The sequence below is a fragment of the Primulina eburnea genome, chromosome 14 (genome assembly GCF_022965805.1).
Source record: "Primulina eburnea isolate SZY01 chromosome 14, ASM2296580v1, whole genome shotgun sequence".
Lineage (NCBI taxonomy): Eukaryota > Viridiplantae > Streptophyta > Magnoliopsida > Lamiales > Gesneriaceae > Primulina > Primulina eburnea.
This window is the reverse complement of record NC_133114.1, coordinates 25,829,680-25,901,517: the sequence shown is the minus strand read 5'-3', so window position 1 is coordinate 25,901,517 and position 71,838 is coordinate 25,829,680. Positions and strand designations below refer to the sequence as shown.

Sequence of the window (71,838 nt, the reverse complement as noted above, 5' to 3'; positions counted from 1 at the left end):
CTTCAGAGTGATAAATTGGTTTTTTAGGAAAATTATCAAAAAAAACCAAAGCAAAATATTTAACCAACATGAGAAAGATAGCATAAATAATCCATGCCATCAATTGACTTAAATGTCAGATTATGCGAATCTGAAAGAAATTGACAACCAACCCCCCAAATAACTCGGGAGTATGTGCTTTTTCTTTTACCAAATTCAACGGAGCATTGATGTGTGCTTTCTCAAATTCATAGGCAAAAACTTGTGTGAGATGGTCTCACAGGTCGTATTTGTGAGACGAATATCTTATTTGGGTCATCCATGAAAAAGTATTACTTTTATACTAAGAGTATTACTTTTTATTGTGAATATGGGTAGGGTTGATCCGTCTCACATATTAAGATCCACTCATTCATGATGGGACAAAAACATAGTAAAACACACTTTCTTTTCTTGTGTATAAATAAAAGATAACCTCAATATTTTCATCCTGCTTGCCTTTCAATAGATAAAGAACCATATCATGGATGGAAATTCCCTAGAGGAAAAACCCAAAAATGGTGGTTGGAAATCAGCCATCTTCATCATTTGTAAGAAAATTTAAAGATTTTATAATTTTTTTTATTTTTTTATACATGCCATATGAATTTGTTGAATTTATTTGGCCAGTTGTGGAGGTAGCAGAAAGATTTGCATACTATGGAGTGGCCGGAAACTTGTTTATGTATCTAACAAAGGTGTTGGGGCAAACCACAGCGGCAGCCGCCAAGAACGTCAACACTTGGCAAGGTGTCTCCGCCATCTTCCCGGTGATTGGTGGCTTTCTCGCCGATTCTTACGTCGGCCGGTACAAGATGGTCGTCATCTCCTCCATTATTTATCTTTCCGTGAGTTTTTTTCTATTTTGTTTTTCAAGTTAATCGGACATATTCAATTTTAGTTTCATCATTGATGTGTGTTTGGTTGTAGGAAAATATCATAATTAAAAATTATGGAAATCAATGGAACAGTAAAATACCATAACTAAATTACTGATTAGTTTATTTAATTACAATCTCTCATTCATATTTGTAAAAAAAAATTAAAAAATTTGCTGATCAATTGATTTAATTTAACAGGGATTAATTCTGTTAACCTTAGCGGCCTCAACAGTGCCTTCAGGGCTCCGCCATACGGTTTTCTTTACAGTCATTGTACGTTCTTGCAATCGGAGAAGGTGGGCACAAGCCATGTGTACAAACTTTTGCTGCTGATCAATTCGACGAGACTTCGCCCGAAGAGAAGGTGGCTAAGAGCTCTTTCTTCAACTGGTGGTACGTCGGGATAGTGTGCGGAGCTGTTGCGGCGGTGCTGGCGGTGATCTACGTGCAGGATTATGTGGGCTGGGGTTTCGGGTTTGGGATGCTGGCTGTGGCAATAGCGGCGGCTCTTGTCGTGTTCTTGATTGGAAGTAGGACGTATCGCCGCCAGGCTCCTGTGGGAAGCCCCTTTACTAGGGTGGCCCAGGTGGTGGTCTCCGCCGTGAGGAAGAGGCGGTTGTCGGAGAGGGAGGTGAAGGGAATTTGTAACGAGTGTGAGGGTGTCGATATGAAGGAAGGTGGTGGATTCATTCGGGCTTTGGCTCCTACGAGACGGTTCAGGTATTTGCTTTTCTCTTCTTTTTTTTTTTTTATCTAATTATTATTATTTTCATTATATTAGCTATTTCTTTAATTATAAATTGTTTAGGTCATTATATTATCAATAAAATAATATTTTTTATGTAAATATTATCCTCGTTTTGATTTTGTAAAACTATAACATCATCCATGATTTTAAAACAAAAAATAGTCATAAATATTATAAATTCTAAAATAACAATGGCAAAACTTATGTAACGCTCTCACGGGTCATATTTTGTGAGACGAATATCTTATTTAAGTCATCCATGAAAAAATATTACTTTTTATGCTAAGAGTATTACTTTTTATTGTGAATATCGGTAGGGTTGACACGTCTGACAGATAAAAATTCGTGAGACCGTCTCACAAGAGACCTAATTGTCTTAATTAATACAACCATCTCAATTAATTATAAAAAAATCTTGTGAAGAAAGTCTCAATATAGTTTAATATAATTTCTAGATTTTTTTAATATTAAATTAACTTACCATAAAAGAATATTGTGCATGTAGACAGATCCCTTTTTATGGAGTAAGATATGAGTTTTAAATATTTATCTTATATTGTTAAATTTACCCGAAGTAATACAATTAAATTAAACGAAAGTTTTTTGCCTGTTAATTTTAGATAACCATAAATGTGTATATAACCGTCTTACGGATAAATATTATAAGTTATATTTCTAACCCGACAAAACTAATGAAAAATATTATTTTTATTTTAAAAATATAACTTTTCATGAACATTATCGATACCGTCTTTCATTGTACTAGCTAGGGGAAATAAATCCATTTCTGAAGCAAACTTGAAATGAAATTTGTGGTTTTTGTGTTTGTTCGTGTGGGTTTTGTGGCTCGAATATTTTCTTAATATTTTGTGAATAACAATTGAAATTACCTTTGGCCCATATGTACTAAATCACATTATTATATTTTTACTAAACACAAAATCGACATAGAATTGATGAATTAATCATAGATTTACTTTATTTGGGTGGATCTATTTGTGGATTAATTACTTTATAATTGTATCAAAATTAGCATTAAACTTTACAAGATTTGTTTTAGAGTCAACCCATGTTTTCAAAATCGGAGCTAGCTGTTAGGTTCGACCGACTACATATCAATGGTTCGGTTTGAACCACACTTAAAACCATTTTAACTGATCAAGTCGGTGATGAACGAGTCAAAACCCGACTGAACCAATTCATTATTCTTACATGTAATTTTTTGTTTAAAATATATATAATCACATTTAATATTTGATTATAGGTACCTTGTTGTTTAGATTTTACATTTTAGTAAACATTATATAAATAAATATATATATATATATATATAAATTTAAGATTTTTAGAATTTAAAATATATTATTTACTATATTAAATTATTATTTTATATAATATAACAATGTTTCAATCATACTGATTGATATTATTTTAAGATTGACTGAATCGATCATGAAAATATTAGAGTGAACATAAGATAGGGTTTTGAAAGGACGTAAGACTCATTTTGTTCATATATTTCATAAATGGAGCTAGTTGACTTTACTTGTCAAAGTTGTTTAGAGGAGATAAAACATGTCAATATAATAAACTATTTAATGAATGGCAAAAAATTGTAGTGAGACGATCTTACGGGTCATATTTTGTGAGACGAATCTCTTATTTGGATTATTCATGAAAAAATATTACTTATGCTAAGAATATTACTTTTTATTGTGAATATTGCTAAGATTGATTCGTCTCACAGATAAAGATTCGTGAGTCCGTCGCACAAAAAAGATACTCTTAATGAATATCACAAGAAGTCGTTTTGTATTTAAAATAGGGCAAAAACTTGTGTGAGACGGTCTCACGGGTCAAATTTTGTGAGACCGATCTTTATTTGGATAATTAATGAAATAGTATTGCTTTTTATGCTAAGAGTACTACTTTTTATGTTAAATATGGATAGGGTTGACCCGTCTCACAGATTGAGATCCGTGAGACGGTCTCACATGAGACATACTCTTAAAATAGATGGAATTAAAAATACTTAAAAACTTTAATAAACATAAGTTAATTAGTCGAATCAAAGGCATGTGAAAATATTTCACATTTAATTTAAATGTGCTTTTCTTTATTAATTAATATGGTTCTCCTAAATTTCATCTTTGATATAAATACATTTTAGTTTAACAATAACTAATATGAGTATGAATAAATTTTTAGAAATATTGTATTGTGAAAAAATTGATTTCTTTTATGGGAATTTTTGAATTAATGGTTTTTGAGTTAAAAAATTATATTTTCTTAATTTTTTTCGCAGGAAGGTTTTAAATTATTATTTTTATTTATTTCCCTGATTTAATAAATTACCCTCACTATCTTGAGTAAGATGTTTTCATGATTGTGTATATTGTTGTTACAGCAAAACCTTTTAAGGCTCTATTATCCATTCACTTAAAATCTAAAGCATATCTCAAAATGTTGAGTATGTCTTTTGTGAGACGGTATCACGAATCTTTATCTGTGAGATGAGTCAACTCTACCGATATTCACAATAAAAAGTAATACTCTTAGCATAAAAAAATAATACTCTTTCATGGATGATCCAAATAAGATATATGTCTCACAAAATACGACTCGTGAGACTGTCTCACTACAAGTTTTTGTCCATTATGTTTGAGTAATCGACATGCTAAACACACACATATATATGTGATACATCCGACATTTGACAAAAACTTGTGTGAGATGGTCTCACAGGTCGTATTTTATGAGACAGATCTCTTATTTGGGTCATCCATGAAAAAATATTACTTTTTTATGATAATATTATTACTTTATATTGTGAATATCGATATTCGTGAGACCGTCTCACAAGAGACATACTCCCGACATTTTGGTGTTTCCTAAATTATCTGGACAAAATATATTTGGAAGCCATCCACATTACAAATGTGATCGTATTCGCCATTTTGCAGATCCTCGACAAGGCGACGCTCATGGACGACACGGATGCATCGAGTGATCAGAAGAGGAATCCATGGAGACTATGCTCGGTAAACCAAGTAGAAGAAGTAAAACTAGTTCTCCAACTCATCCCCATTTGGCTTAGCTGCTTAATGTTTGCCGTGGTGATAGCACAACTGAACACATATTTTACCAAACAAAGCAGTACAATGAACAGATTCATCACAAAAACCTACCAAATCCCACCAGCATCATTCCAAGTTTTCACGAGCCTTACAATTCTGACATCCGTTATACTATATGAAAGAGCCTTCGTTCCCATTGCCAGAAGATTCACAAACCACCCAACCGGAATAACAATGCTGCAACGAATCGGGATCGGCCTAATCTTCTCCATTCTGACAATGGCTGTTGCTGCATGTGTCGAGTCCAAAAGGGTACGAGTAGCTAGACAAAACGGATTATTAGACATGCCGAAAGCTATGGTTCCAATGGCTGTTTGGTGGCTGATCCCACAGTACATGTTGTGTGGGATTTCTGATGTGTTCACGATTGTCGGATTGCAAGAATTATTTTACGATCAAATGCCGGCTGAAATGAGAAGCATCGGTGCAGCTGCGTATATTAGTGTGGCCGGGGTTGGAAGCTTTTTGAGTACTGGTTTGATAAGTATCATGCAAGGGATAGACTCGAGGACTGGGCATAAATGGCTTGGAGACAACATTAACAGGGCAAAACTTGAATATTTTTATTGGGTTCTGGCCGCACTGAGTGCTGTTAATTTTTGTGGGTTTGTTTATGTTGCAAGAAGGGTGGTCTACAAAAAGATTGGAGTTGAATGCGAGGCTCATTCCAGTTCCAGCGAGAAAGATTAATCAGATTATTGCATATCAATGGAAGATTTAAGGTGAACTTTTTCCCGGCGGACCGACTTTAATACCAATTTAGGTTTATTATAGGCATACTACTTTACAAATTCTTAAACGTCATAGCTTTGTATGCCTCTCTTATGACTTTCACCGTATACATTATTCGATATGAATTTGTATACGGATTGGACATTCGATACATTTGTCATAATAAGACATGGAACGTACGCACTTCAAATACCATTTTCTCGAATGAGAAATCCCATCACATGTAGATTCCAACACACTTGTAAGGAATCAGGGAAATCAATCCCAGATGAGTCCACGTCGAGCATAAGTTCTCACCCAAAATAATATGGCAACATATAATACCCAGTACAAGAATCAGAATAAAAAAATGGCCGGATAAAATAAAAAGGTAGTGAACTAACGTGATTCTACTGATGAGCTTGACCTTGCGGCGGGGGGCCAGGAGGCAACGGTGGAGGAATCCCTGACTGAATGCTAAAATTTGTCTGCATTCCAGGTGCATTCGTATTTCCAGGCTGTAGTAAGTGAGCAACTATATTAGTCCAAACTTGAATAGAGTGGACCTATTAACAATATGACTCGAGAGATGACAGTAGTCTAAACTTGAATAGAGCGATACAACAGATACCTATTAACTAGGCGCCTGTAAGAGCAAGATGCACTAATTCTTTTACATGGAGATCGATGACATGTAAAAGGTACATCAAAAGACTTTAAGATGCAACAAAGAGCTCACTTCATTAAACAGTTCCACTTAAGGGTGAGTCTTACAATGCTGACACTATTCAGATTTGAAAAAACCACATAAGACTGCTGTCAACTAGGAATAATTATCAGCTGCACCACCGCATTGTCATGCACAAATAACAAATATAAGGGGAAACATCCAATATTCAAGGAGATATCCTAACGCAGTAGCTGACTAGAATAGAATGGAACCAAAATTATAAGATTTTACTAGGGGGTTTATGGTGGTGACTAAAGTTACTCACCGGCTAATGATTGAGTCCAGGCATCATTGGTATCTGCCCAGCTTGAGGCCTGCTGAAGCCACCACCGGTAGGATACATTTGAATGCCAATTGTGTTGGAAGAACCCTGCATGTTGGGCAATACATTTGCAATTCACCTGGAGGGATATTTCCTGGTGATCCTGATCCAGAAGACATGGGATTCATGCCCATAAAAAGACCTTGGGGCAACGATGGACCCATTTGATTCAAAACAACCTGTTTCATGGAAACACAGCGATGCATGAAATAAAATGTAGATCAAAGTCATTAAATAGTAGAATTGGTGGTATCGCGCCACTTGGCCTTCACTGTAGTTTCTTACCACTTGACCGGGCATTGGCATTGGCATTGGCAATGGGATTGAACTTGGCATGGATGGATTAGGCAAAGGTCCTGGCATTGAAAATGGTACATTGGCAGGTATATTATATGATTGCATCTGTGGGGGAGGGCGAGGTAAATGAGGATGCGGTACAAAAGGTAAATGAGAAATGGGCTGCGGCTGGGCCAGATTTTGTGCCGGAATGACAAAGAGGACATGTGCTGCGGTAAAGATTGGTGCTGTTGGGATTGAGTAGCATTTTGTTGATAAGACTGATGTTGGTTACTCGCGAGAAGAGATGGGTGCCTTCTGATCTCCTTGAATAGATGAATCAAAAGATGGAACATATAGAGGCATTGCAACTCCAATTCCTGGGATTGTTCCCTCATTCCGAGGCAGCCCCGCTCCAAATGTACCAGGAGTTTTGGGGAACTCAGGTACTGGGAAAGGACCAGGAACCAGGCCTACATAAGCTGGAGTTTGCTCGCTGATACCTATTAAAAAATTAAAACACGGCTTTGCTAGAGGTCACATGAGCTATAAAAACTAAAATTTCCAACGGCTATCATCCACATGCCTGAAGAAGAAACAGGTTCAATATAAGACCCCAATTAAAAACATACATTAACAATGTGATATTAAGAGGATATCTTCACCTCTGTGTAAACATTATTTTATCAGTAAATATCTTAAGAAGCTCAAGTTTATACTTTATACTGATTCTGAATTAGGCTAACAAGTAACAACGCAGTTGGGAAATGTCCAAGTGAAAATTAACCTTGATTTTGTCCAGGGATGAATTTATCAGGTGAAGTGTCACCAGTCCTGTTTCTGCACCAAATTTTGTTGCGTGATCATTTCCTCCACTGTACAATAGCAAGTACAGTTAGTTGAAAAAACAACATTCTCACCGCCTTGGAACTAATATTATGCCATTAAATTATATCAAAGTTTAAAACAACTAGCAAATGCTCATGCTCTTCCAGAATGAATGAAAACTAAAAAATGATATTGTATGTAACTGGTTCATAGCTTTGCTTGATGCCCAAAACTCTCGAAGATTTAGTCATTTCCATACTTTCAAATTTTTCTTCGCATCAAAACTCTGGAAGATTTAGTCTAGTTTCCATACTTCCAAATTTAATTATTTATGATAATGTAGCATAGGTTATCGATTTGTGCTGACACAAGTATATTTTTGTATGCTAGATAATATTTGTTAATGTCAGAGGTATGGTTTTAAAAACACTGGATCAGAGAGGCAGCCTTATTTAAACATGGACACAGATAAAAATAGCTCCCTCTTCTTCTTTTTGTAAAACAGTTGGAAATTTTGAACTTAGAGCTCTTCAACCCTCAAAGTCTATAAACTGTTGGCTTTGTAGCTGCATGAAATAATTCTTTTTTCTTGATTTATTTGTTTCTAGTTATAAACATGGGATGGTCCTCACTATCGCACAGGATAGAAGACGGTGGATCGACATAAATAAGAAAAAGTAAATCTGAAGGAAATGGAAGACAATAGGCGCTACGAAAAATGTAGTTATACAAACCAGTGGCCACAAACAGCTGCAGCGCACAAGTTTAAGAAAGGGGGAACTGATAAATAATAGAAAGAAAACACCAGCATTCAAAGCCGATTTTAATTCAGACATGAAAAACTGCAGAAAAATGTGTTCCTAAATGTTCAAACGACCCAAAACACATCTCAGCAAACATATTTGGTCCACTCAGATATAAGGTTGTTGTGTTACATCCAAGAGCTGAGTCTGTAACTCAGGTTTAGTTATTTATATATATAATGCCGCAGGTTTACACTATATAGCATAGCATACAAAATAAAAATTAAATGTGTTTAACAGAGTATAAATAACATTTTATGTTGTTTAAATTTATTTATCACAAAGACTCTTATGAGACCGTATCACAGATTAATTTTATTCGACAAATTTTTAATCTTATCATGTCTCTGAAAAATATTAATTTTTTTTAAATATAAATAAAATCAATTTGTCCCGTGAATATATATTTATGACAGTCTAAGAGATGTCAAAAACTTATCGTATTTTGTGAGACGGGTATCTTATTTGGGTCATCCATGAAAAAATATTACTTTTTATGCTAAGAGTATTATTTTTTATTGTGAATATCGATAATGTTGACTCGTGTCACAGATAAAGATTCGTGAGACCGTCTCACAAGAGACCTACTCCTAAGAGATATAATCTTTATTTATTTATTACTATCTGTTAAGAATCTCTAGAGACAAAAAAATTGATCTGTTTTTTTATTTCTCAATTTCGCCCTTATTTTATATCACAATTACATTTTTGTTTTTATTTTTTTTAATTTCAAAAAACATTTTTTTATTTTTTTAAATTAAACTATTCAAAGAACACTTTAGTCTCTTGAGAATTATAAAAAAAACTGTACACACATACTAGTGACTATGCACACGCGATGCGTGTGTACAATTTTTTTTATCATTATCAATGGACTAAAGTGTAATTTGATAATTTATGGGGTGACTAAATTGATATTTAAATTGTTGAAATAAAAAAAATAAATAGAAGTGTGTGTTGAAATTTGAAAAAAAAAAAACAAAAAACAGAAGTGTAATATTAATATCATGTAAGGGTAAAATTGGAAAAAAAAACTTGGTGTCCTCCTGGGTAGTTACTATCATGTGTTCATCCTTAATATTGCTCCAAAAGGTGAAATCGTTCACCTTAGGCGCCCCTCATCCCCGGCCCGACAGGAATGTGAGAGGAGGTAAATCATGGTGACTCAGTCGATTATATAATTAATTATTTAAAAGTAAAATTTTAAATTTTGTTGACGTATTCGACAAAGAGTGATGCTACACTAATCTATTTTACTAATTTGTACAATAAAAATTCCTGTGCAAAATCATTTGTCAAAATCTCGCGATACATTGGATAAAAATCTCGCGATATAATGGTTGTAAAATCGCTGGGGTAACGATATTGGTTTGTACTTTAGCATTATTTCGACAAAGAGTCTCACTACATCCTATTGTACTCATTTACAAACATATCAAAATTTGTCAAAATTTTGGATATAAATCCCATACAGTAAAATATATTGGTTGAAATATCAACGATTCCATCTCTACACGTTTTTTTACCACTTGTAACACATAAATTATGCAATTCAATGGCAAATCTGCGATACATGGATATAAATCTGCGATAACGTAAAATCTCGCGATATAAAAGTAAACGTTTAAAATATGGTTTACCTTTAGCATATCTTCCAAAGTGATCTAACGTATACTCGGTCTTGTGCTTCGCGGGCTGGTCTGCATGACGTCACGCTTGCTTCGATCAATTTCAATCTCCTTCCTCGTTCTTTTCCAGATTTTGTTTCAACGCTTCATTTTCATTCCATCTCTGGTTTTTTCCCCATCTGGAGATTCCATTTCCGGCCAAGAACCAGCTCCAATCAACACCCCAGCCGCCCGCCGCCACCGTCCCTTTAATTTTATAAACGTCAGAAATCCCGTTCAGAGCCCTTGATTCTTTGGAGTTTTTTTTTTGTTTACTTGATGGCTGATTGCAAGAACCATGCAATGGAATTGCCGGAAAAATCCCAAAAATACAACAAGAGCAGCTCCTTGACGATTTTCAACCGGTCCGGAACTTTCAAGGCCTCGTCTTCGGCGGGAGGTGAAATGACCAATAAGCCTCTCTTCGGCCTCTACAATTCCCCGTCTCTGCAGCAAAGCGGCTCCATCAAGAGTTTGTACAGCTCCTCCTTTGGCTCGATGGTCTCCGCCGGTAATTCCTTGAAGGGAAAGGTCAGAAAATTATGCTCGATTTTCGAATCCCCAAAACACCCCTCAAGCCCCAAAAATTCACAATCTTTGCCACTGCCCTCGCCCAAGCCGATAAAGCCGACCAAATTGCTGCTAGCAGCATCGGATTCTTCGAATTTCATTTCCAAAGGTACCCCTTCTCCGGTCCCGGAATCTCCCTTCAGGCTACCTGGTACTGAGGACAGAGTTGTAATTTACTTCACCAGCCTACGGGGAATACGAAGAACATTTCAAGATTGCCACAGTGTACGCATGATTTTTCATGGGTTATGTGTGAATCTCGATGAGAGGGATATATCCATGGATGTAGCTTATAGAAAGGAGTTACTGAATGTGTTGGGCGAAACTAGTATCAGCTTACCTCAAGTGTTTATCAAGGGAAAGTACATTGGGGGAGCGAATGTGATAAAGCAATTACTAGAGGCTGGTGAATTGGTTAAGCTTATAAAGGGACTCCCTTTTGTTGCTCCGCATCCGTGTGATACGTGCGGTGATGTGAGGTTCGTTCCTTGTTTGAATTGCAGTGGCAGTAAGAAGGTGTACGATGAGGATGAGGAGAAGCCGAAGAGGTGTCCGGAATGCAACGAAAATGGGCTTGTTCGGTGTCCACGCTGCTGCTCACGAGCTGTGAATGCAAGTAGATTTTAAGTTAACCTGATGAAAAATGGTGTCATTATTTGTTTCTCTGTATAGGTTTTTTTGTTTTTTGTTTTTTTTGGTCATCGGATTATTTAGTATAAACGATGATAACCTCATATCCATATGCTGAAGGAATCAGCCATGTGCATTGTGGTTTATGTATGGAACGTAGGTGAATTGTATGGTTGTTCACCTTGGTGGTGTACATTTTAATGCTCATTATGTAATAGTTGCCGTTGTGCTGTGGCATGCACTTATGGCTAATATGCTGCCAGTGTTTTGCAGCTTGTGATAGCATTTTTATGGTACTTTGGTTTATATATTGATGATTTTGAAAACTTTTGTGGAGGCCCCTCAGATGGTTTATTGTACCAAGATCATTATATTTTTCCTCTGTTTTATAGGACTCAGTCGAGTTATTTGTGTTGCATGTAAGCTGTGAGTATGAATGTAAACCAATGAAGTTTGCGAAATTTCACAGGTTTGTGGTACTTCTCTTGTAAAAAATGAGATTGAACTAAGCTGAAAATAAGGAAGATCAAGCTAGCGTAGCGCGAGCTCGGAAGTTTTGTTTCATGGATATGTTCTTGAGCTCAGGTAATGAGTATGGTTCACGAGCTCGGGAGTTTTGAATGTGTTTCATATAGAAAATCATTAGTTTGCATCTGTAGTGACTAGTGGTATATCATCAGTTGGCCACTTTGTTCTGAAGTCTAAAGTATGATAATAAATAAGTACAACCATACACACAAAATATCGCCATACAACAGTTGGTGCTACCCCCGTTGTCCTCTGAAGTGTGAACAGGACCTCATGTCATCCAAAGAATAAATAAAATAGGACGCTACGTCGCATGCTCGATGGATATTTTCGCCACTCATTGGAGAAACCGAACCGGGGAGGACTTATATTTACTTGCTATTGTGTAAGAGGCACACATTCAAGCTCAATGTCTAAAACTCCTCGTTCTACGTTCTGCAACTTAATAGAGATATCTTGTTTCACCCTTCCATCTTCTAAAGTTATAACACCATCTTTTACTAGTGTGTTCTCTTTGCTTGCTTTCCACTTACCGAGTTGAGTTGGCTCGTTAAGCGAGGAGCACTCGGAAGCTTTTGCAGCAGACACGAGTGGCTGGATATCTATCTCTGCTTCCCCCATAAAATCATCTGTTTTGAATTTATCCTTGTCGTATACAAGCTGGCATGCCATCACAAAGTTTCGTAGAGTCAGATTTTAAAAGAAAAACAAACTGGAAAGTACTGCATCAAAAACAAATTAGCCTCAAATATCAATGCATTTATTCTCAGAAGAAAATCACATTGCACCACAAATACCAATGTTTTTATTCGTCTATGTTCAGTAAACTATCATTTATCCAGAAAATTAGATACTCATTTTTCATTATGCATATAGGAATCTTACCAACTTTAGAGTGGGGATGTGTTCTGGAATCGACAACATTAGCCTTTCGTTCCAGACCGGGTTGAGATTATTCTTTATGACCCTCGTCTTCATTGACTGCCAAAAAACAGGTCATATAAAAAACCGTGATGCACAGATCACTAAACAACTTCATGGACAATAAAACGAGAACAACAGAATAAGTACTTGATTTCCCAGTGAGAGGATAACGTATGGATCACTAGTCATCATATCTCGGACCGCTAGGTTAGTACCTCTCACGACGTTAACCTTAATCAATCCTACGAATTCGACCATACCTGCCTACACCACACAATCGAACATGATCAGGAAACGTACTCTTGCCAAGCCAGGATTTTTAAGTACTAAAATGAATCACAAAGTGCAAGCTTATCTTTATTTGTCATATCTTAATTCAGTAACGGTTTCTTGCTGCAAGAACATTTACCATTGAGTTAGTTTTCTTTGGCGCCTTGTGTTCACCTTTTCTCCAGCTATTACGAAATGCCTGCCCCAGACCTTGGATTCTGTGACCTGTAGTTTGTTTTTCCAAGTGTTTCTTATTATCAATGGCAGATTGAGATTGACAGCTTGAAGAACTCGCGTGGGATGTTGAAGAAGATGAAGGGAAAGAGGATGATAAATCATGGTCCGAAAATTGTTGCATTTCATATTTTCTCCTGTGTATCCAAAAGGGAGTCTACTTGAGAAATTATAAATACATTGAAAGGATCTTAGGAGGGATGGACTTGTAACTAACTACCTTATGAAATCGGCACGCTCCTCTATCGAGGAATCCGGTCTCGGTTTTTTATAATCATATGGAACATAAGCTTCATATTTCGAGTTTACTGCAGCATTTCCTCCCATTTCAATCAAAGAATCTACTTGCTCATCGTTCCATTCGTCAAGCTTCACAGATAAGACCTGCAAAATAGACATGAAATAGATGAAATCACGGTTGTGTAATATAATTGTGATAGATTTATTAAGTTAAATAAGTGTTCCACACCTTTGATATATGCACTCCAAGGCTCCTATGTACACCAGAGCATTTGATACAAATGAATGCTCCGATGTTCAAAGATCTGCTCACGACAGTTGAAATATAAACACAAGTTTTGTTACAGAAACAAAAACCCAAGAAATACAGCAACAAAGTTGAGATCATTTAGTAATATCAAATTACTGCATAAGTTATTTTAAAATTTTACAATAACATAATTGGTTAGAATATATATAATATAACATAACAAAGAACATATTATGGAATTGATGATAAGTTTATCATTTATAATGATTTTGTTTAGAGGCATGAAAAAGAAGGAAACTATATCTTGCGAATAGATAACAAAAATAAGATGACAATTTTTGGTGTAATTTTGGGGGATGGAGAATCATTTTTATAGTTCGCCTGGTACAAGGTCCCAAGATTGGGGCGAGGTCTGGGTTCGAGACTCAATTGTAACAAATATTTTTCCAACTCGAAAAAGAAATTTACCACCAAGAATAATGCAAAAGATAAACTAATGAGACTGAGACTTACACCCATTTTGGATCTCTTGAACCACAATCTGCACATAATTGATTCCCGGGTTCAGATAACATACTCTCTAGCCTACGCTGTGTACCTGATTGACACAAAATTTCGACAGAGTTAAAAATCAGCATTGCACATTAATGAAGAGAGAATGAATTTGGCATCTATTTACTACAACAAAATAGTTTATCATATTCAATTTCCCATGTTTTCCCCAGATTACTCTAGTTGTCTTAGCCAAAGCTTCATTCAAATTTGTCCTGAGCCACTGCAGCACAAAATAATCCCAACTCCGCGGCTGGTAGTTATTGTCATGAGTAGAATTGAGAACCTTTATATTGCACAAGGATATGGTCCAGTGACCATTAGTAGCAAGGTGATGCATGTAATTTTCAGTTTGTACACTTACTCGAAGTATTCCGCCCTTCCTTCGGACAGTTACGCCAGTTTGGCGAGGTTTCCTTTTGTAGGAGATCGTAAAGACAAGAACCTGGTCCATTTGATGCAAAAATGTTGCTGTGATTAATCTCAGAAAACTTGCTTTTCACAACTTATTACATAGTTCACCTAGAACAAAAATCTACCTATAACTAAAACAAGTTTGGATTTACATGCAAATGATAAATAAAACTTCAACACAAAGACACAATTGCCAAGTAATCAGTGATGATACTAGCGATGGGAAAACATTGAAAAAAATTTGTACCAGATCATAGGCTCATATCATGTAGTCTGAAAAATCAAAATGACAGAAACGAATCGATGATGCCTCGCAATGCAAGTCGCATACGCATTCAATCGACGTGCAACCAGAGATGATAAAAAATAACAAAGATAAATTTACTTTAAAACTTTCAGAGGCATCATCTCGCAGAGAAATCATACTTCTAACAATAAAACTTAGTTTTCACTATCTAACAGTTATCATAATTTCACACTCCTAAATGTCAATAAAATGAAATATACCTCAGCTTAAAACTACAGGATCTCATAAAATAAATTACGATCGCACTCATCAATCATCACCATTCTTAGAACAACAAAAAACTGCAGAAAATAACCTGAAAACACAATAATAAACATAAGAAAACTACCTGAAAGTGAAACATCATCTGTTTCCGCATTTCCTTGTTCCACAGACATTTCAACCCCAAGAAATTCAGACCCAAATCCGAAATTCTTGGTGCTTATAATCTCAAAGAAATCATTTTTTGTTTGCTTCCTTTCTGCATGAGTCAAAGGGGTCGTCCTGATGGATTATTCATTTCTTTAGACGCACAGATCAAATTGTTAGAATCAAGAAAATGTGGAAAAAATATGATTGCAGCAAACTTTAAATAAAAATCAAGAAATTTTTTTTTACAGGATCAAAGAGCGTTGGTATTGTTCAGCTGAGATTGGTTCAGAAGTGGTTGGATTAATTTTACGTACGTCCACTGGCTATTACACATCAATGCATTATATGCAAGGAAAAAAAAACACAAATTCTTGCGTTGATCTTTTAAATATTTGGTGGGATTGGATTGGATTGGGTTCTTGTTGATTCTAGGAAGGAATTTGCTTGCACGAGGTATCTTAATTTGTAATTATTACATCAATAATGGATTTGGTTACTCTTTTGGGAGACCAGGCAAAAGTCAAAGGTAGGTAGATCGCCAAACAGTTTAACCAGAATCCCCTAAACACGCACTTGTGTCGCTTCACGCTTTCTTAAATTTAGTTAATTTAAAATTTTCTCCAAGTCGTGACCATAAGAAGTTATGAATTAAGTAATATGGAGTATTCTCTAAATTGTATAACCTATTAAGACAAATTTGTCGTGTATATGTATACTAACTTTGATATCATGATATGTTTTTTTGATAAATCAAAATTATCATTTTTTCAAATTACAAAAAATTCTATTTTATTTAATAAGAAAATCATAAAAGCTTATTTTAGCAAATGACTATCTCATCTATATCTAATATATCTTAAATTATACTTTTGAACTTTAAATGATCATATTTATAACATAAAAAATTATTATACAAAACCATTTTTATAGTTTTAAATTTTAATATAAGACATTACATTAATTTAGTTTGATAGTTAACTTTTACCAAAATAACATATTTTTTCCTAGTGTAATAAAAAATAATTTTGATGTATTAGAAATAGGGGTGCATGAAAGTCAATTTCTTGAGTATTAGACCTTTCACATTTGCTGCATGTATTTATTCGTGAGACAGATTAATCATGTCTATATCTGACATAAAAAGTAAAAAATTTTATAGGTGACCCAAATAGAACACTTATATCACAAAATTGACTCATGAAACTGTCTCATAAAAGTTTTAATGTTTATGAAATCCCATATTTTAATGAAATAGATTTAAGTTTTTGCAACAGATATTTTCCTATGTAAGAGATTGAGTGTGGACACCCTTGCAAACATGGAGGAAAAGGCCGTTGTGCGAAGTGGGTTGTGAGATACTATTCAAATAAGTGGCTCAAGCGATACGAACTTCTTGTATGTCTACCTTTTCCTACCTTCCTCCTTGGCAAATGAAGTTCTGAGGATGATCAACTCATTTTGGTGCGACGGCAAACATAATGCAGTCAAAGGTTTGAACTGGATCAGCTGGGAGAAGTTGTGTCCCCCGAAATAATTTGGCGGAATGGGTTTTCGAGACTTCTGTAGCTTTAACATGGCAATGCTTGGGAAACAAGGATGGAAACTTTTTAGTGCCCTTAATGCTACAATTTGTCGCCTTTACAAAGCTAAATACTACCAAAAGGGGATTTCTTAAATGCCAATCTGGGGCATAATCCAAGCTTTAGCATTTTGGCTTCCCAAGTGGTGTTAAAAAGAGGCTATAAATGGAGGATTGGGGATGGAAGTCATATCAATATTTGGAAAGAACCGTAACCGTGGACCCATGACCCCTCAAATTTTCATGTAGATCTATCCATGATTCCAGAGTTACAAGATTGGACAGTGCAAGACTTGATGATTCCGGGCTCACATGAATGGGTTATGATATGATCGAAACCATCTTTATGGATAGGATGCTAGGGCGATCACTGCAATTCCACTCGAGCTGATACAACTCCAAGACACCCGAATCTGGCACTTCAGCAAGAACGGTTCTTACACAGTTAAGTCAAAGCACCATGTGGCTATGAGCTTGAATGTAAACCTTGAATCAAACAAGGTCCAAGGAAATTGCAAGGCAATTTGGAAGATGGAAGTTACACCGAAAATAGAACTCTTCATCTGGCGTGCTTTTAGAGACTGCCTCCCTCATCGCACTAATCTTCTGAAGCGGGGAATTCATGTGTCATCTCTACATGTGGTGTGTAACGTGGATCTGGAGACAACATGTCACACATTTATAGTCTGTCCTTTCACACGTGAATGTTGGGTCAGAGCTAAATTAATTCAGGTTGTGGATTCCCAAGCATGCGCTGCTGAAGGATTCTTGGCATGGCTATTCAACACCATCCAAGAACTTAGTGGAGAAGAGTTGGGTAGGTTTGTAACTATCCTCTGGTCAATCTGGAAGTAAAGAAACTCTTTGTTATGGAACAACCGCATAGAATCCCCACCTAGAGTGATAACTGCAGCAATGAGCTTTCTTTTTGAATGGATGTCCTTGTTAAGGAGCAACAAAGAAACACATGGTTTGGTACAAGGAATCACTCTTGCATATGGACACCACCCCCTATCGTTGCTGTCAGATGCAACATCGATGCAGCCTTCTTTGAGGACATGAAATCGGTTGGGTGGTGCTGTGAGATGATGTGGGAAGATTACTTATGGGAACAACCCTGGTAAAAAGACTTTGATGTGTCAAAGAAGAGAGGCAATAGGCCTATTGGAAGCCCTCTCTTGGCTCCGCAACCTAGATTATTAAAACGTCATCTTCGAGATGGACGCGAAAGATAGTATATCATGCCATGAAGGAAACAAATGCTGATACTACTGAGTTTGGAGGCATCATGGATCTGTGTAGAGACAATGTAGCTACAAACTCATATTTTTTGGTTCACTTTATCTGTAGCCAAGCAAAAAAAATTGCTCATGTATTAACTAAGCATTCTCATTTTTATTTTTATGTCAGCCCCTTTGTTTGATTGAATACACCATCGTGTATTAGTAACCTTATAAGTTTGTACTTGCTAATTATACTTCTGAATGATTTTTTCGTAAAAAATAAGATTTAAGTTTTTTGCTTTAATGAAAAAAAATTAGAACATAAAATAGAAAATACTATTATTATTATTATTATTATATATAATGAGTATACTAATTCACACACACAGAAAAACCAGACGTCCATTACTTAATAGCTCATGTTTCTTGACAACTTTAGCAAGTTATTTCAAGCGAAAAGGTACAAGATGAGCCATAAGATCCAGATCACCCATAAATGTCCTAAAGTTCGAGCAAAGATAGTTTGCCTCCTAAACTTCAGACAACAAGATCCCCTGTGCTTGAAGAACGCAACCTACTTCTATAATGAAACAACAGCTAGCTATAAGCATGCTACTGCTCTTTCCAAATCCGGCCTGTAACCCTGAGCTTCAGTTCTTTCCTGTCTCCACCAGAGAAAAATAGTGCCATGTTACGTTGAATGATCAGCCCATCAAAACTATCGCGTACCTTACGATGGCTGTCTCGAATACTTCTTGGCACTCCTTGCCATATTGCTTTCCTCCCATTTCCTCCAACCTCAAGACTGTAGCTGTAGTTTTTTGCGTCGTTGTCATCGCCCATGAACCGCAAAAATGCTATATAAACGGGTGCCATTCCAAGCTGAAATGCTTCAAAATGCAGGCAGAAATACTGCCCAAAACAACTGAAAACCTGGGGAGACAAAAAGAGGAAAATATAAGCATGTGAACTGGAATATCTGATCATACACAGAAACCGATCTAAAAAGTTAGTTAGGGTAAAATGACTTGAACTATCTAACATTGAGACTAGAACTGCAATCGAGGACTACCTGAAGGTACATTTAACTTTAAAGAAGCGACAAGATCTCAAAAGTAAGACCAGTGGAGGCGAAATAATAATACCAGGAAAAAAATCAGTCATGATGGTGGCATTTGGTTGTTGCTTTAGCCCAAATCAATTCAACTCAACTCAAAACTTGAGAGCGAGTATTTCTAATATTTCTGAGATATTATTCAGATATGATTCTAAAATGTGATACAATATGCAATAAAGTGATATACCGAAAAAGATGAAACAAATAAACAATGCTAGTTTGAAAGAAAAAGAGAAGAAATATGTCATTATGTAATAATTGCGACTTAATTAGTAAGTTGAAGTGCAAGATAATGATTTGATTGAACATTTTCTAAAATAATATTTGAGAGAAGTTCTTAAATATATGGGTAAAATTATGAATTTTTAGTTTAAGTCAGAAGTACCCAAATAGAGGTGTATGTCTATGCTAAAAAGCATCTTTTGTTCTTTTATTGCAGTTCTTTGGGGATTAGGGACAAGACAAACATAGGCCGCTAAAAAGTCCATCCCCAATTTTACACTTAAAGGAACTGTGCCAAGCAACATCTCTACAAATTAGCGAGAGCTTGATATTACCATCATACAAGGTTCTAATATTCGCTAGGCGCTAGCCGGGCGACAGACCTGTTCCAAGAGCCTAGGCCGCCTAGGCGCCGCTAGACGGATTCCACGGTATCAAGAGACTTGTAATGGTTCTTAGAATAAATTTCAGCCCAAACTTTGTTAAAATCCAATTGACACTTGATTTATTCCTCCTGCTTCTTCTGCTCAGGATAATAGGTGCAAGAGAAATCAAAATAAAGAAAAAAATTATTTTTATGGCCTGATTAGATTTTTTTGTGTGGGTAGAAATAAGCAAACAAAGATGAGAATGGTGTGCTAGGGAAAGCGCAAGCCAACCAATCGTGGTTTCAATTGGATTTTCAACCAAAAAATTAAAAGTAGAAACCTATAATTCTTTCTTATGTCATGTATTGGTTTAACTGGGCTTTCAAAAATTAAAAGCCCAAAAAAAATTCCAAAAAAAACTCAAAACTCCTAGGACCGCCTAAGCCTACTGCCTACCTATACCCGCTTAGGACCGCCTAGACCCGCCCTTGCCGCCTAGCACCTTTTCAGTGCGGTCGGGCTAGGCAGCAGTTTTAGAGCAATGCCATCATAAGTCAAATAATAAATGAAGTAGCAACATGAAAAATTTAATCACCGTGAGCATCCAAGTGGCATTCTCGACCTCATGAGGATTTGATTTGACGTAGCGATGGTTAAAAGTACTGCCATTATGCATATCAACTTTGTGATCATCTTTTAAGTGGTTCACGAGAAATGGAATATCACCAACAACTGAGCATTCTGAGCCCGCATAAGGACAATTGTAAGGTCTAAAAGTGCATTGGGATTCATGTTTAAGCTTGCTGTAGTAAGGATAGATTCCTACACACCCGTAATCTTGATATTTACATGGAAGCTCGAGGGATGCAGCCACCTTCTCCAATGCAAGGCATCTGATGTTACCAAGTTCATGCCTGCAAGTAGGGCAACGGTTGTGAACCCTTGGTTTGCAACCAGAACACAATGTGTGACCGTTGGAACACTGCAGCAACAAATTGGCAGGCATTGATTATAAAAACCCGGAGACAAAGAAATATTCAATGCACTAACAACATAAAAACGCTTTATATCTATCATGTGTGTGTGTGTGTGTAATGGTTGTTTCATCATCATGTTTGAAGTTTTTCTTCTTTCCAGGTTCTTAATAAGAAAAGATTCACCCTCAACCCTATCCACATCCCACAACAAACCCAAAACCAAACAGACGAAACACAGTTTCACATACTCTAGCCCACCTATTTTATGTGGCAAGCCTAACCCGTTTTGACACCTTCATGCTACTTCATTAAAGAAAAGATCTGCCAGATTTTGTTGTAATGAAAATAGTCATCTTTGTGTCATTAAATATACATATAAGTATCAAAGATAAAATGAAAATAGGTGGCAAATCCAGAATTTTGCACATGGCACTGAGTCTACGGACAGAGGTATAAGAAAGTGACAAAAAACCGATGTCACAAATCTCACACTTGTATAATTTCAGATAGAAGATTGATGTACCTGATAAATGGGTGGGTACATAGCATTTAAGCAAACTGGACATTCCAGCAGCTCCCTGACACTACTTGAGACAGTTACATCAGATTTTGTAGCAGTTTGACCACTTTCATTGACAAGTTCTCCAACATCCAATGTGTCCTTGTTTTGGGGTGGATCAATGACCTCAGGATTACTTCGTAAGTCATCATAATAAGATGCTCCACTTGCCATTGGAAGCAAAGATAATCAGTACGTACACAAGCCTGTAAATTGATAGAAATAAACCAAATGTAAGGACATTACATGAAGTCATGAAAATAACACATTTAGCATAAATAAATCATTCATCTACGACTATTGACACTTGTTTGCACTAGTTACACAGGCACAGAGGGTTTATAACTAATGCAGCTAGGTCCGGCGTTCAGTCTATGAAAAAGCACTTCGCGATCTATAATCCTTTGCCTTTCACAGACAATCTAATTGTAAAACATTGTCGAATAATGTTAGGGAACCTGCATTTTCTTATAATGAAAATGGAAACCAAGTTGCCTACTGCCTCCATAAAAGCAACTGCGTTTGACAAACCATCAAACAAACAAATACTCCATTCAACAAAAAATATTGCATATGAAGTATTTCAAATACAGGTACGTAGAAAAGTTCAAGGATTGGCACAATCAAAATTTAAAGCTATTTGATCACAAAGTTGAAGACCTTTGGTGTCTTAACCCCGCACCTGCTCATTATAACAACCCAACAGTGCTCTCTCGGTTCGAGAAAAAGAAAACAAATGTTTTTAAAAACTAAATTTAATCCTTTATCTAATAGAAAGATTAAAAACTAGGATGTACTGGAATAACATCTCCCAAGGACTTTTGGCATCCACTACCAAAATAGTAGAATTTCACATCTAAAGGACAATTTACTAACCACGAAAATTCCTATTTCCTGAAACATAGCGAGCCCGACTTTTCTCAGCATATAAAAGGTCTTGTTTTCCCGCATTTTGTATTAATAATTGACATGGCAGTATAATTTATCAACTTAATCGTAAATACCCAAAAAATACACGTGAAAGGGCTTCTTAAGCAAACCCATGAACAAAAAAAAAATTTAAAAATAAAAACGCACACTGCGAAGTAAATGACCACAGATAGAAAAGGTTTCACTCAAAAGATCACTTAATCCAAAAAAAGTGTATACTTTACCCCCATCCCCAACCACGCGAACAACCAGCCAAAAAGGGGGAGAATCATTTGAGACCAGAAATTGAACAAAAAAATAGCGTGAAAGAAGCAAAAAATATCACATCAAGAAATAAAAAAAAATCCACATCGATTGATTACCTCTAACGAACCACTGCTTGGAATCAAAAACTCATCCGAAGAGGAGGTAAACAAAACAAGGGTTTTGCTTAATCTACCAAATATTAATTCAATTATTTTGAAATCGGTGAAAATACCAAGAGGAGAAGTCAGTGTGTTGGCCCGGATAGTATACAGAGGATGGTACAAGAACATAAAAAAAAATTAGAAAAAATGAAAAATACACGAACCGAAGGATTTTGTTTGTTTGTTTGTAACTGATACGAATTTTTACTGGGGTGTATTCAGCGATAAATTTAAAGACTTTTTTTTAAATCATAGATTTCTATACATCACAAAAAACTTGCGAGAGACGATCTCATAGGTCATAATTTATGAGACAGATCACTTATTTGGGTCATCCATGAAAAAGTATTACTTTTTACGTTAAGAGTATTACTTTTTTATTGTGAATATAGGTAGGGTTGACCAATCTCACAGATAAAGATTCGTGAGACCGTCTCACAAAAGACCTACTCCTCTACAAAAATCTTGCAAAAAGTCTACAAAAGTCAATGCAAATTATATAAAAGTTAATAAAAATCTATCAAATATATAGAGAGTAGGTCTCATGTGAGACGGTCTCACGAATCTTTATCTGTGAGACGGGTCAACCCTACTTATAGTCACAATAAAAAGCAATACTCTTAACATAAAAAGTAATATTTTTTCATGGATGACTCAAATAAGATATACGTCTCATAAAATACGACTCGTGAGACCGTCTCACACAAATCTTTGTCTTTGTAGACATTTACAAATTTTTTAATTGATGATACAAATTTTGTAATTTTATAAATACATATTTTTAAAAAATTCTTTTTAACTAGTAATTATTTGACATAAATAACATCTTCATTTTAAAATAAATTTATAATATAAATAAATTTAATTATTTAAAAAATAAATATGTTTAATATATAAAAAAAATTACAAATAAATTTAAAAAAATCAAAATTTGAATCATCTTTCAGGTCAATAGGCATAAATAATTAATCAATAAAATTTTAATTTATAATCATATATAAAAATTATATATATATATAACAAATTTTTATATCAATAAATAACCAATCAAAACAATGTGAAATTTGATAAATTTTAAGCAGTCTTTATGAAAAAAATCTAAGGTTTGTTATTATCAGTATGATCAATGTCACTCCACATTCAGTTTTCTATAACATCTCTCTATGCATCTGCATTTGTTCATTGTTGTTCTTGAATATTAAAGATTTGATCCAAGTTGTTATCTTCATAAACTTGTTCTGATGAAAGTTGTGGAAGTTCATTCTCTGGTTCAACTAGAAATTCATCAAATCGACACTCTTTCCGAAGAAAATTGTGCAATCCAGCACAAGCCAATACAAGCTCCGCTTATGTTGTATATGGATGGAGGAACAATTTTGAATATTTTGAGCTGTGATGTAAATATATCAAATATCCTCTCAATGACATCTCTCAAATAGGCATGACGAATATTGAACAATTCTTTTTCATCTTCAGGGTGACGACCTTGGCCAGTGAATTCTTGGAGACGATAACGAACACATCTCAAAAGAGCCCAGAATTGACCTCGATTTATATATCTACAATCCATTAAAAAAAATTACCTATCAAACCGTATTTTTAGATCAAGTAACCTAACATATATAATTTTGGAAAATTACAAAATTTTTAAATATGTAGCATGAAGGAAAAAAAATCTTGTGGCACCTTAAGTTTATTATTTCTCGAAAAAGCATCAGTCAACAGGTTTGAATCATGGGCAGGTTAATTTTATTATTTTAACTCAAAGACTCTTACCTTAAAATAATCCTCTCATACTTCGGTTTAAGTATTGAATTTTTTTGTCACGGAATCCAATCCCAAACCATAGTTATGACGTATAAGCTTACAATAATTATTGTTTGAACCACTTTAGACCACTTTTATATTGTGTAATATTATTTTCACATCCAAGATTTTCGTTTAGAGTAGTAAGTATTTTTTGGTCTACAGTTTTTTTGTTAAATAATAATTGATCTCTGAAGCAAATATCACACTAATAGTATCTTATGGCAAAAACATAAGAAAATAAAAGTTCAAATACAAAATTAGATGGAGAAAAATTTACTCGAACATAAATATTATAATTTACGTAAAAATTATTATCCAAATTTATGTAATCTCTTTTTTAATTGTTGAATCATCGGTTTGAAAAAATACAGAAATCGAAACAGATTATTTTTTTTAAAGAAATTGAAAGTCAGATGTACAGACTTCTCCATATCACACACACATAAACAAACAGAAATAAACAGTGAACGGGAACATGGAAAAAGATATAGAAATCATAATATATTTTTGTAATCAAATTAATGATGATTCAAGAAAGGAACTGTACCTCTGAAATTTGGGAATCTCGACTTGTAGAAAGGAGAAAAACATATCTTTGAATGAGGAAGAAAGATTTATGGGTGATAATGATATTTTGTTTGATTCAAGAAATGAATTGTAACTCAGAAATTCGAGGAACTCTCGACTTGTCTTTATAAATGAGAAAAACGCCGTCTTTGAATGAATAAGAGAGATATATGAGTGAGAATGATACTTTATTTGATTAAAAGTCTACCAAAATCTCTAGGGTGAGTAGAAGATGATTGTTGAGTTTCTAAAGTTGTACCTAGAGTTTTAAGGTTTGTAGTAAAGAATTATATTAGAATCATTGTAAATCTATGGAAATATTGGATACTATAAATTTTTAAAAAGTTAAGTTTGAATACATGTAGATTTTTTAAGATTTCAGAAAATCTAATTTGAATATCACTAAACTTTTATAGAATTTATAAAGACATGTTCAATACCTCTAAACTTTTAAACTCTACAAAAGTTAATGAAAGTAATTAAATTTCAAGATTTAATATACACCCCTGAATTCAAATTAAATTGTCACGAGTGGATTTCATTTTGCAATAGATAAATTAAATAAGTATATACAAGTATTTACCAGTTTTTTGTACTTTATTAAAATTAATAAATAAATATTTTAAATATTATCTTCAAATTAACTACAATAAATTTTTGCAGAAAAAATAAACAACATTAATTTTTTATTATAATGTCTTCTTATACTTAAAAAATATCAGAAATCAATAGTCTAATTAAATTGTTTGTCAATATATTTAAAAAATTACTCAAAGTAGAAAAATAAATAAATTTGCCTGAATTAGTTTGACTAATTCTCATATGAGGTTGTCTCACAGATCTATATTAGTGAGACGAGTTGATTTGATTCATATCTTGAGTAAAAAATAGTAATTTTGACATGAAATAATTTTTTTCATGAGATAAGTCGGGTAGAATATCCGTCTTCTAAATTGACCCACGGTCTCATGAGACTTTTTGTGAATTAGTATCAATATTTTATTATATTTAATAAAAGAAAAATATATAAAGTCATTGTATGTTTATATCATTATTTTAAAAATGATTTGAGGATATATTAGGCATTTTAGAGTAAAGAAAAATAAAATATGAAGGGTATTTTAAAAAAAAGTTTGTAGGACCGAGCGCTTGACACTTTGCCAAAAACTATAGTTAGTATTAATGGTGCAACTCAAATCTTGTAAACTGCACAGCAGCTCAAGCACCACGGTTCGATCGCTCTACCAAGCAAGGACAATTATTGCACCCAACAATCTCCCTCCCAATAATTGCACTCTTGCAATCAGTGGGAATCGAACCCGTGACCTTGGCTCTGATACCAATTGTAAGACCGAGCGTTTGTCGCTTTACCAAAAGCTATAGCTAGTAGTAATTGTGTAACTCAAATATTTTAAACCACACAGCAGCTCAAGCACCACAGTTCCATCGCTCTACCAAACAAGGACAATTATTGCACCAACAAGTTGACTACAAATAACATTATCTTAAATATTTGTATTAATCATATCATTTAATTTCGGTAACAGTTTTGGATTCTGTGTTAATTTTATATATTTAATTCTCCATGATCTATAAAATATTAAATAAACTGTAAAAATTTTATATAATATTACGCTTTTCAATTTTTTAGTGAAAAATATAACCCTGATTTTTTTATATATTGACCATATGTACATCGATATTTTTATTATGAATTAGAACTTTATTAATAAATATTTTTTAAAATATTAAAAAAATAAAAAAAAATTTAATCAAAGTTTTCATCTAATAAATGATTTTTTACTTTCTGAAAATAATTAGTTATTTTTTAAAATTTTGATAGACAAATAATATATGATTTTTAATTTCTTTTTCTAGTACTTTTATTAATAAAAGTTTCACTCGATCAATAAATCAAGTACAATAGTACATAATTCAATTTGATAACAATATTATTATTTTTAATTGAATATGATTTCAAATGTTCCAAAAAAATTATATAATATTTAAATGTATTCATTATATCAATAATTTTAAGTTATTATTTATATTTATTAATTTTAATATTCCGTGAATTGCAGGAGTAAGATACTAGTCGTCGCGAGTGGGATTGTGGGATCATTTGTGCATATGAAGTCAGACAGAGGGAGTAGATAAAAAAATGCACATTCCCTTAGTCTGATATGAATTTTTTTCTTTCCACGAAAATTGTTTATAGAATGATATGATTTCGAGTTTGAAATTTTTTTTTGACTTTTGAGATCTAATTGTGATAATTCTCTCAATATAAAAAAAAGATATAAATTTTATGCAAAGTTTCCTTTACTATTTTTCAAAAATAAAAATAAAAGGCAGAATCATTTTAAATTTAAGTAGTTTATGCGAGTGCATGTTCCTAATTTGAATTGTTTTTAATACTACATCTATAAATAAACTGTAAATACCATTCATATAGTGTTCATCATTTTTGTAAAAAGAATAAAAAACTCAAATATAACATTTTACATGAAAATTTATGACAAAACAATGATGTTTCATACAAAAGTTTATTATTATTAATAATATATACCAAAAGTTATAGCTGATAGTAACATTGCAACTTAATATTTTAAATCGTATAACAACTCAAATATCATGTTTCGATTGTTCTACCAACATGAACAATTATTGCACTCCAACAATCTCTATCCAGCTATCCTAATAACTGTTCTCTTGCAATGAGAATCGAACATATAACCTTCTCTTTGATACCAATTGTAGGGTCGAATGTTTACTATTTTACCAAAATTTATATCTAGTCGTGTAACTCAAATCTTTTCAACCACATAACCATTCAATTCGATTGCTCTAACAGTAGAGACAATCGAACGCTTGACACTTTGCCAAAAACTATAGCTAGTATTAATGGTGCAACTCAAATCTTGTAAACTGCACAACAGCTCAAGCACCACGGTTCGATCGCTCTACCAAGCAAGGACAATTATTGCACCCAACAATCTCCCCCCCAATATCATGTTTCGATTACTCTACCAACATGAACAATTATTGCACTCCAATAATTTCTATCCTAATAAATGTACTCTTGCAATTTGGATCGAACATATAACCTTCTATCTGATAACAATTATAAGGTCGAATGTTTACCATTTAACCAAAATTTATATCTAGTCGTGTAACTCAAATCTTTTCAACCATATAATCATTCAATTCGATTGTTCTAACAGCAGAGACAATCAATTATTGAATCAAATAATATATATATATATATATATATATATGTATATATATATATATATGTGTGTGTGTGTGTGTGTGTGAGATTTCTCCTTCAGCAGTCAAATTTGTCAATTTGTTTTGCTATATATATATATATATATATATATATATATATATATATATATATATATATATATATATATATTGTCGGCAGAGACTAATAATGGGGGGGACCATTAAATGAAAAAAACGTGTGGCTATGCAATGCATCGGATATTTCCTGGAAATTCAGATAACGCGTTTTTAACGCGTGTTCACACGGTCAGGGGCTCTATAAATAGAGCTCCCCCCTTCATTCTGAAATCATCCCTTCTTCGAGTTTTCTCTCATCTTATAAGCATTTGAGTACTTAGTTCTATAATATTTGTAGGTGTTTTGTTCTCCTATATTAAGAGAGTGTGTGTTCTCTTTGGAAACACAGTGAGTGAGTTGTACACCACAAAATATTATAGTGGAAATTCTTTTCATCTTGCCCGTGGTTTTTACCCTAATAATTTTTAGGGATTTTCCACGTAAATCTTGGTGTCCAGTTTATTCTTTATTTTCGGGTTTTTACTATCTCAAATTCCGCACGTGGGACCAACAAGTGGTATCAGAGCCTTGGTTTAAAATTTCTTAAAATTCTGAGTATGCTCTGTGGTTGCAGCCTAGACTGATCTTCCACATCAGAAAAGATTTTTTGAGATTTTTTATTTAAGGCGGGATTATTTTGTCCAGTCTATAAAATTGTTGTAGACATAATGGCGGGAAGGTACGAGATAGCAAAGTTCAATGGAAGCAATTTTATGCTGTGGAAAATAAAGATACAAGCAGTTTTAAGAAAAGAAAATTGCTTGACGGCTATTGGAGATAGACCGGTGGAGATTACAGATGATGGAAAGTGGAATGAGATGAATGATAACGTTGTTGCAAATTTACACTTGGCTATAGCAGACGAAGTTTTGTCAAGTATCTCTGAGATAAAAACAGCCAAAGTTATCTGGGATACTCTGACAAAGATGTACGAGGTCAAGTCCCTACACAATATGATTTTCCTAAAGAGAAGGCTTTATACTCTTCGGATGGCGGAATCTTCATCGATGACCGACCATATCAACACACTAAATACTCTATTTGCCCAACTCACTTCCATGGGGCATAAAATAGGGAAAAATGAACGTGCGGAGCTTCTACTTCAAAGTCTACCAGATTCATATGATCAACTTATCATCAACATTACCAACAATATTCTTATGGGCTTTCTAAGATTCGACGATGTCTTAACTGCGGTTCTCGGAGAAGAAAGCCGGCGCAAGAATAAGGAAGACAGGTTGGTAACTTCAAAGCCGGCAGAGGCTTTGCCGATGATAAGAGGAAGATTTATGAACCGTGACTCCAGTGGGAGCCAAAGGCGAGGTAGATCAAAGTCGAGAAGTAAGAAGAAAAATATTTACTGCTTTAAATGTGGCGGTAAAGGGCACTTCAAGAGAGAGTGTACGAGTATCGATAAAAGTTCTCAAGGAAATGTGGCCAGTACTTCAGGCGGTGGTGAAATATTATTCAGCGAAGCGGCAACTGTTGCAGAAGGCAGACACAAATTTTGTGACACATGGATTATGGATTCAGGAGCGACGTGGCACATGACGTCTCGGAGAGAATGGTTTGATCATTATGAACCAGTCTTAGGAGGATCTGTATTCATGGGAAATGATCATGCCTTGGAAATCGCTGGGGTCGGTACTATCAAAATTAAAATGTTTGATGGCACCATTCGCACCATACAGGAGGTACGACATGTGAAAGGACTGACTAAAAATCTTTTGTCCTTGGGGCAATTGGATGACATCGGGTGTAAAACTCGTATCGAGAACGGGATCATGAAAATTGTGAAGGGCGCGCTTGTGGTTATGAAGGCGGAAAAGGTTGCTGCAAATCTGTATGTACTTTTGGGGGAAACACACAAAGAGGTAGAACTAGTTGTTGCATCAATTGGTTCAGGAGAAGAATTAACAGTGTTATGGCATAGAAAGCTCGGGCATATGTCAGAACGGGGGTTGAAAATTCTCTCAGAACGGAAGCTGCTGTCGGGACTTACAAAAGTGTCACTACCCTTTTGTGAGCACTGTGTTACCAGTAAACAACACAGATTAAAGTTTGGCACTTCTACTGCCAGGAGCAAAATTATATTAGAGCTGATTCATTCGGATGTTTGGCAAGCACCGGTTGTATCCCTAGGAGGAGCGAGATACTTTGTCTCGTTCATTGATGATTTCTCTAGGAGATGTTGGGTGTATCCAATCAAGAAGAAATCAGATGTTTTCCAGATCTTCAAAGATTTCAAAGCGCGGGTTGAACTTGATTCTGAAAAGAAAATCAAGTGTCTGAGGACTGACAATGGAGGAGAATATACCAGTGACGAGTTTGATGAATTTTGTCAACATGAAGGCATCAAGAGACAGTTCACGACGGTTTACACACCTCAACAGAATGGAGTGGCGGAGCGGATGAACAGAACCTTGTTGGACAGAACAAGAGCTATGTTGAGGACTGCAGGTCTAGAAAAATCATTTTGGGCGGAAGCAGTCAAAATCGCTTGTTATATTATCAATCGTTCTCCTTCAGTGGCGATTGATCTAAAGACTCCGATGGAGACGTGGACCGGGAAGCCGACAGATTATTCTCATTTGCATACATTTGGAAGTCCTGTGTACGTTCTGTACAATGAGCAAGAAAGATCAAAGTTGGATTCGAAATCCAGAAAATGTATCTTCTTGGGTTATGCTGATGGAGTAAAGGGGTTTCGCTTGTGGGATCCTACTGTTCACAAGCTTGTCATCAGCAGGGATGTTATCTTCGAGGAAGATAAAGTAAAGGGAGACAAAGGCACACTGAATTCAGAAACTACTATATTTCAGGTGGAGAATAAGACAGACGAAGGTCAAGTTTCTTGTGAAGCAGTACCGGAGCACGAAGAACAAGAACATGTTGAGTCTGAAGTTTCCAATGTGAGGCAGTCAACTCGAGACAGAAGACCACCAGGTTGGCTTTCAGATTATGTCACTGAAAGCAACATTGCATATTGTCTATTATCAGAGGATGGTGAGCCATCGAGTTTCCACGAGGCTACTCAGAGCTCGGATGTATCTTTTTGGATGATAGCAATGCAAGAAGAGTTGGAGGCTTTAGACAGGAATAAAACTTGGGATCTTGTTACACTACCACGAGGAAGGAAAGCCATTGGAAACAGATGGGTCTATAAGATCAAGCGTGATGGCAACAACCAGGTGGAGCGGTATCGTGCTAGATTGGTGGTAAAAGGGTATGCTCAGAAAGAAGGCATTGACTTCAATGAGATATTTTCTCCTGTGGTTCGGCTTACAACAGTCAGAGTGGTGCTGGAATTGTGTGCGGTGTTTGACCTACATCTAGAACAGCTAGATGTGAAAACGGCATTTCTTCATGAAGATCTTGAAGAAGAAATCTATATGCTCCAGCCAGAAGGTTTTGCAGAAATAGGCAAAGAGAACTTGGTTTGCAGGTTGAAGAAATCTCTGTACGGTCTAAAACAGGCGCCGAGGTGTTGGTACAAGAGATTTGATTCCTATATCATGAGCCTTGGATACAACAGACTGAGTGCAGACCCTTGTACGTATTTCAAGAGGTCTGGTGATGATTATATCATTTTGCTGTTGTATGTGGACGACATGTTGGTAGCAGGCCCCAACAAAGATCAGGTCCAAGGATTGAAGGCACAGTTGGCTAGGGAATTTGATATGAAGGACTTGGGACCAGCAAACAAGATTCTAGGGATGCAAGTTCACCGAGATAGAAGTAACAGAAAGATTTGGCTTTCGCAGAAAAATTATTTGAAGAAAATCTTGCAACGCTTCAACATGCAAGATAGTAAGCCAATCTCGACCCCTCTTCCTGTTAACTTCAAGTTATCCTCCGAGATGTGTCCTAGCAGTGAAGCGGAGAGGATGGAGATGTCTCGAGTACCGTATGCATCAGCAGTGGGAAGTTTGATGTTCGCTATGATCTGTACAAGACCGGACATTGCTCAAGCAGTGGGAGCAGTTAGTCGGTATATGGCGAATCCTGGACGAGAGCATTGGAGCACTGTTAAGAGGATCTTTAGATACATTAAGGGTACCTCGAATGCTGCATTATGTTATGGAGGATCGGATTTTACACTCAGGGGCTATGTCGATTCAGATTATGCAGGTGATCCTGATAAGAGGAAATCTACTACTGGTTATGTGTTTACACTTGCAGGGGGAGCAGTAAGCTGGGTTTCAAAACTACAGACGGTTGTGGCGTTATCTACAACAGAGGCAGAATACATGGCAGCTACTCAAGGTTGTAAGGAGGCAATATGGATTAAAAGGTTATTGGAGGAGATCGGGCACAAACAAGAGAGTGTTCTTTTGTTTTGTGACAGTCAGAGTGCCTTGCACATCGCAAGGAATCCAGCCTTTCATTCCAGGACGAAACACATTGGAGTACAATTTCACTTTGTGCGGGAAGTAGTAGAAGAAGGAAGCGTGGATATGCAGAAGATCCATACGAAAGAAAACATAGCTGATTTTCTGACCAAGCCAGTGAACACTGAAAACTTTGAGTGGTGTAGATCCTCAAGTGGTCTAGCGGAAACGTAAGCAGCAGGGAATGGCAAGATTGAAAGGATGTGTGGAGATGTGTTTGATTCTCAAACAAATCTCCAAGTGGGAGAAATGTCGGCAGAGACTAATAATGGGGGGACCATTAAATGAAAAAAACGTGTGGCTATGCAATGCATCGGATATTTCCTGGAAATTCAGATAACGCGTTTTTAACGCGTGTTCACACGGTCAGGGGCTCTATAAATAGAGCTCTCCCCTTCATTCTGAAATCATCCCTTCTTCGAGTTTTCTCTCATCTTATAAGCATTTGAGTACTTAGTTCTATAATATTTGTGAGGTGTTTTGTTCTCCTGTATTAAGAGAGTGTGTGTTTTCTTTGGAAACACAGTGAGTGAGTTGTACACCACAAAATATTATAGTGGAAATTCTTTTCATCTTGCCCGTGGTTTTTACCCTAATAATTTTTAGGGATTTTTCACGTAAATCTCGGTGTCCAGTTTATTCTTTATTTTCGGGTTTTTACTATCTCAAATTCCGCACGTGGGACCAACAGATATAGGATTCCTCCACTTTGAGCCACTAATATATATGTACAAACAAATTATGAGAGAGGTGGCAAAACAAATTGACAAATTTGACTGCTGAAGGAGGAATCCTGCATTTGAACGTGTGGAACTGTTCTTGTTTTATCTGTAAGATGGATTTTTCTTCTAGAATTGGTGAATAAGTTGGTTCTTTTTAGACATATAATATAGAGTTAAAAATCATATTATTTTCACCGACTTGTACGAACTCAGCTTTCATTTATTTTCAGTACAATTTCCTGTTTGCACATCAATAATGTCCATGAAACATATATATATATATATATATATATACACATTATTGAAATATTTAAATTCAAAATAAATTATATATTATATTTAATTTTTTTTCTTAAAAATATTCTAAAATAAACATCATTCAACATATTATTTGATAGATATATGAACACAATGAACATGCATTCTTAACTAAAGCCGTACAATTTTTTTTTTAAATTTTATATACAATAAGTTCAAGTGAAATGATATTTCGTGGAAGATGTCTAATATATTTCAACGACTGTAAGAGAAATCACGTCATTTTTTCATATGATGTAATATATTGTGCAATATATTGATAATCTATTAACTATTTCCCGACGTTCTCGCCCAATCCAACGATATATTCATCCTTTTACCAAAATGATGGCATATTTAGATTTCCCAATATAAATCCATAAGATATACATAGAAAGTTAGACAGCACACCAAAACACTTTTTTAGGACACAAAAAAGCAATGCTACCTAGCAATATTGCAGACTAAATATAAATCTAAATTTTATTTATTTTACCATTTGTTAAAATTATGTTATTGATTTTTTTTATTTATTAATTTCATGAGATATATATTTGAATTGATCTAATTCATAAAAAAATATCATTTTTATGTCAAAAAATTAATTTTCATGATAATTTTTGATCTGATCATCATAACCTCTTTATTTTATATATAAGACCGTTACTTTTAAGCTTTTGTTTATGGATACAATGTTTTTATTCTAATAATAAAAATAATAATTGAATGCATAAATCATAATTTATTATTATATTTATATTTATTCTTCAATTTCACTGTCAGAATATTTATTTTTCCAAGCTTCTAAAGCGATGGATATTTCACACAATCAAAAACCCTAACTCAGTGAGCTATATTTTCGATTCGTTAATCTGGAAATCTGGTTCCGTTTCCCGCTCTTTTCCTACAGAAAATAATGCCCGACATTCATTCGCTCGTGAATGAATTCATTGTCAAGCTCAATAAACGGTAAAGATTTGCCCCCTCGGCAAAGTTATAGGCTATGTGATTTCATTTGATATAATTTACTTGTTTTGTTTATGTTTTGTGGTGTGCTTGTTGCGATTAACCGCAGAAAAGTTGAAGGTTCGAAAGCATGTGCAAAATTAACTGCGGAACTGCTCCGTTCATTCATATCACAGCAGAGACTGCCGCAACGTAACGAGTCTGGGGCTCTCATTGAGGCCGTGAAATCGGTCGGGGAGGAACTTATTGCTGCCAATCCTGTAGGTATGTAAATGACTACTTAGAGTTGATTTTATTGGACAAGGTGTTAATGTTTCTTTGTCTTTTATTAGTTTTATTTGTTAAATGATGCTCGTGTCTATAATTATGATGCTCAGTCATATAAAAACTAAGTAAAGCTTATAGTTTGGTGTTTTACTCGACATTGATATGAAATTAGAAAGACTTCTTTTTGTTTTGTTAATTTTCAAAGCACCTGGTACATGTACAGTTCAGCTATAACGAAGCATATTGACGAAGAATAATCTGTAACTGTTATAGAAGTGTGATGGTTAGTCCCGATATATAGTGCGTTTTACCCTCTCACTCACTTAGCGATGTCTATATTTCTTTAAAAACGTAATGGAATGTTTGCCTGCTTCCCATTATTTCCTACGACAAAGGCTTGATGAAATTGTGAAAGTTTGGATAAGTTGAGACATGGAGAAAATGAACGAAGGAAAAAGGATTCTAAACTTCTTTCTTGTTATAGAGAATGGTACTCTTTCCAGATCCAACATTGAATTTATTCGCAATAATTATTGATGAACTTGCCATCGTTATCTACCTAGCTGTGAGAGCCTGTACTCTGGAGGGGAAGACAAGCCTTTTTTTAATTATATTTTTGGTGGATTATTTACTTTAGGATGGATTCGTAACAGCGAGGCGCAAATAGTTTCTTGATGTAAACCTCTTGCAATGTTCTTGATTCAATTGTTTCAGTCACATACAAAAGCAATGAGTTGGTTCTAATTTCAATTTAACATTATTCCTGTCGAAATACCGATGAAGGATTATTTATCAGGTAGCTACAACATATTTGGACTTAACCACTACGAGGGTTTTTCAATACATTGAGATGAACAAAGATTTACAACTTAATCAATCTTGAAAAACCTCTCATACAAACTTTTTTACCGAAGATTGCAAAGGAAACCATTTATTGTTTGTGAATTACTTGAAAGTTGCATTTATTTTCGCGTTTAAAGCAATTTCTTTTCCTCTCAAGTATTTTATGTTGAAGATCTTGATGGTTCTGGATTATACTGATTTCAGAGTTAGCTGTTGGCAATGTTGTACGGCGTGTTCTACATATTATACGCGAGGAGAATCTTTCTCTAACTACTGCTGCTGTCGGCGGGTTAAGTTTATCAGCTGAAAGTGACGATGAAGATGATGTGCATGATGATTATCCAGCACTTTCAGCTACAATGGTAGCTGCCGCTGCAAGAAGCGCTCTAAGGCCACCTTCACTGCAGACTCTGCTCGAGGATGTGCCCAATGCAATTGCCCTGCCTTATGCATATTCTTCTGGTGGTGATTCTGAAGGAAAAAGCAAATGTATATCTCTCTCCTCTCATATTATGTGGTTTTTCACTATCAGATACGTGCCATGATACAATGTTTTTAACTAAATTTTATCGTGATGATAAGATTTGGCCATTTATTTTTCCATCAAAATGTTTTTAATAACGGTCTGAAAGGAATTCTAATCTTTCTGTCGGACATAAGATGATACTGCAGCAGTATGATTTAATCAAATACCATTGTTGTCAGATTTGATTAGTATTGTCCTCTTTCTTTCAGCGACTGATAAAAATTCAGTGACTCGGAAGCTCAAGCATAACGTTATTGAGGCAGTCAATGAACTCATTCAAGAAATTTCTACTTGCCATGAACAGATTGCTGAACAAGCAGTGGAACATATACATCAAAAGTATGTTCCTTAAATCATTTGAAAGGAGCAGTTTATGTCACTTTGTACTTTCTTATTTTTTTTCAATCGTAAAGGACTTCTGCAATCATCTCATGCTATTGAAGTGTCTGTTCAATTATATATGGTTTATAATGCCTTATGGTCCCACAACATTTCCATAAAATGAAACATCTACGTAAGTAGTGTGAAATAAATTTTGAATAGGTAGCTTCTATATGTCATACTTAATAGATAGTGGTCTCTACCTATACTTTTTTGTAAGTGATTCATGTGTGTGACATACCATGGAAAATTGGTTTTGGTTTCTGTACTGGTGGTGTCGACTGTCTATTGATCATTTAAGGACAAAAAATCGATTTTTTAGTGATCTAATGTATGTATGGGCATTAGATAAGATGGTTGTTTTTCTTATGTAATATTGTGAGCTTTGAGTTCATCCATGGTAAACTTTGGTGCCTCAGTTCTTTGTATTAAAATGTAATACGAAGCACTTGACTTAACCATATAAAGTTCTCAAAATCTGTTATTTATTTATCCCTTAAGAACCAAAAAATTTAATCTCAACTGTTATTCAATATCATGAAATATGAAATGTTGATACTGCATTTTTTTAAATGAGAAACAGTGGCATCCCACCTCTTACCACTACTTACCAATGCTAGATTGTGGCATTTAGTTTTCCTCCCAATCTCTTTATGCTTGTTCCTCTCCATGATTTACTTTCCAATTTCCTATTAAACATGGGATGCTGAATTTACGAGTGTAAATCTTATCTTATGCCCAGTTTTTAACTTTTTATAGGAGATTATGATTGTTGCAATTCATGTCGAACTGTCGACCATATACTGGTTGGCAAACTGGCAATTGCCTGCCCATTTGCTTCGGCCCCTAAGATTTTTGTTTTTTTCCCTTTTTATCGTAGAAACTAGGGGTGGGCGTCGGTCGGTTCGGTCCGGTTTTTCTCTACCATGGTTCGGTTTTTCGGTTTTCGGTTTTCGGTTTTGAATATCTCTAGTCCAAAACCAAACCATTTTATTACGGTTCGGTTCGGTTTTTTCATATTACGGTTCGGTTTAGACGGTCGGTTCCATACGGTTAGCTAAAATTTTGTTAAGAAATAAAATTATACGTCACTTTATGCCTCTAAAATCTAAATCATAGTATTTGTCAAACATTTAATTTGTGAGACTTAATCTTATATATATAATGTGTTGTGTGCAAACATTTCATGCGAATATAATAACAATATATAACTAATTAACTATGTAAACACCGAAATGCTTGAATCCAACTGAATATTCAGTAATAGGAAATGTAACAAAGTGTCAACAAGATCGAATGAAACTCCACGTCTGACAATCCCAAAACAGTTCGTATGGCCATCTCCTTCAAAATATTTGAACTTCCAATTCTCAAACTCTAAAATCCTGTTTAGCAAAAAAAAAAACAAAGACATTAAATTCATTACAATTATAAAGTGATTATGAATCACAATTTTGAAGTAATAACTTAATGAAACTAATTGCAAAGATCTTTCACAAAGTCATCTAAAAAAAATCATATTTTATGGAAAATTAATAAATTCATTACAACTAGTAACAATAAGTGAAAATGCTTAAACTTAACTAGTTAACTTACAATATTTCATTGAAATGATTATATATTGGTTATGCAAGAATCTCTTCCAATGCAAGAATCCCTTCCAATATTGATCAAATCTAAAAAAAAAAATTATTATTACCAACATTAAATAACAAAATAATTCTAAAATAAACAGAAAAAATACACAAATTCTTACCAGATTCAATTTCTTCAAGATGATCCAAGTCTTCTTCTACTTTAATGGGAGAAGATTCCTTTCGGAACCAATCTTGAAGGCAAATGAGAGCTTGCACTAATCGAGGTGTTAATGAACTTCTAAATGAATCTAGAACACGTCCCCCGGTGCTAAAAGCACTTTCCGATGCCACAGTAGAAATAGGAATCGCTAACACGTCACGAGTCATCTCAGCCAGAGTAGGAAATTTGGAAGAGTTAACTTTCCACCAAAGCAAAATATCAAAATGTTCATTTGCAACCTCAACATCTTCATCGAGATACTTATCTAACTCAGTCTTAGCATCCATATTTCCACTTTCAGCCTTATATCTCAAGTATTCTTGTTGTATTAGTGTTCTTTTATGAATATTTCCTGTGTTTATACCTGATGGCTCAACTTTACTAGTAGATGATCCTTGAGACATTTTTGAAGTGACCTTCCTATATTCTTCAAACAAAGAAGTCATATACAACTTTATTTCAACTCTTAATTGCTCCCCTTTCTCTTGCCCATACATCTTCAAAAGCACAAAAGCCACATAATCAAATTTGAAACGAGGATCAAGCACACATGCAATAAAAATCATCTTATTCATTTTTTCTGGAGCACCCCAATATTTGTCAAATTTCCTTTTTGCCATCATAGCCAAAACACTGTCATCACTCTCTACTAACAAATTTAAAGCACAAGAAAGCTCGCCAATTTCATGAAAGTGGATATTTGAAGTAACATATAACGAACCTGAAACTCTCAAGGTAAGATTATAAAAAGTTTCAAGAAACTTCTCCATTTTTCTCACATTTTCCCAATCACCACTTGTCAATGCACCTACATCCTTTCCATCTTCACAAACATGGGTAAGAAGATGATCCAACAATCCAGGATCATGAATACCATAACTTACAAAAGCATTTTCAAATTTCAAAGCAGTTTTCAACATCAAGTAAGTAGAATTCCACCTAGTAACAACATCCAAACACAAGGACTTCTTACTTGTTATCTTTTCAATTTCACAACAATCTTTGAATCTTTTAATCCTTGCAGGAGATTGTCTAATATATCTTATAGCTTGTCTAACTCGTCTCACAGAATCTCCAACTTCTTTCAAGCCATCTTGAACAATGAGGTTGATTATATGAGCCACACACCTCACATGAAGGTGTTTACCATCCATCAAATTACTTCCCCATTTATTGAATTGGTTTGACATCTCTTTCACTGTAGTATCATTCGAACTAGCATTATCGACTGTGATAGTGAAGACCTTATCCAAACCCCAATCAAGCAAACATTTAGTGATAACAAATTGCCATATCATCACCTTTATGACTAGATATCGGAGAAAAATTTAATATCCTTTTTTGCAAAATCCAGTTTTTGTCAATGAAATGAGCAGTAAGACCCATATAATTAATTCTCTGTATTGAAGTCCATGTGTCAGTTGTGAGGCAAACTCTTAGATGTGTCTCCTTGAAAAAGAGCTTAAGATTTTTCTTTTCTTCCACAAAAAGTTCAAAGCAATCCCTTGTGATAGTCCTACGAGATGGAATTCTAAATAATGGTTGTATCACATTTATAAAGTGTCTAAATCCTTCCATTTCCACAAAACTAAAAGGTAATTCATCGACAAGTATCATCTTGGCCAAAGCTTTCCTACAACCTTCTTGATCAAATCTCCAAGCATTGATTGTTATTTGATCTTTTGAAATGTTTTGAAAGGCTATTTTTGCTTGTTTAGTTTCCAAATTACATGGATATTTTTTACACTTTTTCAAATGAGCACCCAAAGATGAAGTACCATTTAAACTTGAATCGGCAGCATAACTTGAACCACAATAATTACATTTTGCTCTAGGTGTCCCATTAGAATCCTCATATTTCTCAAAATGTTCCCAAACAAGAGATCTAGGTCTTACAGATTTTCGCTTTTTCCCAACATCAACCGAATCTGCAGATGAAGAATTAGGTGCGTTAGCATTTGAACTCTTGCTTTCATCGATCATACCATCCTTTTCTGCCATCTATAAAAAAATGAAACAAATAACTTGTCAAGAAACAATAATGATAAATATGATGACAATAAAAGGTAAAATGGAACTGTTAGGCAAAACAAAAAAAAGCAGGATAAAAAATTGAAGCAAAATCCAAATCGTTTGATCAATGCTTAGAAGCAGAAAATATAACTGTACAAAAAATCCAGCAACACATACATCTTATCTTAACAAAGGAAAAAAATCCAGATTCAATGAATTGAACGGATGGCTCAAGACAGTGAGCTGAAATCTAGGAATCAATATATTGATCGTTAATGCATGATAATGGCATGAATTAACTTGAAAATTCAAGAAAACTCAACTCCCAGGCATGATAATGATAAACGTCTCAATGTCTAAAAAAAACTTTTCTCTTAATTCTTTCTTAAAAATTACATGAAAATTTGATTCTGGATTCTGACAATACGTGAGGCTTTTGGTATGTAATAATGTTTCTGAAAGAAGCCAACATCATTTTCGAATATATTATAGATATAGTTTGAAGAGGAGTAGTTGCACTGCAGGTAGGTATATGTGGTCTTTGAGTTATTAATGTCGAATCACACTTTGCACCAACTTGGGGACAATGAAATCTAAGGGCCCCAAAAGTAACCATGGACTTTTTACTTAAGACAGCAAGGCCAAACCTATGTCAGGCTTGGAAAAAAGCCTAAATAGAATAAAATGGATTCTAAAATCAATGCAAATTTGTTTACTAATAGTTAAGTTTGATGAAAATTATATTATGTTTCAGAAAAAATTTACATGCAAATTTAGGTTTAAGCAGCATACGGCTGAGGAATATAGCACTTTTAGGGAAGTGGTGGTGGAGAAGTGCGACTGAACAGGACTCTATGTGGAAAAGAGTTGTGGGAAGCATTTACGGGTACGCTGATAATGGAAGGGATATCAAGGCGGCTAAGAATTCAACTTTCAGAAGCCCTTGGAAGTTCATTTCTCGGTCCCATTCTTCCTGCCAACACTTGATTGGAACCGTGCTTAAGGGAGGGAATGTTTTGAGATTTTGGGAGGATACATGGGTGGGTGGGGTGTCTTTCAAAAATCTTTTCCCAAATCTTTTTCGTTTGTCTTCGTCTGTCAACAATTCTATTGCCCACTACTTCACGGTCCCTGTTAGCCAAGGCGATTCAGCTATTCATTGGGATTTCAGGTTTAGAAGAGGGTTGAACGATGTCGAGTTGGGTGAGTTTACTAACCTTTTAGGAATTCTAGAGCCAGTTTCTTTGAGTGTAGGCTCATCTGACTCAGCGGTGTGGTTAGGGGATTCGTCGGGAGTCTTTTCTGTTAAATCTCTTTACCACTCCTTCTTCCAAGATTCGAATAATCAATTCTGAAAATTCCACGACAACATCTGGAAAGTGCCAATCCCACAAAAGGTAAAGGTTTTCTCTTGGATAGTTGCTTTGGAAAAATTGCAAACTTGTGACAAGCTTCAAAAGAGACAGCCGAATAATGTACTGTCCCCTCAATGGTGCACCTTGTGTAGAAAAAATGACGAGAATCAGGATCATCTTCTGCTACACTGTTCTTTTACGAGGACAATTTGGATCAGGGTTATGCAACACATGGGCTTCGAGTGGGTTTTCCCCAAATCTTCAAGAGATATGTTGGTCATGGAAAATGGAATTCTGAAAAAGAAGGAAGGTCGATTGTTCTGGTATATTATTGTGCATTGCATTTTTTGGTCGATATGGACGGAGCGCAATAGCAGAATTTTCAGTGACAAAGAAGAGTCGACGGAGTGTTTATGGGAGAAGATTAGATTCAGAGTGGCGACTTGGACTACCAGAGTTCAAGCTTTTCATCATTTATTTATATCTGATCTTGTTAGGGATTGGCGTTTCATTCTAAGTTGACTTTTTTTATCTTTATTTTAGCTTCAAAAAACCGGTGGATGTCTCATCCACTTCCTTTGTAACTTTTTTTTTTTTTCAAAAAGTTAAATAAAAATAATGTTTCGTATCTAAAAAAAATTATATCTACCAGAAACCCACATTTATATATATTCACATGGGGGCACACACCAATATAATCCTGGATTTAAATATTTTCGTAACATATATATCAATATTTATTCAGAAATAATTAAAATCTAATGTTGAATCTCATGATTTGCTCTCTTTTTTAGACATTGAGACGTTTAACTCACAACAGGGAAGCAGCAAGAAAGAGCAGATGGAAACATCAGTAGTTTTTACATAAAGAATCTCTCACCCAGATGTCAAAACCAACAAGAAAATACTCAAACAAGAAAGATTCAAAAAATCACGAACCTTTTAGTCTATATTCTAAGCTCTGCGCGATGGAAAGTGAAGAAATCCAGAAAGAAAAATATCGTCAACTACTCAACTCCGAATTCCGATTACCACTCACTGTGACGGGGTGTGGGAGAAAAAAAAAAACGATTGGTTTTCTAGGGTAAATGATATTACCTAATAGGCCCATTATATATAAACAATCTTATATTTAACAATGGTCAATGGCCCATTAACATAAAAACCCAATATTTAACAATAATACGGCCGGTTCGGTTATTCGGTTTTTTCGGGGACTAAAACCGAAAACCGAACCGAAAAAACCGAATTGCATAAATTTTAAAACCGTAACCGACCGAAAAACCGATAAAACCGAACCATTTAAACCGAATTATTCGGTTCGGTCGGTTTTTTCGATTTTTTCGGTTTTATGCCCACCCCTAGTAGAAACTATGATTAGTTAATTTGAACAAATATTTATGTTTTTTTGCTTTTATCATGTTTCAGTGAGGTGATCATGACTCTAGGAAGTTCAAGGACAGTAACGGAGTTCCTATGTGCTGCAAAAGAGAAAAAGAGGTCATTCCGTGTTTTTGTTGCAGAGGGTGCTCCGAGGTTAAATATGAATATCTCCCATCATGTGACTCATGTCAAAAGTAGTTCAGTTTTAGGCTGTCAGTCGATTCATTTTTCCCTTTTCCAATGCCAATTTTTCTTCACATATATTTTCATTTCAGATATCAGGGACACGCTCTTGCAAAAGAACTGGCTACAAGAGGGCTACAAACTACAGTTATTACTGATTCTGCTGTTTTTGCTATGATTTCTCGAGTCAACATGGTGTGTTACAGTTTCAGCAAGAGAGTTTATAGTTTTTTCATTCTGCTTTTACTTCAAGTTTCTTCATTTGCAGGTTATAGTTGGAGCACATGCTGTCATGGCCAATGGTGGGATTATAGCTCCTGTGGGGTTGAATATGTTGGCCCTAGCTGCTCAAAGGCATGCTATCCCTTTTGTTGTGCTTGCTGGGATTCACAAGGTATAGTTTGCAAGGCCTATCTTCTGAATACTCTGATTTATTTGTTTGGATTTATTTCAGTTTACTTTATTTGTTAATGTTACGTGTCATATGAGAGGCTTCCTTGTTTATTTTTCAATCCATAATTCACTTCAAGCTTCCAAATTACTAACACATTGAGTAATTTAAACAGAAGATTGACCTCCTTTTCTTTGTAATTTTTTATGAATTTGTATGAATTTTCATGATAATCTCAGGTGGAGCTGTGGCTTTATTGTAGAGAGTTTTAGAAATCGGTGTTTGCAATCCACGTTGTCAACTTCTATCATGCAACTATAAGATTTACCCATGATTGATTGTTTGCGACTAGAAACATCTTACCCAATGTTAGTAAACTTTGTTCTTTGCTTTTAAATGCAAGGGTTTACTGTTAGAAATATTTGCACACATAAAAAATGTCCTTACATTTCGTGGCCCACAATACTTTGGGCCAATTCGACATTGGATTTAGTCTCAGTGCCTCGACTCACACAGAGGGAAGGAAAACATCTTGTATTAAATGTAAGCTGGGTTCGATACCATTTAGATTTGAGAATGTATTGTTGAATCATAAAAGTTTAAAATCAGCAATATCATCTTGGTGGAGCAAAATAGATGTGAGGGGTACAAATTTGAGGAAACTTAGGTGTAAAAAGTGATATAATGAAATGGAATAAAGAGGTTTTCGGAGATGTAGGTGTGAGATATGTGGTGTTAGAAAATAAAATTCGACAGTTGGATGAGCAAGATTGTGGGGACCCGGGCTCTAACTCAATTTTTATCTGGGATTAAATGGATCTGTGAGAAAATGTGGGTCAAATTTTTGCTTTTAACATTACATCAAATGTTAATAACCAAGCACAATATATGTCTATTTTTATTACATCAAATGTAAATACAAGTCTCATTCTAATATAGTTATACAAACCAGTGTTTAAAATAAACTACTATCTACAAGTAGTACAAAGCTAGTAAAAACCACTAGTCATCTGCTGCGCCCGAAGTCACCACGCCATCACGATCTCATCTCTGTCTCGACCCATATCCTGCCCCACCTGTTGTTATGCACACATACAGACATAACAACAGCCGGAAACTCTGGTGAGAACAAATCCCAGTATAGACATGTATACATGCATATAACAATCTAAATAATGAAACATGCTATTATGAATGTCATCAATATCCGCATGCAATGCAAATCAAATCATGTCTAGACTTGACTCGACTATAACTCTAGGGATCCCGGTGTGAATAAGACGTCAATGGCTGTCACCTACCCTCACAATCGGGGTGACTGTACGTCTTATTCCTAGACTTCGGCCTGATCTGTATCAACATCTACAATAGGAGAATGATCTTCCCCTAAGCTGCGATATCACCGAACGTCTAGAAGTCTGACTGTTCTGTCAAGACTCTCCTATCTTAAATGCAATGAATAACAATCTGTAAACAAAGCATAATCATCTCAAAATATTTGAATACAAGTCTATAAACAAATCACAATCATATTACAAGATAAACAATAAATCTAGTATGTGATTTTGGTTGGGAAACTCAAATTGGATCTAATTTGAGTCATGTCTCCCCAAACAAAACATGCATTATACCTTTCTTGTCGTTCGAATCAATCGAAATCTCGAAGTCGTTATCAAGTTTGTCAATCAAATCTGAAATAGACATATTGATACATATTCTATCAATTTCTAATCTAAATCAATACATCTACAATCTAAAATCAATCTTGACAGCATAACAGCGTGCTCTCATGGTACCAATCTTTTCACCTCTTAGCATATATCAATACAACTGTAATGACCCGAATTCCTATTTTGAATGAAGTATTAATTAAGACATAATTAATGAGTTGTTAATTTAGTATTATTAAGGAATTGATAATTCGGGTTTAAGGTGTTGGTATCCACCGAATTTTAAATGGATAACCCGACCTACTTCGGATTACATTATCTCGAGAAATCCAATTAGACCAATGAGATTCTGACACGTGGCAGATAAGATTGGTTCGGATTTTCTGAAATAGTGCGGATGCAGCCTATAAATGGAAGCCGATTCTTTTGTTTCCTTCACCGTATTCTTCAGAGAGAGTTCTAGTTGTACCTTAGGTTTTCTAGCCAGTTTCTAGGGCACTTTGGTGTCGGGAAGTTTCGGAGCTAGTGTCGACTCGAGGAGGGTCGGTGTACTGAGATCGAGACATCATCAGCGGGCTGACGACGGACGCAGGTATAATCCTAAATCCTTAGATAGTGATTTAAGGATCATTAGGGAGAACTTGTAGCATGTTTGTTCTGGTTTGTTAGTGATTTCTTTATGTTGGTATTGTTTAGGTTCAGAGCTTTCTGTCAGATTGTTTTAGTGAGATACGTGATGTACTGACTGAGATATCCAAGCGTAGTATACACACTTATATGCTGCATATTTATCTGTTACATGATACATGTTTTACTGCTTTGGCATATTATGCATGACATATCATGTTGAGTCTGATATCTTTTGAGATATACCTCGTTTGTTGGGACCGCTCAGCCCTATTCTGTATTGTGGACGATGGGGCATCGAGAGCTACAGTGTCCGACAGGACCCGCGGGCTCTGATGACCTGGACATTGCAGGTCCACGTCTTGATGATGAGTGTGGGAGCCAAAACATGCCTAGGGCAGATCAGAGACTACACACTCAGGCGCCTCTAGACTGAGCATGAGATTCTTGACTTGATCCTTGATATCCGAGCATATTGCATTTTGCATGCATCATATCAGTTTGTATACTCGTACATTCTCGTATTGGGCGATTATCGCTCACGTCCTTGTTTTCATCTTGGGCACCCCATTCCACGGTGCAGGTCTTAGGTTGGACGGTTCGGACGACCAGGGCAGTGGCTAGAGCAGTTGGGTTTTCGGTGGTGATCCAATGGAGGTTTTCTGTGGTTTATAGTTTTCTCGTTCAGAATCATGTATTTATTATGGTTGTATTAATGTTTAAGACTGTCGTTATTGTTTTGTTTTCATTTGGGTTGTAAGATGATTAAGTATTTGGTTTCCGCTGTTTAACTGTTGGTATTAAGTTTAATGTTGCATGTTTATTAGTTTGTTTAGTAGTGGCTTGGGTAAGGGCGCTACAACAACAATCTGAAATTTCATAACAATCGCATATCATATCCCTTTTTCGATCCGGTAGTGAATATACGTTCACAATAATCATGATAACACATATTCATAACCATATCAGAATTTCTCCAACACCTAAACTTCAAACCATACTGGAATTTAAAGAAACTTACATCCTCTTGTAGCCCTTGTTGCAAGGATCATAGAAATGAGTTCGTATCTAAAATCGGATCACTAAATCATTCAAAATCACAAGTCCAAGATCAAAAGGAAATGAAGTCTTTTCCCTTCGGTGCTGGTTTTCTGAATGAAGAGGAAGAATTCGTGCATTACATATATATACCATGTCATGTGTCATCATAAGAAACGAAGGTGGCTTTCTCGCATGCAGCACCGCGGGTGCGGTCCTCTTGCACCGCGGGTGCGCTGTGCCCACGGCAGCCCTTTTATTTTCCTAAACTCGATGACCGCGGGTGCGGTCTCATTTGTACCGCGGGTGGGGTCTTGTCACCGCAGGTGCAGTCTTGTTCTTACCGCGGGTGCGGTATCACAATGTCAAAAATAGGTACCTTACTGGACATTCACCGCGGGTGCGCTCCTTCTAGCACCGCGGGTGCCGTGTCCCCTCGGCCTCACTTTCACAAATTCACATTTAATGACCGTGGGTGCAGTCTTTTCCTCAGCGCGGGTGCGGTCCACTTCATATGCAATTTTTCAAAATCTCCTTTTATCAACTTAAAATCTTGGGCATTACAAAGATAATGAGGATTGGTGGACAGATGAGTTAATAAGAGATAAGGGAAGCTAAATGTACACCAGAAGAGCTTATGTGTCGTAGGATACAGATGGATAATCAAAGACGAAAGTGAAGTGGTTGAGATAAGGGGATCAAAACACAAAATTCTTTCATTCTTTGCTAAATCATCGTTGAAGCAGATCAACTATCAATAATAGAATTCTTCAATAATTTATGTATTAAATATGATGTGGGGAGTTGGTGCATAGGAATGGAATGGTGCCTTATTGATGGTGAGTTTGGGTTAGAATTGGAGTTTTTCTAAGGATGAGATTAAAAGAGCAATGTTTTAGAGTGACGAATCAAAGGCTCTGCCCAGATGGTTTTACAATGGAATTTTATAAGTAATGTTGGGATACTGTAAAAAGAGATATGCCGAAGGTTTTTAAAGAATTCTTTGAGGGGATGTTATAAATGATATCACCAATGAGACATATTGTTTGATCTCAAAGAAACAAGATGCTATTAAGGTAAAAGATTTCAGGCCTATCAATTTGACAACCAGCTTGTATAAGATTATTGCTAAATTCTTGTCAGTAAGATTGAAGAAGGTTTTAAACAACACAATAGTAGAGACTCAATTTTCTTTTATCGAAGGGAGAAATTTTAGATTGTTGTCTTGTAGCTAAATGAAGTGGTGGTGGAGTGTAGATGTAAAAAAAGGAAATGGTAGTGTTTAAAGTTGATTTTGAGAAGGCATATGATAACGTGGATAGCTATTTGGATTTTGTTCCACCAAAAAAATGTTGAAGAGAGATGGAAAAAATGGATTAAGGGAAGGGTTTCGATTGTTTCATTCCCAGTCTTTATCAGTAGTAAACCAAGGGGTAAATTTAAGGGTGATAAAAGTTTAAGACAAGGTGATCCGCTTTCCTGTTTCCTATTTAATCTGGTAGTAGACGTGTTGGGTAGATTGATTGATAAGGCCAAGGCAATGAATCTTATTCGGGGACTGCAAGTAGGTGGATATAAAGTAGAGATTTCACACATCCAATTTGCGGAAGATACTCTGTTCTTTGTCAATAATTATCGCCATGTGCGTTTTCTGGTGGAGATACTGAACTCATTGTGTCAAATGTCATAACTAAAGATCAATCTGGAAAAGAGCATTGTTGGGCCTTCATTGTGTAAAAGGGGAAGTTGAGGGGTTATCCACAGATATTGGACGTAGAAAAGAGAATTGTCCCATAAGATATTTAGGGTACCACTGGGTTGTCATATTGTTGTGTGGGATCAAGTCTGTAAACCGAAAGAAAGAGGGGGCTTGGGTATTGGAAACATTTGTCTAAGGAATATGGCATTTATGGGATAATGGTGGTGGAGGTGTTCCGTTGAGGAGGAACCGCTATGAAAGAAGGTTATTGTGAGCAAATGCGGGTTACAAGATAATGGTCGAGACGCAGGTTTAGACAGATATGGTACATTTAGAAGTCATTGGAAGTTTATTTCGAGAATTTATCCGGCTTTTTTTCACCAGTTTGTAAGAGCAGTGGCTAGATGAGGTAATAAGGTCTGGTTTTGAGAGGATAGGTGGTGGGGCGATTTTTCTTTTCTCATTGTGCTCTCCAAGCCGGCTCATAATAAACCCCATTTCTCATTTTGCCCAGGTGGAGGATTTTTCCTCTTTTTCATTATTTTGCGAGAGGGCTGAGGACGAGGAGCTGGATGAGTTTAGCTCTTTGTTAGGATCTTTAGAGAGGGTCATATTGGTTGAGGTGTTGATGATATCAGTGTTTGGGATGGGGATCCTTCAGGTGTTTTCTCAATTAAATCCTTCTATAAGTCTTTCTTTCCGATCAATGAGTTTCCTTTGTTTCCATTCTTTCATCTCGTTTGGAAAGTTCCGATACCACCAAAGATTCAAGTCTTCTCGTACATCCCAGTGCTGGGTAAGCTGCCTACTTGTGAGATTATGCAAAAGAAGTGAACTTTGTGTACTCTGTGTCCGAAGTGGTGTGTGATGTGTCAGAATGAAGTGGAGCCTTCAGGATCATCTACTTATTCATTGTTCCTTCACGAGTTGTCTTTGGTTCAGAGCTTTGGAGGAGATGAGTTTGCTTTGAGTAGCTCCAAGATCTTTTCACGAGCTATTTGCGGCAGATATTGGACGCGACCTTGGTAGAAGGGGTATAATTTTTTGGAAAGTAATAATTCATTGTATTTGTTGGTCTATATGATTAGAACGGAATAGACTGATTTTTGATAGTTTAAAAGAGTCGATTGAAGAGTGTTGAGACGAGATTAAGATTCGGTCATATAGCTAGATTGGGAAGCACGTAGAGATTAAGAAGTTTTCGGTTTCTTGTTTAATTAGAAATTGGAGTTATATATGTTGTTGATTTGAGCTGGACTTTTGTCTTTTTTATTTCTTTCTTTGCGGATCACTTGTCCGTTGTTTGTAATCATTGCTTTCCGTTACTGAATATATTATAGTTTCTTATTAAAGAAAAATAAAAGAAGAAATTAAATAGAGAACAAAATATAGAAGCAACTATTGCAAATGGGATTGCAAGGTGTAAAATTTTGGGACGATTTTTGGGATGTCGGCTCTGACACATTTCATTTATACAGTGCAGCATAATATTTATATTGATTTACATTTATATTATTATTAGGCCATTGGCTTTAAATATACATGAAAAAGCGAGGAAGTACTTTGAAAGGATCATACTGTTCTAGTTCCATCTATTAGAATTCTTTATCCAAATGCAAAACATTGTACTGAGTATTTCAGGATGCACTTGCTTCATCATAATTTTTTTATTGACTACAGCTGTGTCCTCTATACCCTCATAAACCAGAGGTCCTACTGAATGAGTTAAAGTCTCCATCTGAGCTTCTGGACTTTGGAGAATTTTCGGATTGTTTGGATTTTGGGAGTGGCACTGGTTCACCTCTTCTTCACGTTGTCAATCCTGCATTTGATTACGTGCCACCAAATCTTGTTAGCTTATTTATAACTGATATGTAAGTTCATCTTATTTGATATTCTGTACTTGGAGAAACTAGCATACCAATTAAATCATAAAGTGCCAATTGAAATAAGAAACTAATTAGTGCTAACGACTGAGATTTAAATTATGTAAACATGGTGATTTTGATGGCTTAGCTTAGGACGGACAGATTCTTTGTTAATGGAGAGTGGCGATGGCAGAACTTGGCCACACAATTAACTTACTTTATCTTTTATACTTGGAGGCATGGAAAGCGTGCGTTCTGTTGTCTGCTAAGGGTTGTGAATATAACTGTTCTGGATGCAGTAGATAGAGTATGGCAAGTCTTCAATAGAGCTCCACTAAATACTTACCTGAAATCACTTTAAGAACGGATTTCATAAATATAGTGCGGTAAAATTGATACAGTATAGATTCACGCCCTCTTTGTAAAGTTTTTGTTACCACATGTTCTTATTTATGCTTGTTTTTCACAGTGGTGGGCACAACCCTTCATACATGCACCAGCTCATGGCTGAATATTACTCTGTTGATGATTTAGTTGTGCGAGGGAAATCAGCTTCTTGAAGTCTTTTAATCTCCTTGTTTTGAGAACTTGTTGGTAAGTCTTTATTCTATTTTAATTATGTCAAACACAGAATTGTTCAAGCTATGGAATAAAAAAGATGAAAATTATCTAGTCCAGAAACAAGTATATCATAATTGTTTAAAAATTGTTCCATTGTGACAATTTGATGACCAATCAGTACTAAACAAATTTTCCAAATTTATCTCCCTTGGCTTGCTAATGTATGAGTTCAGTTGGCCTTTCCAAGTGCCTAGTGGAAAATATCGGATGCCTTGGGGGTATACTTTTTGTATGCGCATATGCACCGTGATGGAGCCACTTTGGACATACGTTTCTCTCTAATTTGGGATCTCGTGTGTAGATTGCTATTATATATTATTTTTGCAGGATAAAATAATTTCCAAGGGTCGTTAAATTGATTTAGATAGTATCTCAAAAAAAAAAAGAGACCATAGATGGTACAATAATATTATTGAGTTAATATGTTTGTCTGTAATCGATCATATGAGTTAATATGTTTTTCTGTAATCGATCATATGAGTTATTTACAATATAAATAAGACCTCAAAATTTCATATATCCATCGACAGAATTGTCAGAAAATCTAAAATGTTATTACAAGTCAAATCAAAGTAGAATCACATTATTTTTTCAAAAATTTTCCTTAATTGCAGTTGAGAATGTGCTTAGTGTATATTTACTCTTATATCTTTCTTTCATTCTATTATAGATACTGTAATTATGATACATAGAAAAGATTTGAAGAAGTCAACTCCTTCAAATAATTGCGTGGATTTTTGGATTTGTTGCATTGAAAAAACGATTTCATGTCTTATAAATCATCAAACGGTTAGTTCTTGCAAGATAGATTACCTCCTGTAATTTTTTAATATGTAACCATTTTTTTTATTTTTGAGAAATATTAATTTATTTTTCCCACGCTTGTGTTTGTGTCCTGGCTCTACCCCTGCATCCATACTCTGTCTGCGAGCAAGCTTGATCATGCATACCTTGCTACATTTGCTAGTTTTAGCATGAAATTTTGAGTATCCTGAAGACACCATTGTCTATTTATTTCATGTTTCTATTGATTCAAGTCAACGGTGGCATGATCTTGAACCCTTTGTTTTGTGTTTTCTGTTGAAAACATAAAGGGAACCACATATAGGGAAGGATTAGGTGTTCTAGCAAAATAAATGTAGATGCTTTTTGCAGACTTTTGGGTTTGATTTAGTTAGAGTTTCTTATGGGCTTCCTGTAATGGCAGTATGTTTGGATAGAGGACGAAACATACTAAGGTGATTGGTGTAAGCAATTGCTGTGGAATGACCTATGGTCGTGGGGCAACAGCTTCTTGAAAATACGGGCTGGTGATATCGAAACACTGATTAGGAGGATCTTTCCATGAGGGTTTTATAAGTTGCTCTTTTTGTATGGATCTGTTCAACAAGTATTTAATGATCACAAGAACAAAAATCATTTACTTTTAGTGTGATGGTTTATTAGAAAGGAATGGGCTCTTTAATACTGTTTTGGCTTGTCAATAACGAACTACTAGAATGCTTCAGACCAAAAATTGCAGCAAGGAAACGAGATAAAAGAGAGGAATCAAAAAGATGAGAACGAATAATGTAGTGGGCAGGGTTGAAGAAATCCTCGCAAGAAATGTTAACTCTCGAAAATGTTAGGCTCCTTTTTGGGTGGATGATTCTGCTCTAACTGAGAAGGTAATAAATGTGTTTACCTTTTAGGCTTCTTGTACTTGGAAAGGATTGAGTCCAGCTACTGAATCACTTATAATGAATTAATTCTTTACCCCAACTGGAGATGCATCCCCTCAATTATGGGACTTGAAGAAGTTTAAATCTTTTGAAAGCACCAAGATGCTTGTGAAAAGTTTCTTATTTCTTCTCCTAGAGCTGACTGTACTCTATATATATTGGACCATTTCCAATGAGGTATAAACATAGATTGATGGTTAGGTCTAATTAGAAACCCAGGCGGGAGGCTGGATTAAACAAGTCGTTGTAGGCTCTAATAAACAGGCTGAATTTACTGGTTGAATTATGTGACATGGTGGTGGTCCTCTTCTTATTCCTCTCGTTTTCTCTATATTCCCTAACTATCAGGATGTCAATGGACTGAGGTTAGCATTTTTGGGATAATGGAATTTCTTCTCAGTGAATAACTTACTATCTATTTTAAAGTTTTTGGCATATTGCTGATCCTCCGGCTCCCACTGATGCTAAAAATTTACGCATTTTAAATTTTTATACAATATGGATAAAGCCTATTATTTAGTTGCTTGTTTCCCTCTGCCAGGGTCACCAAGATATCAGTGAACTTGAAACGACAATTTTGTATTCAATTCGCTGCGTGGAACAAACAAGATTGAGCTTGAGGTATTGGCTACCCTTTGGAAACAGCTAATATGTGGAGCAAGAGTACAGATTGTAGAGGAAAGAACCAATGGTAGATGGCATGTTTGGGTTATGTTTTGTCTGGTACGAAGTGAATGGTGAGATCAATTGTTAAAAAATTTATAGGTGGGTCTAATCCTTTTGAGTAAAGGAGCCTTTCTTGTATGACGGTCGTGTCAAGAATTGTACGAACACATTAAACATGTGGAATTTTCACAGCATTTTGCTTACAGGAACCGTGCGTACTGTCTCTCTCACTGAAAGGGGGATGGATGTATGGCTTGTGGGAGTTGTGTTTGCCGTGTTTTTTATAGCAGTGAAACTCGAATTTTTTTGAGTTCTCTTTTGAGAATGGTAGAGTTGATTAATTAATAATGTCTAGTGTTCGGGCAGGGTGGATTATTTACTAAATGCAAATTTCTTTGTCGAGCCACTTTTCTTTTTCTTTTGTGTGGTAGAACTCGTTAATGAGAAGATGAGGAGGAAATGGTTTGACTCTCATTGGAAATCGTGTTCTATTGTAAACCTACTGTTGAAGTCTGGTAGTCGATATTTGACCGGATACCCCCCATTTCGTTCAAAAGTTGAGAAAAATCTACTGTTTAATGTGAGCACAAACAACAATATAAACTATTTGAAGCTATGAAACTGTTACCAACTAGAATATAAATAAAATATTTTTTTTTTCTACATCATCTCAACCATTTAAACCAAATAACCATTGTGTTGGTGACAACCTAATAGAATCACGTTCAAAAACAAAACATAAATGAGAAATACCCAAGTCAAGCAAATCCCAAAAACAAGCGACACCCAAAAATTATGCTTAAAATGTCATCCTCGTGTCTGTACCTTCAATGACGAAGTATTTTTCAGATCTGTTCTCAAGAAATCAGATGGACAAATCCCCTTTGGTTTCTGCATCTCCCCTCCATTGGTCTTGTGTCGGCAGTTAAAATGTTTGAGGAAGGAAATTAGGTTTAGTGATATTTTTTTATTATTTAAAAATGAGGGGATTGTTGGATTTTTGTTGCTCAAGTCTGATGCGTGGCCACTCCGATGCTAAAATCAACCGGTTGAAGAGTCAAAAATACAAGTAATATGTGAGAATATATATGTGTGCTTTAGAGTTCAAAGATTCAGCCTCATTAAATGAGAAATATACCTGCTATTTATAGGAGAAAAATGTAGTAAGTACATTGTTTTCAGTGCCTACCTACTAAATATGTGAAGTCGGTCGTCCATACTTTCTGATGACTTATACAACACGCCAAAAACATGTTCTGACAGATAAGATTGACCATATCAATACACTCGAGTGTGGTGCGCTTCTTAAAATAGCCCGGGTGGAAGTTCTCGAGCAATTGCATGAGAGCCCAGGATCTTGGTTACCCGGGAAGAAAATGTCCCGGTCATCTTCACGTTCGGCTGCTGAGGAAAGCACTCGAATCCATTATTGTATCGGGTCATCCACGACCCGCGCTCTTATGAGAGTATCACCAGGTTTGATTCGCACTGAAGAATACACCAGTCAGTGATTAGCCTCTCCCACTCCTATGAAGCAGGCAAAGTTGCCATTGTATATATAATGGGTTTCTAAGTTTTTGGGCTACTGGGCCTGGAAAACATGGTCATATAACATTTGGATCGAATAATTTTAAAGAATCAAAATCATGATTTCAATTTTATCTTTTACAGTGTTTATATAGTGTTAATCAAGATGATTTTCAAAGTTACTTAATAATCGTGTCATTTGAAATGTATTATACTTTTTGTAACTAATGTATAAATAAATAAATTATGAAATTAAGATTTGATATATTATTTCATCGTTAAAAATATAATCAAAATCAAATCCACTTATTTTGAAACTTCTCCCCAAATGCAACCGAAGTGTTATCTACATGTTATTGCCGCATATGCGTTGAGTGTGAATAAAAAAATTGAATCATATAGGCCACCATTTTTTCAAAAAAGATTCTCCTTTTATATATAGCAAAGAATATATTAATTTAATTAATTATTTACATGTAATAATAACTCAAAATATACATGAAACATCACACTCATGATATATATGTGTGTTGTAAAATCTATGTATCTAACTCACATTTATAATTTCAATAATATCCCTAGGACATGTTTCGATTAAGATATTTGAAGTCATGAATTTCAAAACTATTTAATTTTTTAGACGAATTTACGGTTAGTGAATTTCAAATGGCAAAAACTTGTGTGAGACAGTATCATAGGTCGTATTTGTGAGACATGTCTCTTATTTGAGTTATCTATGAAAAATATAATTTTTTATGCTAAGAGTATTATTTTTATTGTGAATATGAGTATGGTTGACCCGTCTCACAGATTAATATTCCGTGAGTCGGTCTCACCTAAGACCCACTCTTTTCAAATTCACTCATTTGTTAATTAAAAGTAGGGCAAAAACTTGTGTGAGACAGTCTCACGGGTCGTATTTGTGAGACGGATCTCTTATTTGGCTAATCCATTAAAAATATTATTTTTTATGCTAAAAATATTAGTTTTTATTGTGAAGATCCGTAGGGTTGACCCGTCTCACATATTAAGATCCGTGAGACGGTCTCACATGAGAAACACTCAAGGAAGAAAGGATTTATAAAATAAGTATATTTACGTCCTCATAGCTTTATTTGTTTTGAAAAATAATAATATGATATTGATGTTGCCGTTGATGTTTAAAATATCAAAACAAATACGAACAAATAATAGTAGAGTGGGTCTCATGTGAGACCGTCTCACGGATTTTAATCTGTGAGACGGGTCAACCCTACCCATATTCACAATAAAAAGTGATACTCTTAGCATAAAAAATAATACTTTTTCATGGATAACCCAAATAAGAGACCCGTCTCACGAATATGACCCGTGAGACTGTGTCACACAAGTTTTTGCCTTCTTGCTTTTAGGCTCGATGGTGGATTTAACTAAGAATTGTCTTTTTTTTTATCGTCGATTGAGAATAAATGTTTGTGATCCAAGAATTTATTTTATTAATCTCGAATTCTTCGGATATTTGAATGAGGTTTTTGTTTTAAATATAAGAGTTATTTTATTATTATTATTGTTATTATTATAATAATTATTATTATAAAGTAGACAAATTAATATTTATTACCCTTATACCCAGGAACGGAGCCACAAAATAGAGGTTCGGAGGACAAAAAATTAAAAATTATAGAGGGCAAAAACAAATATTAAGAGGGAATGTGAAACAAATATAATTAATTTTTAGACCCATAATCAATGAACTTAAAAAATTGAGGAGAGCCGTCTTCACACCCAATCGAGAATGCCATTTAGTTTAGCGACAAAAACTTGAGTGAGACGGTCTAATGGATCGTATTTTGTAAGACAGATATCTTATTTGGGTCATCCATGAAAAATATATTTTTTGTAGAGTATACTTTTATATGACGTAGGGTTGACTATCATAGATAAACACTTTTGTGAGACGTCTCACAAGAGACTTACTCGTTGAACTACCACCCCTGCCCCCTTGCTTATGCCGTTATTTAAATGCTTACTTTAAAAATTCAAACCACCGTACGTACAGTAACTTGCCAATTATATTTCCAAAGATCAAATTAATAAATTCCCAAAGGCGTTACAGCCAACATCAATGTATTGAATAAAACTAGTAGTATATAAATTCTAGAATATTGCAGGAAAAGGGCCACTATAATTATAGATTGCAACTAAGGATTTTATTATTAATTACAGAACTAAAAAAAATATATGGCCTACTCTTAATTTCCCTGATCAATCCTTGTCCCTGTTGCAGACGCTGAAGCTCTTAGAAAAGCTTGCCAAGGTAATGGATCGAATATCATTGTTTTTCTCTTCCCAATTGTTTAATTCTATTCATCTGACATTCTCCAAATCTAAATTAGTCTTGGTTTGGCCATCTACGTATGAAATTTTAAGGTTTCTATTGAAAAAAAGTTCATTAATAATTATTTCTTTATGGGTGATGATATATATATATATATACCGTATCCATCTCTGTCTCCACTACTGAAGTGACACTTATCCTATGCTTCATCACGTCTAAAAGGTGACAACAATCTCAGCGATGGGCATAAAAGTGGATACGGTCGGTGTACATCATATCATACCCGCATATTGCATGCATTTACATACAAATACTTGTGTATATGTATAATGTGGGGATTGCATGCCCTGTTAAAAGTCACATTCATAATTTATGCCAAAAAAAGGAGAGCAAAACCATAATCTAAAATCAATTATATTTTGGATGTATTAAAAAATTCACATACATGCCCAAATCATTTGACAGGGTGGGGAACCGATGAGAAAGCAATAATTTCAATTCTGGGACATAGAAATGAGACCCAACGAAAGCTGATAAGACAATCCTACGAGGATTTGTACCACGAGGATCTCGTCAAAACCCTAGAATCTGAGCTTTCTGGTGATTTCGAGGTACTTATATTAACATCATGTTGTTCTAAATAATGTTTAATTGAACTGGATAAATTTATGAAGTATGCAATTGGATTTCGATTTTAACCGAAATCTTATTTTGTCGATTTTTTTTCTTTCTATATTTTATTTTTTTCAAGTGAAAAGTTGCACATCTTTAGATCGATTAAGTCGACATTGTTTCTCCAGAAGTTAGATAATAATAAATATTTTATACAAAAATTGAACAAATCTTGATCTTGAATGATGATTTTGATCAAGTACAGGTTTGATTTTGCTGTTCAATCTTTCGTTTTACGCCAGAAAAAATTACACATATGACAACTTATTGCAATCTCTAAACCACGAATCAAACCTGATGTTTCAGTTTCCGTTTTAAACCCAGATTTTTTCAAATTCGATGATTTTGATATCAGATTGGTTGATCGGTTTTTAGTCCCTAGTTAGTAGTTCAAAACATGTATTTAGTTTTTACTGACTTTATATAATAATGTATAATAATGATTGAAAATTTATATATGTTTTAGAAAGCTGTATATAGATGGATAATGGATCCACAAGATCGTGATGCTGTATTATTACATGCCGCCATCAAGAAATCACCGGTCCTTGACTACCGTGTGATTGTCGAAATCGCATGCATTCGATCACCCGAAGAGCTTTTAGCTATCAAACGAGCCTACCGAATTCGGTTCAAGCATTCCTTGGAGGAAGACTTGGCGCAACACACTACTGCCCACATTCGTCAGGTAGACATTATAACTATTGATTTAGTCTCAAGATTTCGAGGGGAGATTGTGAATTTCACTTCATTAATATTGTTTTTTCCAATTTTTTTCCTTCTTTTTTGGTAGTTTTTGGTTGGTTTGGTGAGTATATATAGGTACAATGGTGATGAAATCAATGAAAGGCTAGCAAATTCTGAGGCTCAAATTCTCCAAAATGCTATCAAGGAGAAGGCATTTCATGATGAAGAAGTTGTGAGAATCATAACCACAAGAAGTAAAAATCAGGTTTTGGCAACTCTAAATCAATTCAAAGATGATCATGGTTCATCAATAACTAAGGTAAAAACATGCGACGAATTAACTTCAAATTCAATTACATTACATATAAAAAAAAATTAAATTTACATTAAATTTGCAAATATAATGTTATATTTTTCCGTATTTTAATGTTTTAGGGTTTGAGAGACGACCCATCCAGCGATTACTTGTCTGCATTACGTACAGCAATTCGGTGCATTAGTGATCATCAAAAGTACTATGAAAAGGTAAATAATTCATAATTCTCAACTGACTTTTAACTTAAATTTAGTTTCAGGTTTTTTAGTTTGAGTTATAAATAAATATGATCAAGATCTGAAGATATGATCAAATATTATAACTTTAGGTAATTCGGAAAGCCTTAAACACAGTCGGGACGGATGAGGAGTCGCTCAGTCGAGTTGTAGTCACATCGGCTGAGAAAGATTTGAAGGAGATAAAGGATCTTTTTCATAAGAGAAATAGTGTAACTCTTGAGCATGCAGTGGCAAAGGATACTTCTGGGGACTACAAAGCATTCATTCTCGCTTTGCTAGGAAATGATTAGCATTTTTTTAGTCACAATATCTTGAAAACTATTCATGATCACTTTGAACTCTTGTTTATGATTCAGGCATTATCGATGTTTTGTTTTGATCCAAAAGACTTGGACTATGTTACTTTGTTATGATCCTAAGATTTGGACTTAAATAGATATTTGATCCTAATTTAAATACTCAGAGCAGAAATATTTCTTTTATCATAATTTCAGAAAATTAGTGTTTCATACGCGCTTTTAAATTATAAACACACGTTCGTCCCGAATTTCAGGGAAAATGAATTTTTTGGTTCCTTGTACAATTTTAGGTTTTGGTACACAAATTTCTAATTTTCGATTATTTTGGTTGATAACGTGACAAGATAATAATTTTCAATCTCACGTCTGTATTTTTCGATGTCATGTCAGTATTTTTTTTGTGTGACATCAACATTTTCGGTGCCGCATAAACCATTCGTAGCTAATGTGCCTTTAGATATTTGAATGCGAATGTTACTTGAAAATCTTGGTAAAACCACATGAATTAATTAATATCAGAAAATGATACTGAACCATTGGACCTTAACGTATATTATTTTTAGATGTTATTTTTCAATTGGTTTAATTTTTTAGATTAGTTTGTCAAGAAAACATAGATTTGAAGATTTTGGATATAACGAGATAATTGGATAAGCTATTTTGTTGAATATATACTTGTTTGTTCAAGATATTATGATGATTAAATATATTAGCTTGATTGATATTATAAAGTTCTCTGTATATTAGAGTTTATATTCATTTTTAATATTGCCGAGGGTGACCATATGCTCTAAGGGAGGCCGAGAGCTCTAAATCTTTCTAAGGAGATATCGTGCAGTACAAGCATAGGCAATGCTTATATAATTCGAGAAAATATCAGGCGGAGTGCGCGACTTTTGGTGGAGAAAAATACAGTCTCATCATTTTGTAATTCAACATCTGCTATTACAAAATTCAGACAACGCCACTTTATCATTATGTTTGAGAGGTTTTCTATTGTTGGTGGTGCACAACTGTTCATTGACTGATGATTCATTCATCGGGAGAGGAAGTGAAATTATCAAGAGAGAACAATCCGCATATTATGGAAGAGTGTTAGAGTTAATAGATAGAAAGACGAGTGGTACTCGCCAAGTGAATGATATTGAATGTGTTCATCATAGAGATGTCATTAGAAAAGATCAGTTTTTTTTTTATTTGAATAATTCTTTGTGTGATTGTAACTGTTTATATTTAGTAGATTTGCTTGATAGCTCGGAGTGGTCCCTTGGATTTAGGTTGGTTGGAAGGAACCACGTTAAAATTATATATGTTTTTATTATTGCTTCGGTTTACATTTCTTAATTGGCCTAACCATTAAAACTAAGCAAAATAAGAGAAACTCGAATAAAAAAATGGTATCAAAACAGGTTCATTATTTTTATCTGGGGAGGGTAGAGTAAGGGAGTGAGTGATATGTTCGTCACTCAGTAAGCGGGGGCCGTTCGAGCACAACATAAAAATATTTACACAATTTTTGAAAATAACACATAAAAATATCATCATATTCATATCATAACAGCACTGTGATTTTTCCACCTTCTATGGTTTACTGATATCAGTCCCTAATTTTTGATCTTCTAAGGGGGCGAGGCCATAAAATGGTTATATCCCACTGTGAATGGTCATATGTTGGGATTCTCACCCATTTTCAGTGAATCTTCATAGTACCAACACGTAAATGTACTAAAATCGCAAAAAAAAAATGTAGAGACAGAATGATGGTGCTCGACCGAATTTTTTCGAAAACAAGAAAACAAATAACCGAAATCAAGAATTTAAAACAAGCCCAGTTATCTTAGACTAGAAGAAAACGTGAAGAATTCACAAAAACATTACGAGTACATATGAACAAATGATGATAATATGTAATGAAGAATCTAGCAAGAAAATCGTATGGCATTGTATCCATCTCAAAGACGGGAGGAGAAATTAATTGAAAGCCTCTCGGTTTGATTTTTTTTTAAACTTTATTTGAATTTTTTCAAAAGAGAGAGTTACATTTGTGAATTTTCTTCGATTGTTTTTATGATTCTTTAAAAATAAGCCGAAGAAGGAGACAGTTAAATGTTATTTTTTAATTGGATTAATTTTTTTAGATTAGTTTGTCAAGAAAATATTGATTTGAAGATTTCGGAGATAACTAGATAATTGAAGAAGATATTTTATTTAATACATATTTTGATAGTTGAAGATATATGGAGATAGAAAGATATTATCATAATTGACACGAAAAATAATATGAAAGAGTTTGAAAGAATTTATCTATCTTGGATATAATGGAGTTATCTATGCAATTTGAAGATTGCCGAGGTTGGCCATGTTCGCCGAGGGAGGCCGGCCGAAAACTTTCATTGCTAAATCTTTCTAAGGAGATTTCGTGCAGTACAAGCATAGGCAATGCCTATATAATTATGAGAAATTATCAGATGGAGTGCATGATTTTTGGAGGATACAGATCATTTTGAGTCGCGACATCTACTGCAACAAGATTCAAACAACGCCACTCTGTCATTATGTTTTAAGAACATTTCTACTGCTGGTGGTGCACAAACTTTCATTGATTGATGTTCATTCATCGGGAGAGGAATGTGACATCCTCCGTAGAGAACGATCTGCATGTTTTCGAAGGGAGTCCGAGTTGACGAATGTGGAAGACGAGCGGTCTTCATCAAGTGAAGTCTACTTAATATGTTCGTCATAGACACGTCATTAGAAAATATGTAGTCTTTTGTTCGAAAGTCCTTGTACGATTGTAATTACTTATATTTAGGGAATTAACTTGATGTGGAGTGGGTCTCATGTGAGACCGTCTCACGGATCCTAATATGTGAGATGCATCAACCCTACCCATATTCACAATAAAAAGTAATACTCTTAGCATAAAAAATAATACTTTTTCATGGATGATCCAAATAAGAGATCCGTCTCACAAATACGACCCGTGAGACCATTTCACACAAATTTTTGCCCTGATGTGGGTCGGTTGGACCGAACCACATTAATTATCTTTGTTCTTAATTTTTGCTTACAGTTTTATATATATTAATTGGTCTAATCATGAAAACTCAAAATAAGAGAAACCGGATCAACAAGTGATATCAAAGTGAGTGCATTATTTTTATGATGTTGACCTCGGAGTTTTAATTTGAATGAAATTATATAGATGGAGTCATCCTAATGCCACTGTACTAAGCCGTTGCAGCAATCAATATGCCACTTTTAATTCTGATTTCTGCATTAAATCGACTTAAATATTTTAGGCCCATGTGAATCATTTTCTTGTATTCTCGTCGGTGTTCTATATGTAATCTGTTAAATATCTGGCAATTAAATTTAATGCTTTATTTTCTTTAAATAAAAAATAATTAAACAATTCAAATAATTTTTACTGCAGAAAAAACTGGTTTAAAATATTAAGTTCATATAAATCAAGGAAGACTCTTTTTTTTTTTAAAAAAAAAAAAAAATCTTGTAGGCCTGCGCTTAACTCTATGTTGGGAGCAAAAACTTGCTACCACGCATTGAAAATTCTAAAATGCAATGGAAAACATTTCTTTCAACTTAAAATTCTGATCTTGAAACATTAGTTTTCTAAAGTTATTTTAGAGAATATAGAAAACCAAAGAAAAAAAAACATAAAGACTTTTATTTATTTATTAACAAACATCATTTTTGAAAATAAGGGGTAGGAGATAAGATCAAAGACAAGTCATAATCAAAATAATGGAGTTTATGAGAAAGAAATGACCGAAACTGACGGGAAAGTGTTGGAAATCAAGAACAAAATTTCAATATGGTAGGAAGAATCATTAAATACTATTTAATGAATTGGTTGGAGGACGATTACTATTTTTCACGTTTATTTTTAATTTTCAAATTTTATATTTCGAATTTTATTTTGGAGTAGTGATCAATCCACAAAACTAGCATATGAAATAATTTAGGGTTTAGAGAAGTGTCTTCGATGCATATTATGGTTTTATATTTATTAATGACCAACATTTTCTTCATTCATACACATTTTCGATTCGGTTTAAACATTGTTTGCCGGTTTTGGTTTTGGTAATTTTGGTTTTTTGGGTCGGTTCCGATCATTTTACAAAGAATAAATATTAAAATTGATGCTTGTGTTGTCCTCTCCTTAATTTCTTGGAAATATATAGGTAAAATTGCAATAGTGGTATTATATATTTCGTTGTTGCACTTTTAATCTTTTATGTCGTAAAATTTCAGTTTTAGTCCTTATGACGATCACATGTCATTTAAATCTTGAACTCGCACCGTAGCTTTCTCCCTTATACGGACTCTTTTACCAGCTCTCGTTTATTAGGTGATTGATTTTAATGTTGAAATAACAGTTCAGTGATAGTGTCGGTAGTTTTGAATGGCTTCCTTCAATTATTTGTAGAATTTTATGGGCGTGGCATGCATCGTTACCACTAGAAATTGAAATAATTCAACTTAGGTGAACAAGTGTGTTTTCGTAGTTTTTGACTTTAGAGAAATTTTAATGCACTTGTCTATTTTCTTGCTGGCTGAAATATTTAAACCTTAGGTGAAAATAATTAATAAAATATAATATGGTAGAAAAATTATTTTAGAAGTAAAATTAATGTTCATATAATCGTATACATATAATCAGAAACAAAATGGCAAAATACTGGGCAGGACCAATTAATAAGTGACAATATATAACATAAATGCTGCACCTACCCAAAAATATTTAAGACAAATATTCGATTTAGCAAATTGGTGAGATGGTTAGGTCGCAAAATTTATAATACTGTATCCATGACCTAGATAATTTTTTGAAACAAAGAAAAATGTGTGAGATGATCTCACGAGTCAATTTTTGTGAGATAGATCTCTTATTTTGGTTTGCATAAAAAAATATTATTTTTTATGCAAAAAATATTACTTATTATTATAAACATGACTGATTTGATCTGTCCCGTGGATCAAGATATTTGAGATCGTCTCACAAGAGACTTACTATTTTTGAAAAAAAATGTAGTTTTAGTAGGATTTGTTTTTACCTATTTGCATTAGGCAAAAACTTGTGTGAGACGGTCTCACGGATCTTATTTGTGAGACGGATCTCTTATTTGGGTCACCCATGAAAAAGTATCACTTTTTATGCTAAGAGTATTACTTTTTATTGTGAATATGGGTAGGGTTGACCCGTCTCACAGAATATGATCCGTGAGACGGTCTCACATGAGACTCACTCTTTGCATTATTGATCATTGTCGAATTTCAGTATATATATTTATCAATTTTTTTTCATTTGGATTGTTGATATGACATTGTATACTTCAACGACAACCATCGGCGTCGTATCGTTGTCACGTTTGAAAAACCGAAAATTGTAAAAAAAAAAAAAAAAAAAAACACACACACACACACACGAAGATAATATGTCAAGACTAAAATTGGATAATATGAATGATCAAAATCACACATATATAAATATATACGACATAAAAAACAAATTTCCCTTTTTTCCCCTAAAAAATCCATATTATTTGAAATATTTTGGATGTGGATTTCATAATATTACCAACACAAGATTAATCTATTTCTATCTTATATGTATATGAATGGATTTCATAATATTACCAACACAAGTTTGATCTATATTCTATCTCAGTTGCCTACCCTGGCCGGCAAGCCGGGAAATAAATGTGCATACCTATTATTCGTCCTTGCGCGCGCACACACAATTTTGATTTTGATTTTGAGCACTTTATTGATCATTAATTCATTTTTTACATATAGACGCGAAATTTTGTTTAGGTATTTCAAATTCTATATTTCATTACACAAAAATATTTTCAAACCACATTATTTCAAGTCAATAATAGATTTTCAAATCATTTTTTTTGTGAAAATTTAGGATATGATATATAAATTAATAAATAATAAAAGATAATGAAGAAGGGTGGGTTTGTCTGTCGGAGCTCAATAATTAAATATAATCGGACCTACGCTCGGTTGGAGGTTGATTATTTGGGCAATTGCCCGTTTCCCATGTGCTGACTTTAATTGGATTTCATTGTTGGAGAACAATTATTTAGCCACTTGACTGGGTCAGTTTTAATGTGCGGTCCTATTTTTATTTTTATTTTTCTAAAAAAATAAATGTGGAAAGGGAAATGGAATATTACGTGATTGTAATTAATACATACTCACGTTCCCACAAGATCTTGAAAATTATGTATACACAAATATTTTTCAATTAAATATCATATAGTTAATTAAGTTCCATCAACATCCTCACAAATGTCTAGAAATAAACGATATCGAGTATCATCCACAAGGTAATATCAAATAGTTTGTAATTTTTTTAAATTATTATTACAAAAGTTTTTATTTTTTAAGGAAGCACTTACGAGTCATATATACAAATAAATAAATAATACATGAGTCAACACATTAGCATATGAATTTCGATTATAGTTTTAATTCTAATAATGAAACAACATATATATGCAATCTTAAAACTATACATTACTTATTTACAGGTTAGATATATAAAGTAAAATGAATTTCAAATATCTCTATTATTGGATAGAAAACCAAGAAAGGAAAAGCCGAAGTGATAGAAAACATAACTGTGGACACTACCAAGTTCTTGAAATTCGATGTGTTCATTAATGACGAGGACGACAATATTAGGGAACTAGATAAGGCCGCGTATGTTGGTACCTATGCTCAGATTCCACACAAGACACCGAACAAAATGGCGACGACTTCGATTCGATTGAGGCTGACGGATGTGTACGAGGACATGGATGTGGCGGATGACGATCGAGGATGTGTTACTCACATTGGTGCCTAGACATCAGGGACCAGGCGTGACCATTGGTGGTATCAAGACTATTAAGAATCCAGCCCCGAAACCGCCTCTTCGAGTTAAATTATCCGTCGATTTCTCGGAAATTATGGATGTGGCTTGTTGATTGTAATAAAGATTTTCTCCTTTTCCAAAGGGCCATAATCTGTGTTGTAATAAAGGTTTTCTTCTCGTCGGAAGGAGACATCATAGTCTGTGTTGTCTTCAAGTTGGTTCTCTCGATGATTTGCATGGCTTCCACTCGTTTGGTTGTAAGCATGCATTATGTTCTTGATTTGAAATAATTTCCCTTATTTGCTTCGTATTATCATATTCGAGACGGCCAAATTTTTAGATACCGCACGAAATCATCGTGCTATTAACCATGAGTGGGTTTCATGTGAGAACGTTTAACAGATTTTAATCTATGAGACGAGTCAGTCCTACCGATATTCACAATAAAAAATAATATTATTAGCATAAAAAATAATATATTTTAATGAATGACCCAAATAAGAGATCCGTCTAACAAATACGACCCGTGAGACCGTCTCACACAAGTTTTTGCCATTAACCATTCTAAAACTCTAAGCATTGTCTAATCGAGCTATTTTCTCCGAAAACAAAATGTACATATCCATCAAAGTTTCAACAAATAATGTTGAATACTTTAATTCATATATATTACCACACTAATAAATCTAAAATTATATACTTCAACGACAACCATCAACGCCTTATCGTTGTCACGTTGGAAAAACCTAAAATTGTAAAAAAAAAAAAAAAAAACAAACAAACAAACAAACACACACAAACACACACACAAATAACATATTTATAAGACTAAAATTTGATAATATGAATGATCAAAATCGTACACAAATAGATATATACGACACAAAAAACAAATTTTCCTTTTTTTCTTAAAAAAATCCATATTATTTGAAATATTTTGGATGTGGATTTCATAATATTACCGAGAAAGATTTATCTTTTTCTATCTTATATGTATATGATTAATGGATTTCATAATATTTCTATCCCAGTTGCGTACCCTGGCCGGCCGGTAATTTATTTTGCATACCTATTATTTGTCCTTGTGCACATATAACACAAATTAATTAAACCCAACACACAAGAGAAAGTGATGGAAAATTGTCAAAAAAAAAAAATAATAATAATCCACCTTTCTCGATCAAAATTAATATCATTTTAAATTATCGAAGCTCACCGGTGTATTTTATTTAGGGGTAAATTGCAAAAATCACTCCTGTGTTTGTGAAATTATTTTTGGGGAAACTAGGCAATTTAATCCACTATATTGTCATATTTATTTTTTGGGTTTCAAACCACATTATTTCAGTCAATAATAGATTTTCAAATCATTTTTTTTTTGTGTGGAAATTTGGGATATGATATATAAATTAATAAATAAAAAGTTAATGAAGTACGTCGAAGTTCAATAATTAAATTTAGTCGAGGAGATTAATCATTTTCAAACATTACCCAGTAAAGATCAACAGAATGAGATGTGTGTAGTGTGCAAGTCAGAACTCATAAACAACTACTTGGTTTCAGGATCACTTATATTCATTTATTTTCGAAACATCTCATATGCTTGACTTTCATACCCCTCTCTACTAAATGTTGAACGATCATGACTTGGTTAGTAGGACTTTTCAAGCTTATAACGTAAAGCCAAGGTTCACGGCTACAATAAACAACATGAGAATCAAAAGTGAGAGAAAATAAACATACTCCTGCAGCGCATTCATTCAACCTTTAACTCACCACCAATTTATTGTATTTTTATCATTTTTAGAACTCTATCATCTCCTTTCTTTTATTGTATTTTTATCATATTTAGAGCTGTATCATCTCCTTTCTTTTTCATTGTCCTTCAACTTTCACCCATAAATTTTTCGGGTGTTTTCAATACTATACACTTCATAACATATTATTTTTTTTCTTTTTCCCCCCCATAAATCCACTTCTTTTCATTCACAGGTAATTCAACAACTCTTTCAAATATGTATTTTCCACACATTTGAGTTTTGGAACATTTCAAAGTGCTCGAAGGGTTTATTTCTCTCAAAGTTCGGGTAGGACAAAAGTGTATATGCTAAAATTTAGGTGGTTGATTTGGGACATTGAATAAATTACGAATGTGGTCTAATTATGTGTCATTGACACACACCATTCGATTTTTTACAGGCTCAAGAAAGGTTACTAGAGACAATAAATGATGTATTGGGTAGGCTTGAAAGGCTTAAACGGTCCAAAGATCGTCTAAATTATCTCTAAGTCACAATCATTCGTAATTTCGCTTCGAGGGCTAATCAGACAAGTTCTAGATTGTTCCATATTTTTTTAAGTTTAACTTGCACCAATTCACCATCAATGAGCAAAAATCTGACCACGTGCATGGAATGAAATGTCAATACAAAACTGGTTCATGTCTGACTTTCTCCTAGAAACTACGACTCCTCCTATTCAATACTAGTCATGAAACGATTTCTCGGGTGATCGAAAATTTAACAAGTTAATCCGGTTATCAAGTAAAACAAGAGTTCTTTCTCTAGATATTGGCTTATCCTACGTGAAAATTGTTTTTAAGTGTTGTGCAACGATGTGTAACAAAACTGGCCCACCTCCACACTTTGAAAACAACATTGCCCTCAGTGTAAAACGATGAAAAATGAACTAGCAAGACAATTAAAGCAAAAACATTTCCCTCGAAAAAAATGTCGAGTAAACGGTGAAAATGTGGTAGAAAGCATCAAATCCTGAAAAGAACGACATTGAATACACAAATAAACGTAAAACGGAATAAGAAAGGCACACAAGCTGACGAATAAACCCAAAAGATGATAATCATAAATAATAAGTGCCATAAATGAACATCAACATCTGAAAAAAATGTACAAAATGAGAAAACTGATCAAAGCCTCCACAAGTCATAAAATAATCAAGCTAACTACTCGTCGTCAGATCCCACGTCCAAATCCAAAAGGTCCGTGTGCAATCGGGAAAGAGTGTAGCCTGAAAGTGGTAGACACGAACCTCGTGTACAGGTCCGTGTATAGGCCCATGTCAACACTGGAAATTGGTAGTCTGGAATTAATATTACACGGACCCCTTGTGTGGCTCTGGAGAAGGGTCCGTGTAGGCTCTGTAAATCGCAGCGTGGAAAGAATTGTACACGGACCCCGTGTGTAGGTCCATCTAGTGGTTCGGGTCATGTTTTAATCTGAAACGGTCAAAAATAGAAGGAACGGACCTCGTGTAGGAGTTCGTGTAAAGTTCCGTGTGTAATCGGAAAAGAGTGCAGTCTGAAAGTGGTAGACAAGGACCCCGTGTACAGGTCCGTGTCAACAATTGAAATCGGTAGTCTGGAATTAATATTACACGGACCCAGTGTGTGATTCTGGAGAAGGGTCTGTGTAGGCTCTGTAAATCCTAGCGTGGAAAGAATTGTACACGGACCCCGTGTGTAGGTCCGTCTAGTGATCCGGGTCCACACAATTTTTTTAATACCCTACACACACTACTAACCAAGCACATAAGCGAAGTCAGGAATGTACATTTCTATAAATCTACACATCAAAATTAAAACTCGATCAAGCACACATGATGATAGATTTATACAGAAACTTCCCTGACATATTTGACGTTCTCAGTTTGCTGGTCCTAATAGAATCCCCCATACTTGAAAAATCCCACCGCTAGTGAATAACCTACATGCACCACCATTAACTGAGATTAGCTCACGAGATATGCATAAACAAAAAAAAAAAGAAATTAGACGATGAAAGAAAAAAATAAAACTAAACACTGGATTGCCTTCCAGCAAGCACTAAATTTATAGTCTATAGCTCGACTGTATTCCTTATTCAATTTGGATCCTGCAGATCCACGGTGGTCGGCTCATCGGGCATGGTACCACTATGATAAACCTTCAGCCTATGCACATTCACCTTGAATGCTCCAGTTGCTTCACTAGTGATCTCCACTGTCCCATAAGGGAAAACTTGCGTGATGGTGTATATGGTCCTGACCACCGTGAACGCAACTTACCCGACATCAACTTCAGTCAAGAATTGTATAATAGTACCAGTTGTCTCACCACAAATTCTCGATGGACGATGTTCTGATCATGCCAACGTTTGGTTTTCTCTTTGTAAAGCTTGGCATTCTCATAAGCATCCAACCTAAACTCATCCAATTCATTCAGTTGCAGCACTCTCTCGTCACTTGTGGCTTTAGCATCAAAATTCAAAAATTTAGTAGCCCAATAAGCCTTATGTTCAAGTTCTATGGGTAGGTGACACGACTTCCCATACAATAATCGAAAAGGAGACATGCCAATGAGAGTTTTAAAAGCAGTGCGGTAAGCCCAAAGTGCATCGTCGAGTTTTCTAGACCATTCTTTCCTTGAAGCACCGACAGTCTTCTCAAGAATGCATTTAAGTTCTCTTTTCGATACCTCGGCTTGGCCACTAGTTTGAAGATGATAAGGTGTGGCCACCTTATGTCGGACCCCATACTTAGCCAACAGAATGTCAAATTGACGATTACAAAAATGAGTACCCCCATCGCTAATAATGGCTCTAGGTGTGCCAAAACATGAGAAAATATTTTTCATGAGGAATTGAACGACAACCCTAGAATCATTAGTTTTGCATGCAAGTGTCTCCACCTACTTAGACACGTAATCTACAACCACCAAAATATGCTTGTTCCCAAAAGAAACTGGAAACAGACCCAAAAAATCTATACCTCACACATCAAATATTTTCACTCACTAAGATACTATTGAGAGGCAATTCATGTCTCCTAGAGATATTACCCGTGCGCTGACAATTTGGACATTTTGTAACATATTCATGCGCATCCTTAAACAGAGTAGGCCAATAAAAACAAGACTGGAGGACTTTTTACGCAGTTCTAGTTGACCCAAAATGGCCTCCATTTGGATCAGC

At 34.8% G+C, this 71,838-nt stretch overlaps 7 protein-coding genes and 1 long non-coding RNA gene across 12 annotated transcripts; 4 read left to right on the top strand and 4 right to left on the bottom strand.

The window, feature by feature from the left end:
• Nucleotides 1–437: 437 nt before the first annotated feature.
• LOC140812319 (protein NRT1/ PTR FAMILY 5.4-like) lies at nt 438–5,744 on the top strand. The gene is given in 5 exon segments (XM_073170560.1): nt 438–569; nt 649–866; nt 1,098–1,166; nt 1,168–1,621; nt 4,612–5,744. Coding segments are annotated over 5 exon segments (1,671 nt in total). The 5' UTR covers nt 438–502; the 3' UTR covers nt 5,475–5,744.
• Nucleotides 5,745–10,195: 4,451 nt separating this feature from the next.
• Nucleotides 10,196–11,699, top strand: LOC140811834 (uncharacterized). The gene has a single exon (XM_073169928.1). It carries the CDS (start codon nt 10,401–10,403, stop codon nt 11,316–11,318), a length of 918 nt encoding a protein of 305 aa, XP_073026029.1. The 5' UTR covers nt 10,196–10,400; the 3' UTR covers nt 11,319–11,699.
• Nucleotides 11,700–11,967: 268 nt separating this feature from the next.
• On the bottom strand, nt 11,968–15,872 carry LOC140811833 (probable ADP-ribosylation factor GTPase-activating protein AGD11). 4 transcript variants are annotated; one of them, XM_073169925.1, is made up of 10 exons: nt 15,638–15,872; nt 15,369–15,541; nt 14,684–14,764; nt 14,281–14,365; nt 13,747–13,822; nt 13,498–13,661; nt 13,183–13,414; nt 12,921–13,037; nt 12,735–12,830; nt 11,968–12,509 (listed from the first exon to the last, which is right to left on the bottom strand). In XM_073169925.1, the coding sequence occupies exons 2-10, from the start codon at nt 15,415–15,417 to the stop codon at nt 12,228–12,230; spliced, it is 1,182 nt and encodes a 393-aa protein (XP_073026026.1). In that variant the 5' UTR covers nt 15,418–15,541; nt 15,638–15,872; the 3' UTR covers nt 11,968–12,227. The 4 variants fall into 4 exon arrangements, with proteins under 4 accessions (XP_073026026.1, XP_073026027.1, XP_073026028.1 ...); XM_073169926.1 differs by having other exon boundaries at nt 15,369–15,523; XM_073169927.1 differs by having other exon boundaries at nt 15,369–15,500.
• Nucleotides 15,873–18,580: 2,708 nt separating this feature from the next.
• LOC140812545 (E3 ubiquitin-protein ligase DIS1-like) lies at nt 18,581–22,905 on the bottom strand. Its single transcript, XM_073170841.1, has 4 exons — nt 22,729–22,905; nt 21,401–21,642; nt 20,496–20,882; nt 18,581–19,126 (listed from the first exon to the last, which is right to left on the bottom strand). The coding sequence occupies exons 2-4, from the start codon at nt 21,608–21,610 to the stop codon at nt 18,806–18,808; spliced, it is 918 nt and encodes a 305-aa protein (XP_073026942.1). The 5' UTR covers nt 21,611–21,642; nt 22,729–22,905; the 3' UTR covers nt 18,581–18,805.
• Nucleotides 22,906–34,701: 11,796 nt separating this feature from the next.
• Nucleotides 34,702–54,127, top strand: LOC140811764 (uncharacterized). Of its 2 annotated transcripts, XR_012113524.1 has the most exons (11): nt 34,702–34,876; nt 34,983–35,137; nt 36,188–36,472; nt 36,719–36,848; nt 43,484–43,591; nt 43,714–43,816; nt 43,890–44,015; nt 50,727–50,920; nt 51,384–51,508; nt 52,743–53,202; nt 53,798–54,127. XR_012113524.1 is itself a non-coding variant. In XM_073169832.1 (10 exons), exons 1-9 carry the CDS (start codon nt 34,824–34,826, stop codon nt 51,472–51,474), a joined length of 1,245 nt encoding a protein of 414 aa, XP_073025933.1. In that variant the 5' UTR covers nt 34,702–34,823; the 3' UTR covers nt 51,475–51,508; nt 53,798–54,127. The 2 variants fall into 2 exon arrangements, 1 of the variants encoding a protein (XP_073025933.1); XM_073169832.1 differs by lacking the exon at nt 52,743–53,202.
• On the bottom strand, nt 38,052–39,292 carry LOC140812157 (zinc finger BED domain-containing protein RICESLEEPER 2-like). Its single transcript, XM_073170369.1, has 3 exons — nt 38,647–39,292; nt 38,487–38,566; nt 38,052–38,275 (listed from the first exon to the last, which is right to left on the bottom strand). Exons 1-2 carry the CDS (start codon nt 39,260–39,262, stop codon nt 38,505–38,507), a joined length of 678 nt encoding a protein of 225 aa, XP_073026470.1. The 5' UTR covers nt 39,263–39,292; the 3' UTR covers nt 38,052–38,275; nt 38,487–38,504.
• LOC140812158 (uncharacterized) lies at nt 39,293–43,076 on the bottom strand. The gene is made up of 2 exons (XR_012113615.1): nt 42,995–43,076; nt 39,293–40,688 (listed from the first exon to the last, which is right to left on the bottom strand). It is a non-coding gene; the product is annotated as an uncharacterized lncRNA (long non-coding RNA).
• Nucleotides 54,128–57,696: 3,569 nt separating the features above from the next.
• On the top strand, nt 57,697–60,120 carry LOC140811292 (annexin-like protein RJ4; the record flags this gene model as incomplete). The annotated part of the gene is made up of 6 exons (XM_073169156.1): nt 57,697–57,745; nt 58,232–58,377; nt 58,905–59,126; nt 59,232–59,444; nt 59,561–59,650; nt 59,770–60,120. Coding segments are annotated over 6 exons (921 nt in total), but the record flags the coding sequence as incomplete, so codon positions are not given.
• Nucleotides 60,121–71,838: the final 11,718 nt, after the last annotated feature.

Bases quoted from the DNA above. Each gene is read 5' to 3' on its own strand.
- LOC140811834 (XM_073169928.1), top strand. From the start codon at position 10,401: ATGGCTGATTGCAAGAACCATGCAATGGAATTGCCGGAAAAATCCCAA.
- LOC140811833 (XM_073169924.1), bottom strand. From the start codon at position 15,417: ATGTCTGTGGAACAAGGAAATGCGGAAACAGATGATGTTTCACTTTCA. The intron at 14,765-15,368 runs GTAGTTTTCTTA...CAAATGGACCAG, and splicing joins AGATGATGTTTCACTTTCAG to GTTCTTGTCTTTACGATCTC. The intron at 13,415-13,497 runs GTAGTTAGTTAC...TTGGATACACAG, and splicing joins GAGCGTGCCGATTTCATAAG to GAGAAAATATGAAATGCAAC.
- LOC140812545 (XM_073170841.1), bottom strand. From the start codon at position 21,610: ATGGCAAGTGGAGCATCTTATTATGATGACTTACGAAGTAATCCTGAG. The intron at 20,883-21,400 runs GTACATCAATCT...TTGTTGCTGCAG, and splicing joins TGTACCCACCCATTTATCAG to TGTTCCAACGGTCACACATT. The intron at 19,127-20,495 runs GTGATTAAATTT...TTGTCTCCCCAG, and splicing joins ATGCCACTTGGATGCTCACG to GTTTTCAGTTGTTTTGGGCA.
- LOC140811764 (XM_073169832.1), top strand. From the start codon at position 34,824: ATGCCCGACATTCATTCGCTCGTGAATGAATTCATTGTCAAGCTCAAT. The intron at 36,473-36,718 runs GTATATCTCTCT...TCTTTCTTTCAG, and splicing joins TTCTGAAGGAAAAAGCAAAT to CGACTGATAAAAATTCAGTG. The intron at 43,817-43,889 runs GTGTGTTACAGT...CTTCATTTGCAG, and splicing joins TGATTTCTCGAGTCAACATG to GTTATAGTTGGAGCACATGC.
- LOC140812157 (XM_073170369.1), bottom strand. From the start codon at position 39,262: ATGAATAAGATGATTTTTATTGCATGTGTGCTTGATCCTCGTTTCAAA. The intron at 38,567-38,646 runs GTAAGAATTTGT...TTTTTTTTTTAG, and splicing joins TCTTGAAGAAATTGAATCTG to ATTTGATCAATATTGGAAGG.